This window comes from Thalassophryne amazonica, chromosome 5, assembly GCF_902500255.1.
Source record: "Thalassophryne amazonica chromosome 5, fThaAma1.1, whole genome shotgun sequence".
In the NCBI taxonomy this organism is placed as follows: Eukaryota; Metazoa; Chordata; class Actinopteri; order Batrachoidiformes; family Batrachoididae; genus Thalassophryne; species Thalassophryne amazonica.
This window is the reverse complement of record NC_047107.1, coordinates 56,658,575-56,730,663: the sequence shown is the minus strand read 5'-3', so window position 1 is coordinate 56,730,663 and position 72,089 is coordinate 56,658,575. Positions and strand designations below refer to the sequence as shown.

General features: G+C 41.4%; 1 protein-coding gene across 3 annotated transcripts; it reads right to left on the bottom strand.

Annotated features, from left to right (window-relative positions):
• Positions 1-13,371: 13,371 nt before the first annotated feature.
• sftpbb (surfactant protein Bb) lies at positions 13,372-68,654 on the bottom strand. 3 transcript variants are annotated; one of them, XM_034170340.1, is made up of 11 exons: positions 68,497-68,654; positions 68,364-68,413; positions 24,290-24,364; positions 24,047-24,169; positions 23,817-23,954; positions 23,652-23,732; positions 23,389-23,572; positions 23,135-23,277; positions 18,286-18,366; positions 15,699-15,809; positions 13,372-13,507 (listed from the first exon to the last, which is right to left on the bottom strand). In XM_034170340.1, exons 1-11 carry the CDS (start codon positions 68,549-68,551, stop codon positions 13,463-13,465), a joined length of 1,086 nt encoding a protein of 361 aa, XP_034026231.1. In that variant the 5' UTR covers positions 68,552-68,654; the 3' UTR covers positions 13,372-13,462. The 3 variants fall into 3 exon arrangements, with proteins under 3 accessions (XP_034026231.1, XP_034026232.1, XP_034026233.1); XM_034170341.1 differs by having other exon boundaries at positions 68,364-68,410; positions 68,494-68,635; XM_034170342.1 differs by lacking the exons at positions 68,364-68,413; positions 68,497-68,654 and adding an exon at positions 39,195-39,210 and having other exon boundaries at positions 24,290-24,365.
• Between the last annotated feature and the right edge of the window lie 3,435 nt (positions 68,655-72,089).

Below are 72,089 nucleotides of genomic sequence, written 5' to 3'. Positions count from 1 at the left end.
AGTTTAGGGGAAGGATACAAAAAGCTATCTCAGAGATTTCAGCTGTCAGTTTCCACTGTGAGGAACATAGTGAGGAAATGGAAGACCGCAGGCACAGTACTAGTTAAGGCCCGAAGTGTCAGGCCAAGAAAAATCTCAGATAAGCTGAAGTGAAGGATGGTGAGAACAGTCATAGTCAACTCACAGAGCTGGTCCAAAGACCTACAACATGATCTTGCTGCCATTAGTGTCTCTGCATCATTCAACTATACAGCGCACTTTGCAGAAAGAGATGCTGTATGATGCTGTAATGGAGAGGAAGCCTTTTCTGCGTACACTCAACAAACAGTTGCTTGAGGTATACTAAAGCACATTTGGACAAGCCAGCTTCACTTTGGAATAAGTTGCTGTGGACTGATGAAACTAAAATTGAGTTATTTGGACATAAGGGGCAGTGTGCATGACTGAAAAAGAACACAGCATTCCAAGAAAAACACTTGCTACCTACAGTAAAATTTGGAGGTGGTTCCATCATGCTGTGCAGCCAGTGCAGGTACTGGGAATCTTGTTAAAGTTGAGGGTCACATGGATTCCAGTCAATATCAGCAGATTCTTAAGAACAATGCTCATGAATCAGAGATGAAGATGAAGTTGAAGTTGCGCCGGGGCTGGATATTTCATCAAGACAACGACCCTAAACACTGCTCAAAATCTACTAAGGCATTCATGCAGAGGAACAAGTACATCGTTCTGGAATGGCCATCTCAGTCCCCAGATGTGAATATTATTGAAAATCTGGGGTGTGATTTTAAGCGGGCTGTCCATGCTCAGAAACCAACAAACCTGAGATGTTTTGTAAAGAAGAATGGTCCAAAATACCTTCAACCATAATCCAGACTCTCATTGGAAGCTATAGGAAGCATTTAGAGGCTGTTATTTCTGTAAAAGGAGGATCTACTAAATATTGATGTATTTTTTTTTTTTTTTTTTTTCTGTTGGTGTGCTCAAATTTATGCACCTGCCTCATTTTGTTTAAACAATTATTGCTCACTTTCTGTAAATTGTATAAACTTCATTTCACTTCTAAAATATCAGTTTGTCTGCTGTATGATATATTTAACTGAGATTGCTGATCCAAACAACCAATGATTTATGAAGGAAAATCATGGAAATCATCAGGGGTGCCCAAACTTTTACATACAACTGTATGAGGACCACGACCCCAGTTTGCCTTAGGCACTGTCCCAGACCTCAACGCAATGTTGAAGAATTGTCTCATTCAAGACAGTCCCTCCACACCCAGAGCCTTCAGCATTTCTGGATGGAGCTGTAGACAACTTGGATGGTTCCACATTTTCCTCTCCTGAGGTGCCTCATTGTCCACCAGAAGCACCTTGATGCCAACCAAAAAAAAAATCCTTCTCCATGGTTGCTCCGAACTCCTCCCACACCCACTGCTTTGCTTCACCCGCAGCAGAGGCTGCCGCCCTTTAGGCCTGTTGGTAACTTGCAGCTGCCTCCGGAGTCCTCCGAGATAACATATCCTGGAAGGACTCCTTCTTCAGTCGGACGGCTTCCCTGGCCAACGGTGTGCATCACAGTGTTCGAGGGTTGCCGCCCCATGAAGCACTGAAGACCTTCAGGTCACAGCTCCCCACTGCGGCTTCAGCAATGGAAGCTTTGAACATTGCCCATTTTGTTTCAATGCTCCCAACCTCAACAGGGATGCCAGAAAAGCTCCGCTGGAGGTGTGAGTTGTAGATCTGTCGGACACTGGGCTCCTCCAGACATTCCTAGTTCACCCGCATTATCCATTTAGGCTTACCAGGTCTGTCCAAAGTTCTCCCCCACCCTTTGATCCAACTCACCACCAGATGGTGATCAGTTGAGAACTGTTCCCCTTTCTTCAACCCGAGTGTCCAGAACATGCCTTACATCAGATGATACGATCACAAAATAGATCGACTTTCCTCCTGGGGTGCTTCATGACTAGCACAGAAGTCCATCAACAAACAACCACTCAGGTTTAGATCAGGGAGGCCGTTCCTCCAAATCACACCTCTCCAGGTGTCTGCCATTGCCCACGTGTGTGTTGAAGTCCCCCAGCAGAACAATGGAGTCCCCTACAGGAGTTAATTTAGGGACTCCAAGAAGACCGAATACTCCAAATTGCTATTTGGTGCATATGCAGAAACAATAATCATTCCCCCCCCCCCCCCCCCCTTCCCCCACCACTTGAAGGCACAGGGAAGTGACCCTTTCATTTATCGGGGTGAACTCCAACGTGGTGCTGCTCAGCCGGGGACTCATGAGTATTCCCACACCCACCCTGTGCCTCACACAATGGGCAACTCCAGAGAAGAACAAGGTCCAACCCTTATCAAGGAGAGTGGTTTCGGAGCCGAGGCTGTGCGTGGAGGTGAGGCCCACCAGATCTAACTGGTAATGCTCCACCTCCTGCACAAGTGCTGGCTCCTTCCCCCACAGTGAGGTGCCATTCCATGTCCCCAGAGCTAGTCTCTGTTGCCTGAATTTGGTCTGTTGAGGCCCTCGACTTTCACTGCCAGCCATGGGACAGGACACCGGAGTCCAGTGTGGTGGTGAGCCCGCAGTGCAGGTGGTGAGCCCGCAGGGTGGTCATGGAAAGTCCATGTTGCCTTTTCGAGCTGTGCCCGACCGGGCTCCGTGGCAAACCCGGCCACCAGGCACTCGCAGAAAGACTCTCGGACCAAGCCCGGCTCCAGATGGTGGCCCTGGACTTCCTCCGAGCTGGGTCACGTTTCCTCTGCCTCATCTTTTCATCGGGTCATTGTGAAACATTCTTAGTTTGTCTCCTCACCTGAGACCAATTTGCCAAGGGAGACCCTACCAGGAGCACGAAGGCTCCAGACAACACAGCTCTCAGGTGCATAGGAGCGCACAGGCCTCTCAACCACAGTGAGGTGTTGGTTCCTTGAGTGGGAAAAAATTCACTGTGACAGAAATGCTGGAGCACAGTCTTCTTATGTAATTCATTAGGGAGGTGATGGTCTAGTGGTTAAGGCGCTGGGCTTGAGACCAGAGGATCTTCGGTTCAATTCCCAGCCTGACTGGAAAATCATTAAGGGCCCTTGGGCAAGGTCGTTAATCCCCTAGTTGCTCCCGGTGTGTAGTGGTCACCTTGCATGGCAGCAGCCTCGCATTGGGGTGAATGTGAGGCATGTGTAAAGCGCTTTAAGCGTTTGAAGCAGATGGAAAAGCGCTATATAAATGCAGTCCATTTACCATGAGGCAATTGACTGCACAACAACACATACTGTTAGACACTTGCACAGATTTTGTCTCCAGACTGCCACGCAATTCGTCGTCCCAATGCGTGTCATTAGATGATATGCTTCAAAAGCCACCTTGACTTGTACAAATTTGATCCCCGCGCTGGAACACAGTCTTGCATGCCAATGAGAAACTTGACAGAAACTGCATAAGCTGTGCGAGGCCCTGCGCACAATGACATGCGATGTTTGCGAATAGGTTGCGCAGTGCTCATGACTAGTTCACGCAAGTGGCATTAAATTTATGCATGCCAGAAATTTTTAACATTTCAAAATTTTCTTTGTGCACTGGCATGCAGCCCCGCACACTTTACTCACTGGTACGCAAGATTGTGTGCCAGTCCGGGGATCAAATTCATGCAAGTGTCAAAGTGGTTTCAGAAAGGAGGCAGTCAGCTCATGTAAACATTAGCCCATTAGCATCACTTTAAAGATACTAACAACTTGTGTGTAACTGATTAAATCCACGGTCTAAAAATAAACTTGCTACAACTTCTACAGGCTGACTGCTACAACCACATTTCCCATAATGCATTTGCAGTCTGTGAATGTCATGACATAGTTTGTCTCTTCGTCTGCCACTCACTTCAAACAAGGGAGGGAATGTTATTGATTTCTACCAAATAAAAAAAATCATAATCATAAATCACAGCAACTTCATTAAGTATTTTACCTTCTGCATTTAACAATGGGGAAAGTGTGTTAAAAGTTGACAGGTAGCATATATACTCCTTTAACAGGTCAGGCATGAGGCTGTCTAGGACACCTCAAGTTGAATGAATGAATTCTCTTTATTCAGTTGGTCTCTGCATCAAATGCAGATGGGACCACATTCTGTTCGCTGATTCTTGGCTTGACCTCTTTGATGCAAGGAGCAGACTGTCATTGATGTGTGTATACAGTTTTTCTGTGACCTGTTGCTGCATAATGTTATGATAACGGTCATATTATAATGTGTCATTGTGCAGAGTGTGTTTGTGCACCATTTTAGAAAGTCGCCTGCCTCTTGTATACATGTCATTTTAGTTGATTTCAATGTCAGATGCATCATGTTCTTTTGTTTCATCAGGGGACTGGGAAATGGTACGAGATGCAGGACCTGCAGGTGATTGACATCCTTCCCCAGATGATTACACTATCGGAGGCCTACATCCAGGCAAGTGTCACAGTGATTGTGTTCATAAAAAATTAATGCCTCAGACCTTTGGCTTTTTGCTAATCATAAAATGCTCACTGGCCAAGTTTAATTAGCGACATTTTAATATTCAGACTGGTCTTAAATTTACAGCTGGTGGAGTATATTTGAGGCCTGCTAAAAGTAATTACATCTGCATGTGGGAGAATTGCAGGCAGAATTTTTGTTTTCAGTTGTGAGTGAGTGAGAAGGATGACCCAGAGGGGTTGAGGATCAGCCAAGCAGTGATTTGATTTTTGAGAAAGGTCAAGGTCACAGACAAAGTTCAAAATTTTGGCTTAATGCTTACAGTATAACTAATATTTAGGATGGGTATTTTGAATACCTGGTTAAAGACTCATCTATGTTTTCTGTTAAATACAAACTTCCGTACCATCCCTTGGATGACCAGGTCAAAGTCAGGGTCATAACTACAGTATTAACTCAAGAATGGAGAAGTCTGTAATTTTTATCGTAGGTACACTTCAACTGTGAGAGACAGAATCTAAAAAAAAAAAAAAAAAAAAAAAAAAATCCAGTAAATCACATTGTATGATTTTTAAATAATTAATTTGCATTTTATTGCATAAAATAAGTACTTGACTCCCTAGAAAAACAGAGCTTAACAATTAGTACAGAAACATTTGTCTGCCATTACAGAGGTCAGACGTTTCCTGTAGTTCTTGACCAGGTTTTCACACACTGCAACGAGGATTTTGGTCCACTTCTCCATACAGATTTTCTTCAGATCTTTCAGGTTTGGAGTTTCAGCTCCCTCCAAAGATTTTCTATTGAGTTCAGGTCAGGTTGGAGTGTGAGTGATTGAGTGTGTGAACAGGTGTCTTTTATACAGGTAACAAGTTCAAACAGGTGCAATTAATACAGCTAAAGAGTGTAGAATAAGAGGGCTTCTTAAAGGGCTTCTGTGAGAGCCAGAATTCTTGCTGGTTGGTAGGGGGTCAAATACTTATTTTATGCAATAAAATGCAAATGAATTGTTTAAAAATCATACAATGTGATTTTCTGGATTTTTTTTTTTTTTTTTTTAGATTCTGTCTCTCACAGTTGAAGTGTACCTACGATAAAAATTACAGACCTCTACATTCTTTGTAGGTGGGAAAACCTACAAAACTGACAGGGGGTCAAATACTTATTTTCCACTCTGTAGGTATAATCTGGTTCCATTTTTAACACCTTTAATCAAAATAAAATTATATATACTGAATAACAAAACAAACAGTTGAGAGGAGAGTAATTGTCATTTTGAGTCTACTATAAAGATGCAGATTATAAAGTCGGTGAACATACATTTTCACACCAGCGTGACCACGGATGTTGTTGCACACCCGGACAGATTTATGGAGGTGTGGCATGTTTTGAGCAATGGCTCACTGTCGGTAAGGAATAGGAGTGGTGTATGAGGAGCTTATAAAAGTAAATGATAAAATCTGTTGCATTTTTGCTATGCCACGTCTCACTGAAACTCTTCGTGAATCCACTATTGGCATGCTGGATGCTGATTTGGTAGGGTGCAAATTTGACAGGAAATTTGCCGTTTAATGGGTTCCATGCACAGAGGATTAGCTGTGTTAATTACAGTAGATGGTGGTTACAGGCATTATTGACTGTGATCGGATCCAGAACATTACCTTTCTGTTTATCAACTCGATAAACTCAAACACACCATTTCCTGTTGTATGTGACATCTTGTACAAAATCTGACAGAAAGTTTACTCATGACGCAGTATTAAAACATCCTTGCGTTGCTTTTATTGTTCAGTATGTTATGGTGACACCGAATCACAAAAAAATAATGTACTACGTGCCAAAAGGTGCAGGTGTTGCAGTCAGTGCCCATTTTAATTGTAATTTTAATTATATAAAAAGTATTACACCTTTTTCATAATTTCAACATAAATTTCATATTTGGGAGTCCTAATTTTCTCAGAGCCATTACATGTCCCCCCCCCCCCCCACACACACACACACACACCGTAATGAGCCAACATTGTATATGTAATCTTCTACAGTAAAATTATATTAATATGTTTTTTTTGTGGCAACACTTTTTCAAGGAATGTATAGACATGTACATTATATAATTAAAAGTAAAACCAGTGTTTCTCATGTATGACAGCTAAGGTCAAAACAACTTTTTTTTCTAATATTTTCAATAACAATATCAAATGAAATTGTAATTTACATGTTTTTCAGCGGCAGGAACTGTGAGACTAGTCATGATTGAGCGAAAGATGAATGCAGCAATGTACAGAGACATCAAAAAATGTCAAAACATTACAAAACAAAAAATAGAAATACTGCATACCTCTGAGTGTACTTTGCTTAATATGATTGTCTTTAAATTATGTCCTCCTGCCTGTTATATTTGCGTCGGAAGATTTATTTATTTATTTTCTACATTGCAAGTTGTCATTGATATCTGTGCACTGCATAAATTGCAGGTTTACACTTACAAAAGGAAGTATTGAATTTCAGATTTTAACAGGTCAGGGGTTTCGGTAAGTGATGCCTACGTTTTTTTTTCCCCGTGTTTTTCTATATATCTCTGGCTTCTTGCTCGGTTTGCAACATGAGATTTCCTTTGACTGATGATTGATGGGTACACCAAACATGAGTCATTTTGTTCTGACGTCAGTATGAATGAATACATACTTGCAGCAAGCCTTGAAATACTACATTAGCTGTATATTTAATACCAGTCTGAATGTTAATTCAGTTGTTGTCATCCATTAGGTTGCTCCCATTTTTTGTTTGGGTCACCACAGCGGATACAGCCAGATCCGCATTGGTAATTGGCACAATTTTTATGCTGGATGCCCTTCCTAACGCAACTCCAGTTTTACCTGGAGAAACACACACAGCCGCCGGTGTTCCAAAGAGGTCTCCCATGCAAGTACTAACCAGGTCCCACACTGTTTAGCTTCTGAGATCTGATGGGAAATGGTACTGAATTAAATTTGCAGGGTTCACAAATGTCAGGGAGAACTTGAACATTTGTAGGGGAGTTTTCCAGCCATGGAAACGACCAAAATGTACTGGAAATAATCTATAGTCATGGTCAGAATTACTGAAACCCTTATGTTTTAAGTACACATTTTAAAATGGGTTCAGAAATGCATGCAAACACATTTTTGTATAATGCATACACACACATATATATAATATATATATATAATAATATATAAAATAATTATTGAACATGAATAACAAAATGTTTTTATAAAGTTAAATCACTGTATGTGTCTTGGACTTCCTTCACATCAGTCACTAAGAAATAAAAACAGTACAGCACTGTGTGGTAACTCTGTCTGGAATAGGCAGTTTTCAAAACTGACTGTGCAAGAAGGAGCCTAGTGAGCGAAGACACCCATAGATAGAGTTCTTTGTTGTCCTTATGCATACACATAACGAAATTCCTTTAGGAAGCTATATATATATATATATATATATATATATATATATATATATATATAATGGCAGGCCAGTCTTTTAATCATGTTAATACGGTACCCACTTTCTTCAAATCAGCGAGTGTCAGTGCTGAATTTAATTTCATACCTCTCTGCGTACGTCCAGACTGCTCTGTCCGGTGTATGCAAGGGGTTTTCAATGAAAATGCATTGTGATCGGTCAGGATGTTTTGTCCGATGTGAGCCAAAATCCGTTATATACAGTATTTATTACATGGAAAACCATACAAAAGCATTGGGACTTTTGCTTTTATCTGGTGAGTTCGAATATCTGTTGGCGTCTTGATGAAACCATCTTAGGGATGTCTTGTCTGGTTAAAATTGTGTTTTGGGGATCTGCCTAACTTTGACCGGGCATATAAAAGGCATGAAAAAAAGCAATGAACATATGAGTGCATGTGCAAGGTTAAGTTGCCTGGGCAGGGGCAGGGTTGAACGTGCAGTTAATGAAAGTGCTCACATTCAAGTGGCAAAATCTAATGAAACAGTCAAACAACAAAACAGTGGGTTCCTAAACCACCTCATTGATGTGACGTCCTTGCTTGGCCAGCAGGAGCTCTCATTTAGGGGGCATGATGAGAGTGGTGAATCATCCATCAAGGAGAATTACAGGGAGTTCAAAGAAACATCTAAATATAACTGTCCTGGCCACACACTTTGAGTCATCAGTTGTCTTTCCTGGTACGTCTCATTCTATCCAAAATGACTTGATCTCTTCTCTTACAGCCACCATTTCTGATGAGATCAGAGATTAATTTTTCTTTTTTCTTCTTCTGAGGGGTGAGATGCTCAGTCTGTTTTTGAAGTGTTAAATGAAAACATGTAGGGCTACAGTTTTAGGGATAAACTTGTGGTGCAGACATACGATGGGGCTGCTGTCGTGGCTTCAGCCCTCAATGGCCTGCAGGCCAAAGTGAAGGAAGTTGCCCCCAGTGCAGTGTTGTGCATTGCTGTGCACACAGATTTAATCTGGTGCTGTCACAGGGGGCTAAATGCTTGTCTGAGTGCAGAATATTTTTTTGCATCACTCTCTAAGTCTGCTACGTTTTTCTCCAAATCCAGAAAGAGGGCATATTTTCTCAAGTCTGCAAGCTGTTCAGAGTTGGCCAGAAACGCTCCTACTCGATGGAGATCACATCATGGATCGTGAGCACTGTGGCAAACAACTGTGATGGCCTCCTGCAGACTTTTTATAACATCATTGTAGATAAGACCATAGATGATGCCACGCTGGATTGTGCCAAAGGTTTTGTAATGAGTTTGTGTTCAGCCTGTATATGTACAGTAGTGTTCAGAATAATAGTAGTGCTATGTGACTAAAAAGATTAATCCAGGTTTTGAGTATTTCTTATTGTTACATGGGAAACAAGGTACCAGTAGATTCTCACAAAGCCAACAAGACCAAGCATTCATGATATGCACTCTTAAGGCTATGAAATTGGGCTATTAGTAAAAAAAAAAAAAGTAGAAAACGGGGTGTTCACAATAATAGTAGTGTGGCATTCAGTCAGTGAGTCTGTCAATTTTGTGGAACAACTAGGTGTGAATCAGGTGTCCCCTATGTAAGGATGAAGCCAGCACCTGTTGAACATGCTTTTCTCTTTGAAAGCCTGAGGAAAATGGGACGTTCAAGACATTGTTCAGAAGAACAGCGTAGTTTGATTAAAAAGTTGATTGGAGAGGGGAAAACTTATACGCAGGTGCAAAAGATTATAGGCTGTTCCTCTACAATGATCTCCAGTGCTTTAAAATGGACAAAAAAAAAAAAAAAGACGCATGGAAGAAAACAACCATCAAAATGGATAGAAGAATAACCAGAATGGCAAAGGCTCACCCATTGATCAGCTCCAGGATGATCAAAGACAGTCTGGAAGTGCTGTGACAGTTAGAAGACGCCTGTGTGAAGCTAATTTATTTGCAAGAATCCCCCGCAAAGTCCCTCTGTTAAATAAAAGACGTGCAGAAGAGGTTACAATTTGCCAAAGAACACATCAACTGGCCTAAAGAGAAATGGAGGAATATTTTGTGGACTGATGAGAGTAAAATTGATTTTTTTTGGGTCCAAGGGCCACAGTTTGTGAGATGACCCCCAAACTCTGAATTCAAGCCACAGTTCACAGTGAAGACAGTGAAGCATGGTGGTGCAAGCATCATGATATGGGCATCTTTCTCCTACTATGGTGTTGGGCCTATATATCACATACCAGGTATCATGGATCAGTTTGGATATGTCAAAATACTTGAAGAGGACATGCCCTTGAAATGGGTGTTTCAACAAGACAATGACCCCAAGCACACTCGTAAACGAGCAAAATCTTGGTTCCAAACCAACAAAATTAATACCTCACAGATGTGAAGAAATCATGAAAAACTGTGGTTATACAACTAAATACTAATTTAGTGATTCACAGGATTGCTAAAAAAGCAGTTTTGAGTTTGTAGCGTCAACAACAGATGCTACTATTATTGTGAACACCCCCTTTTTTACTTTTTTTTTTTACTAATAGCCCAATTTCATAGCCTTAAGAGTGTGCATATCATGAATGCTTGGTCTTGTTGGATTTGTGAGAATCTACTGGTACCTTGTTTCCCATGTAACAATAAGAAATATACTCAAAACCTGGATTAATCTTTTAGTCACATAGCACTATTATTATTCTGAACACTACTGTATGAATAAATCTCCTCAGAGACTGATGTGGTCTTTGATATCGTCCAGCAGAGGGCCATGGATGTTTTCTACTGCCAGAAAAGAATGATGTCTCTTCTTGCTTTTGTCAAAGAGAAGAGGTCAGAGGGGGCTTTCCAAGCTGTTTAAGCCAAAAATGAGATGAGTCCATGAGAAAGTGCAGTCTCTCCCAATTCAGAATCCTCAGGAACATGACCGAAATCTGTACATAACCAACCTTGGTAATCTCATGGAGCTGATTCCTAAGCTTTTTTTTTTTTTCTTTTTTTCAAAATTTTGGAAAGTTTGCGCTTCTTGGAATTAGTCAATCCAGGGAAGTTTGATGACATGAGAGAAGTGTTTCCAGAGAAGGCAGTCCAGAGTGACCTGAGAAGTTATGGCCAATACTACCCCCCCCCCCCCCCCCCCCCCCCCCCCAACTGTGACTGAAGTCTGAACTTCAATTCCTGTATTCATATCTGGACTTACAGGGTAACATGGTGTGATTTCTTGGTTTTTCTAAAACACACGGAGTTTGACAGTGCAATGCCTCAGCTGTACAAACTGTTATCGTTAGTCGCAACAATTGGAGCTACATCTGTGGGTGTAGAAAGGAGCTTCTCCTGTTTAAAAAGGATCAAGTCTTACACCTGCAACACAATGTGGCCAAGACCGTCTAAGCAGCCTAGCTCTGCTGGCCATTGAGAGGACACTGGTCAAGTCTCTGGAAAAGATGCCACTTGGTATGATAGGCTCACAGACCATTTTCTTGAATAGGAGCAGAGGGCAGAATTTACATAAAAATAAATTGACAAATTTTATGATGGAAGTCGGCAATGAGCTTCCCTTCTTTGAAAGACCAGCAGCTGCCACTGGTACATTAGGAGGATCATCTCAAAACACTTCATGACGACTGGAGTCAGGGCGACAGGACGGTTATCATTGCTGCTCCTCTACACAGGGCATGATCGGCGGCAGCAGAACACCGCCGTTCTCACGCGCGTCTTAACCTGCGATTGTAAAGGATAGAACTGGGTATTAACCCCCGTTGCCTTATGTGTGCCGGATGCTACGGCGTCAAAATGCCGCTTTATTCGGTGGATTTAGCTGCATTTTATCCGCCTATTTGCGGATAGTACGGCGGTAAAAACACCGGCAAAATGCTCCACCCCTTTCCACCGCGAAAACAGCCGGAACTACCACAAACTTCAGTCTACATACTACCCGCCGACAAAACCGTCTATGTGTAAATGGGGCTTCTGCAGGTCATAGAGCTTTCTCTTATCATGCCCCTGTTCTGTGGAATGATCTCCCTGTGTCAATAAAACAGTCAGTCTGTGGAGACTTTCAAGTCCAGACTTAAGACGCACTTATTTTCCCTTTCGTATGGCTAGCATACTGGCATAGTTTTGTTTTACGCTTTTTTACTCATAATTCAATTTATTAGTAAACGGAGCGTGCCACAGCTTCAACTTTACCTAAATTCTGGGAAAATGCTCAAGTGAAATTGCCCCTTGTGGGATTAATAAAGTTGTTGATTGAAAACCAGCCTGTCAGTGGTTGAGTGTACTTTGTAGTACATTACACTATGTACGCTATGAAATGTATACACTACATTTCACTATGTAGTTGAGACCATAGTGAAAGTTATGTTAGCTGTAGCTTCCGCTACATTTTTTTTTTAGTGGTTTATCGGTTTAGCATTATATAAGTTAACTTTTCAGTTAGCCGATTTGCAGTTATCGAAGCTAACTTTTTGGTTAGCTGTGCCCACCACTGCTCTGCCCAGGGATTAGTCTCTCCTGTGTTAGTGCAGGCTGTCCCCGGATGTGGTCAACTCCTGCAATATCAGGCGGGGTTGAAACAAGACTTCACTGCGCTATTCCACATGGTTGAAGTCACCAGCCACAATCACGGCCACCTCTGGGTTAGTGTGACAACCCTGAAAGCATTATAATCATCTGTGGGTGTGACTGGAGAAGCTATACGCATCACCAGTCACAGCTTCATGCTATAGTGACAAATAGGATTTTCTATATTTTATATATATATAAAGTTCTGGAAAACAAGTGGGAATCCTGACTTGGTTACTGAATATTTTTGATTCCTACATGTGTACCAAGTTTAATAGGGCTTTTCTTTTTTTCTTCCTTTTATAGATTTGGAAGAGACAGGAGAGTGACAGTGATACAAACCACCACACAGGAGCGTAAATGAGGCAAAAATGATCTGTGTGTACGGCAGGATGTGTCACCACCACCAGATTGAAAGAACAGGATTATGTGATGTGGGTGCTTTGTTTATTCCCTTTTAAATAAAGTAAATATGAATGTTTATGGCTGCAGTTTTATCTGTTTTATAGTAGAATTTGCTAAATAAACTGTGTGAAGTGTTTTGTGTGTGCATATTAATTGTAGTTATGCATGTGTAGTATGTCTGCAACAGGACTCATGAGTGACATTTAATGACTTTTATTTCTTAACCATTGCTTAATTAATTGATAGAATGTTTCTTCACATGACAAGGCATTCACTGGCATCTGGAGTAAGATACAGAATAATGCTTTACACTAGACTTCATTATACAACCTGATTTAAATCAACTCCCAGTGTTAGAACACATGCAAACAAAATTGTGTTCACCTTTAATTATTGACTCGAAGCACAAAAGACCAAGCAAACAGTTAAAAACATGGACTTAAAAAATGTTCCTTGCAAGTACAACAAAAATATATTGAATATTCAGCGCATTACATTCATAAAAGGTTACACAGCACAGTGCAAAAGTTTATTAAGAAAAAAAAAATCCTTCCGGGGTCCAAACAGTCTGCCAGGTCTGTTTATTCACTTGTCTTCCACAGTATTTTTTCACAGAAGGCTTGTTTCTATAAATAAAAGAAATAAAAACCAGTTGAGCAAGAATGTAATTTGGGTTACATGTTTAAAATGTCACCACACCAGGTGTGTATGTATCAGATGAACCTCAAGCTAGTTGATTTTTTTTTTTTTTTTCTCTCAGAGTACAAAATAACTTAAGGTTTCCATCTTCAGAGCCTGTGTGAAGGCAAAGCCGTTTCTGAGGCTAATGTTTTCTGTGGCCTACACAAAGCTGTATCTATTTCTTTTAAAATTCTCCTATAACTCCTAAAGTACTGAATGTGCTGAAAATTTCAATGAGACCTGTAATGAATCTCTTTTGTGCTTGGCCTCACAGTGTGTGTCCTGAATACTCATGGAAATGTAGACCAATATATTTCTTGAACAGTATGTCTTGGTCATATACAACCCCTGGCAAAAATTATGGAATCACCAGCCTCGGAGGATGTTCATTCAGTTGTTTAATTTTGTAGAAAAAAAGCAGATCACAGACATGACACAAAACTAAAGTCATTTCAAATGGCAACTTTCTGGCTTTAAGAAACACTATAAGAAATCAGGAAAAAAAATTGTGGCAGTCAGTAACGGTTACTTTTTCAGACCAAGCAGAGGGAAAAAAATATGGACTCACTCAATTCTGAGGAATAAATTATGGAATCACGCTGTAAATTTTCATCCCCAAAACTAACACCTGCATTAAATCAGATCTGCTCATTAGTCTGCATCTAAAAAAGGAGTGATCACACCTTGGAGAGCTGTTGCACCAAGTGGACTGACATGAATCATGGCTCCAACACAAGAGATGTCAATTGAAACAAAGGAGACTTTTATCAAACTCTTAAAAGAGGGTAAATCATCATGCAATGTTGCAAAAGATGTTGGATGTTCACAGTCAGCTGTGTCTAAACTCTGAACCAAATACAAACAACATGGGAAGGTTGTTAAAGGCAAACATACTGGTTTGCCAAGGAAGACATCAAAGCGTCAAGACAGAAAACTTAAAGCAATATGTCTCAAAAATCGAAAATGCACAACAAAACAAATGAACGAATGGGAGGAAACTGGAGTCAACATCTGACCGAACTGTAAGAAACCGCCTAAAGGAAATGGGATTTACATACAGAAAAGCTAAACGAAAGCCATCATTAACACCTAAACAGAAAAAAAACAAGGTTACAATGGGCTAAGGAAAAGCAATCGTGGACTGTGGATGACTGGATGAAAGTCATATTCAGTGATGAATCTCGAATCTGCACTGGGCAAGGTGATGATGCTGGAACTTTTGTTTGGTGCCGTTCCAATGAGATTTATAAAGATGACTGCCTGAAGAGAACATGTAAATTTCCACAGTCATTGATGATATGGGGCTGCATGTCAGGTAAAGGCACTGGGGAGATGGCTGTCATTACATCATCAATAAATGCACAAGTTTACGTTGATATTTTGGACACTTTTCTTATCTCATCAATTGAAAGGATGTTTGGGGATGATGAAATCATTTTTCAAGATGATAATGCATCTTGCCATAGAGCAAAAACTGTGAAAACATTCCTTTCAAAAAGACACATAGGGTCAATGTCATGACCTGCAAATAGTCCGGATCTTAATCCAATTGAAAATCTTTGGTGGACGTTGAAGAAAATGGTCCATGACAAGGCTCAAACCTGCAAAGCTGATCTGGCAACAGCAATCAGAGAAAGTTGGAGCCAGATTGATGAAGAGTACTGTTTGTCACTCATTAAGTCCATGCCTCAGAGACTGCAAGCTGTTATAAAAGCCAGAGGTGGTGCAACAAAATACTAGTGATGTGTTGGAGCGTTCTTTTGTTTTTCATGATTCCATAATTTTTTCCTCAGAATTGCGTGATTCCATATTTTTTTTCCCTCTGCTTGGTCTAAAAAAGTAACCATTACTGACTGCCACAATTTTTTTTTCCTGATTTCTTATAGTCTTTCTTAAAGCCAGAAAGTTGCCATTTGAAATGACTTTAGTTTTGTGTCATGTCTGTGATCTGCTTTTTTTCTACAAAATTAAACAACTGAATGAACATCCTCCGAGGCCGGTGATTCCATAATTTTTGCCAGGGGTTGTAGGTGTTGAGGCTTGTGTACACTGCTAGCCTTGTATATTTATAGGTAATGCAACTTTCATATATTGCTTTTATCTCATGAAGGTAGAAACTGATTAAACTGAACTTACACCACAGTTCTGAGCAGTTTTCATGTCTTTGCACCAGTAGATGGGTCCCAAAGTACAAAGGTTCCTTCCTTGTGGCTGCAGTGTCTTGGTGGAAATGCACAGATTGGCTCTCTGCAGTAGAAGAGACAAACAGTGACATACACATAAAAAAAATCTCATCACCATGAAATGATAACATGCAAAGCTGTTGGAGTTACTACCCTGTTTAGTCTAGTGGCTTAGCTGCCAGAAGAGTGTATATTTGTGCACTTTTGGAAACAAGCATCAAATTTTGCATGAATATAGATATCATCAAGGTGATTAGTTCTGGCTATAGAAGCACTTTCACAGCACCAGCTAGAGGCGGGTGGCACCACCTATATGCAGCAAAGACTTTTTTAAAAAGCACAATGACTAGCTCAATTGTCAGAATTTTGGATCTGATAAAGATTTTTCATTCCATTTTTGGCTTTAACTTCTTTAAATCGTAACAAATATAATATTGGTATGGAAGAGATGGGAAACCCGTTTACTGAGGAAAAGTGCTGATCTGCTTGTCTTAGACTCCAAGGACATAATTGATGCTTCTGTGGTAGAAACTGTCAGGAAAATAGAACAGATTGGTGAAAAACAGTACAAAGATGTTGTTGAACAGAGGCTAATGAAAGCAACCAAACCCATCTCAGATCCTGTGCCAAAACAACTGCCACTCTTCAGCAGATCACAGATCAAACCTCCCTCTCGTTCTAAGCTACAGGTAGCTGCTCTAGAAGTTGATCGTGACCTCATGTCACGACTCTATAAATCAAGCCAAACCAGAGCTGTCAACCTTGAAGACTTATTCAAGTATGAAAACCATCCCTATCCACCAAGTTTGCCAGCTCATGGAAATCTGCACACATGCACTAAGTCAGGCATTGTGCTGTGTTTGGAAGATCTTACAAGCATTGTGTCTGATTCTCCAACAGTGGATGCAATATTCTTGGACGGTGCAGCTGTAGTGCACTTACTGGAGCCAAGGACAGCGAAAACCTTCGCTGAATATGCCTCCACAGTCTTTGTGCCATTCATTAATAGACAAGAGAATACTTCACACATTGATGTGGTATGGGATTCCTACACACATGAAAGCATTTACCAGGAAGAAAAGAGGAAAGGGAACCAGAAGGAGAGTTTGTCAAATATCCAAAATCCCTAATAACTGGAAGAAATTTCTCTGTGTAGAGGAAAACAAAACAGAACTGTTCAGTTTGTTGACACATGCATATAGGCCAGAGACAGAAAAAGTAGTGTACACCACTGACGGAGAAAATGTCCTGTGCAATCAACCAGCTGATTGTGAATACCTAAGCCCCTGCAATCACGGGGAGGCAGACACAAGGGTCATACTTCATGCAACTGATGCAGCGAAGAAGGGTAGTCAGAAAATCCTAATATGGACAGTGGATACAGACATTTTCATCCTTACAGTGGCATACGTTCAAAGTATTAGTGTTGAGGAGTCTTTGAGACCAGGAAGACCTTCCGCTTTTTCCCAGTCCATGACATTGCAAAGGCAATGGCATCACCACGATCCAAATCGCTACCAGGATTCCACGTGTTCACAGGACGCGATACAGCCTTTGCTGGGAGAGGAAAGAAAACGGTGTAGGCAGTTTGGAGAGTGTATCCAGAGGTGACTGTTGCATTCAGTGAAGTGTTGGAGAACATCAACACAATTAGTGAAGAAACTCTCGCTCTGTTGGAAAGACTTGTCATTCTTTTGTGTTTTTTTTTTATGGCTTTTTACGACAATGTTGTCTGGTTTGTGGCTTTTTCTCCACTGGGCAGATTTTTTTGTGCCATTTCCGGTTAGTGCCATAAGAGCGAGTTTCGCCGCTGCATGGCACTTCGCTTGTAATATATGATAGAAAAGTCTTTGCTACATATAGGTGGTGCCACCCACCACCAGGGAGTGCTGTGAAAGTGTTTCTATCCAAAATAAATCATCAGGGTGATACATATCTTCATGCAAAGTTTCACACTTGTTTCAAAAACTGCACAAATATTTGTCTATGCTGCTGGACTAGTTCTCATCAGGGGGGAAATGTTTCATAAATACTCCTTTTGTACCTTAGCCCTTGCCTAAGTGATGTTACTACTCTGATTTAGGCCAGTGTGTAGGTATCTTGATATTCAAAAAGGACATGGGCCGGAAGCGAGTCCATTGCCCCCCCCGGCAACTCAACAAAATCACGTGTTTTTTCAAGGCCCTGGATCTAATAAACATGAATCTGAATGTTATTATTGCAAACATTTGGCTGCAATCCATGTTTGACTACTTAAATGTAGTAAATTTGCCACTCTTTGTAAAACACAAAATGCTATGCCATCTAAATTAGCTTCTAATTTAGTAATCTCTGGATTTTAGTATAAAATTCAGATAGTCTGTCTCTGGTAATCATTATGCATACCTTTATGTATGAGGCTGCTGCTGCATGCTTGGTATTGCATTAACATGCAGGTTTACTTAAAGCAGTGAACTATGCGCACACCATTCTGTTTGCCCATACAGTAAGTGTATGTTATCACATGTCGTACCAGTGACTTTTTAAGATATAAATCTTACTTCACAAACATCCGGAGCATCCAGCTGGTTTCCCAAAACCTTCTGCAGCTTGGCACCATGGACTTGATTGAACATCTTGCACTGAAAAGACCACATGGATGGACACAATAAGTTATTCTTGTGATTAAAGAAAGTGCTCAGTCTTGAGTAACAACTACTACTACAACTAATAATGAAGTTATGTGATCACTGGTTTTTAGCAGGTTTACTGAAAAAATTTTATGCTTTTTTATACTGCAAAAAAAAAAAAAAAAAATCTACACGTGGCTACAAATAAAGGAACCTGAACCATTCTCATTGTCCTAGCAAGAGCAGTAATTCATTACGTTACTGAATCTGAGTCATTTACAGTGCATCCAAAAAGTATTCACAGCACTTCACTTTTTCCATGTGTTACAGCCGTATTTCAAAATTGATTAATTTTTCCACTGAAATTCTACATACAATACCCCATTATGGCAGTGAAATAAGTTTTTTCAGATTTTTGCAAATATATTAAAAATAGAAAACTAAGAAATCACAGGTACGTAAGTATTCAAAGCCTTTGCCATTAAGCTCAAAATGAACTCAGGTGCATCCTGTTTCCACTGATCATCCTTGAGATGTTTCTACAGCTTAAGTGGAGTCCACCTGTGGTAAATTCAGTTGATTGAACATGATTTGGAAAGACACACACCTGTCTACATATAAGGTCCCACAGTTGACAGTGCATGTCAGAGCACAAAGAAAGCATGAAGTCAAAGGAATTTCACTGTAGTCCTCAGAGACAGGATTGTCTCCAGTCATAAATCTGGAGAAGGATACAGAAACATTTCTGCTGTTCTGAAGATCCCAATGAGCACAGTGGCCTCCATCATCCACCAGGACTCTTCCCAGAGCTGACCATCTGTATAAACTGAGCAATTGGGGGAGACGGGCCTTAGTCAGGGAGATGACCAAAAACCTGATGGTCACTCTGTCAGAGCTCCAGCATTCCTCTGTAGAGAGAACCTTACAGAAGGACAACCATCTCTGCAGCAATCCACCAATCAGGTCTGTATGGTAGAGTGGCCAGACGGAAACCACTCTTTAAACCCCTGCCGCACAAAGGCTGATTGAGGCTGAATTACATCAGAATGACAGAGTCGGGAAGTATTGAGGTGTGGTCTGAAGACGGATGGACGGGAGTCTCTGAGCAGTATACATATTGGGTCCCATTCGCTCAGCTGTCCCGAGTGTGTTGCACAGTTCAAAACACTCTTGGCGCCATCAAGATGCGACACACATCTGACAGTGGTCTATGTGTAGTTTGTGTCATCTGATTGCAATCTACATATTCTGACAGCATCATAACAGCATTTGAAACGATTTGATCACAGCTGATTGAGCTCTGACATGGACTGGTCACTGCAAAGCTTGCTGTCATGTTGTGCCACGTATGTCCACCTCGACTGGACCCCGGCCAGGGAGGGAAAAGGAAATGTTGACATGTAATAACATGTATGTGGCATGCATTCATCATGTGCAGTGGATGTGAACAGCGTGCTATCAAACCAAAAGCACTGTGTACCACTGCACGTCAAAGTCACCCAGCGCATGCCACCGCAGATCTGAATGGGTTGTTATATTCATGTCATAGCCATTATGTCCTTACAGTACAGATACACTTCGATTCCCTCCCATTGGCGAGATAATTTCTGTGAAATATTGTGAATATCATAGCTGTTACACCACAGGCAGGTGTGCTGTGCACATCAGAGGCTCGGTGTAGCGCCCTGCAACACAGCTGAACGGGATGTCACCGTTGCAATACATGTATTATTACATGCTCACCTCCAATGAGATTTATAAAGATGACTGCCTGAAGAGAACATGTAAATTTCCACAGTCATTGATGATATGGGGCTGCATGTCAGGTAAAGGCACTGGGGAGATGGCTGTCATTACATCATCAATAAATGCACAAGTTTATGTTGATATTTTGGACAATTGAAAGGATGTTTGGGTATGATGAAATCATTTTTCAAGATGATAATGCATCTTGCCATAGAGCAAAAACTGCAAAAACATTCCTTGCAAAAAGACACATAGGGTCAATGTCATGGCATAGGGTCAATGTCAATGAGCAGATCTGATTTGATGCAGGTGCTAATTTGGGGGATGAAAATTTACAGGGTGATTCCATAATTTTTTCCTCAGAATTGAGTGATTCCATATTTTTTTCCTCTGCTTGGTCTAAAAAAGTAACCGTTACTGACTGCCACAATCTTTTTTTCTTGATTTCTTATAGTGTTTCTTAAAGCCAGAAAGTTGCCATTTGAAATGACTTTAGTTTTGTGTCATGTCTGTGATCTGCTTTTTTTCTACAAAATTAAACAACTGAATGAACATCCTCTGAGGCCGGTGATTCCATAATTTTTGCCAGGGGTTGTATTATCAATGACTGTGGAAATTCACATGTTCTCTTCATCTTTATAAATCTCATTGGTACGGCACCAAACAAAAGTTCCAGCATCATCACCTTGCCCAATGCAGATTCGAGATTCATCACTGAATATGACTTTCATCCAGTCATCCACAGTCCACGATTGCTTTTCCTTAGCCCATTGTAACCTTGTTTTTTTCTGTTTAGGTGTTAATGATGGCTTTCCTTTAGCTTTTCTGTATGTAAATCCCATTTCCTTTAGGCGGTTTCTTACAGTTCGGTCACAGACGTTGACTCCAGTTTCCTCCCATTCGTTCATTTGTTTTGTTGTGCATTTTCGATTTTTGAGACATATTGCTTTAAGTTTTCTGTCTTGACGTTATGATGTCTTTCTTGGTCTACCAGTATGTTTGCCTTTAACAACCTTCCCATGTTGTTTGTATTTGGTCCAGAGTTTAGACATAGCTGACTGTGAACAACCAACATCTTTTGCAACATTGCGTGATGATTTACCCTCTTTTAAGAGTTTGATAATCCTCTCCTTTGTTTCAATTGACATCTCTCGTGTTGGAGCCATGATTCATGTCAGTCCACTTGGTGCAACAGCTCTCCAAGGTGTGATCACTCCTTTTTAGATGCAGACTAACGAGCAGATCTGATTTGATGCAGGTGTTAGTTTTGGGGATGAAAATTTACAGGATGATTCCATAATGTTTTCCTCAGAATTGAGTGATTCCATATTTTTTTCCCTCTGCTTGGTCTAAAAAAGTAACCGTTACTGACTGCCACAATTTTTTTTCTTGATTTCTTATAGTGTTTCTTAAAGCCATAAAGTTGCCATTTGAAATGACTTTAGTTTTGTGTCATGTCTGTGATCTGCTTTTTTTCTACAAAATTAAACAACTGAATGAACATCCTCCGAGGCCGGTGATTCCATAATTTTTGCCAGGGGTTGTATTCCAGCAGCACTTGAGGTGTGTTCAGGCACAGTCAGGACATTCAGCCAGGGTTCGACGTAGTGGACACATGCCGAACGACCCCCTGAACGCGATCAGAATATCGCGAATGTCGTTTTCATGCCATCTAATTGTTTAGAATGCAGTCAGTGCAGTCAGATGGCAGTCAATATTTTTCCACTTTGACTGCACCCTGAATTTTTTGAACATGAGCAAAACATTCGGGGCGGCTGCACGACTGTGCCCGATTCTTTGGACTGCTCTCAGAATGCTGTCCAATAGCCGCGAATGCACCTCAATACCTCCTGAATGTGGGTCAAATTATCATTCAGCCTCTAGTGTGACGGGGATAGTAGGCTTTGAGTCAAGGAAGAGTTAGATAGATCTTGTGACAGATTTAGTTACCAGACCATTTATTTAAATTTATATTTTTATGTTTGCCTTTAATTTCCATGGTATTTGTACTTTTTGCACCCCGATGTGTCATGTCTGATCAAGACAGATGAATGTTGGGCCTTGGTGGAGGTATATACTCTGTCATCCAGTTACAATTGTCAGAAATAAGAGAGAGAGACTTTAAAATGTTACCTTGGGGTCTGCAAAACTGTAAGTCATTTGTCCTGCAATTTGGGAAGCAAGACCCAAAGAATGTTTAGCATTTTTCCTTTACAAGTACAACAACAATCAATCAATCATTAAATTATTTGCCAACTATTTTGTTAACTGATTAATCATTTCGAGTCCAAATTCTCTGATTTCAGCTTCTTAAAAGTGGATATTTCCTGGTTTCTTTATCTTCTCTGACAGTAGATTTAATATCTTCGGTTTATGGGCAAAGTAAGGTATTTGAGGACATCATCTTGGGCTTTGACCCATAAACTATCAGAATATTGCAACTAATTGATTAATCCATAAAATAATCAAAACGTTCATTGATAATGAAAAGAATCATTAATTGCAACCTGATAAAATGCCATGATTTTCTGTCTGTTACAGGAAGAAGCAAAGCTGTGTGCCAGATTTTCTTTATTTTTAACCCCACATAAGCCCTTTGCATTTGTGGCACTTTGTATCGTTTACAGATTTTGACATTTTTTTAATAAATATTCTTTCCTGCTAGAATAATACAAGGTTGAAATTTATGGTTATGGTGTATTCATATGTTAACCAAAGATTTAATAAAAAAAGAAAAGAAAAAAGAAAAAAACAAAACAAAACATAAAAACAGTTTCAGCCCTATTTATGAATCACTGTAATAACTGGCAAAAGAGTTCACAACTATTGTGTAGATGCTGTCATTGAGGTCTGTACAGAACTTATTAAATAACTGCAGCTGTGACTGGCCAAATAGACAGACAGCAGGATGCAACTGCCGTGCAAACAGATGACGAAACAGGTGCAAAACCTTGAGGTAAAGCTGAAGCTGTTTGGGAAGAATAACTTGTGGAAACTGAGGGATTTTGGGATCAAGTTAAAGCTGAGGTCCCACCTTAGGGATGGCATTGGGGTGAAGCACACACACAGACTGGAGGAAAGAGGAGGTCTGCAGCTCCGTGGAGTTGAGGCCCAGGTGAAGTCGGCTCAGAACAGCCAGAGTGCGACACGACTCGCAGTCAGAGGGAGAGAACATGGCTGAGAAGCGACCAGAACATTATCTTTGTGGCATTGAGGAAGTGTGAGCTGCATTCTGTGCAACAAGCAAATGGTGAGTGGCTTTATTTTCATTTTAAACGCATGACCAACCTTCTGCAGGTGTCTCACTGAATAAGCACAGGTGCAAAAGGCTACAGATAGAGTGAGGTGCAGCAGACGACAGGAGAAATTCAATGATCTCTGCGCCGTATTTGTCCACAAAAATGTCACACTCATCCTTATAGCTGTGAGGCAGAAGATCACAAACTTCTGCCATCAGCTTCTTTAAAGCATCCTGGTGGGGAGGAAACACAAGAGATGGTCTTATAACATGATGGATTGAAAGCTGAAGAAAAACACGTGCCTGCAGTCACCTCTGTCATGTTTTTGGGCAAAAGAGTCTCCAGCTTCCTGATAACCATCACACACAGGGCACAAACAGGGTTCAACTGCTCCTAAAGACATGGATAGATGTTTACAATTACACATATAGGCTGCCACTAAACCAATGAACTGAGGTTTTACTTCTGCTTACTCACTTGAATGTGAGTGTGGGCATTTGTGCCGCGTGTAGAGCTGGATGCAACTGCATCAATAGCATGATGGGAAGGTTTAGGCAGTTCCTCATTACTGTGGGCAGCACAAAGTCCAAAAGCCACACAGGCTTCTTTTGGCTTCTACAACAACAACAACAGCAAAAACTTCAAATAACGATCACCAAAGGCCAAACTGTGTGTTATAATTGTTTTGAAAAAAATGTTGCTCTCACCAGGTGGCCAGCTGTGTGCTGCAGGACTATGAGTAAATACATCTTCACTTGTGATTCACAGTCTGATGCTTGTGCACCCTGGAAGCGCTGGCACAGTATGTGCAAAGCTGCATACACAGATTCCTGCAGAAACAAAGAAGTTACTTCTCCATAATGTCATTCACCTGTTTACACTGCAGGGTGTGTAAACCGGTCTTCCTGCAAATCCTTTGCAGAGTGAATTTAAAAGTATTCTTGCCTCACCTTAGCATCTCTGCCTGGAATCATGTTGGTGGAGAATTGCATGATATGGCTGCATTCTGAGCAAATGTCCAGCATCTTAATAGAGAAACATCAGTGAAAGAGCTGTTGTTTATATGTAGATGTATAGTGATTAAAAATGTTCTTTTTCATTCTTACATACTGTACAATCCAAATGGCAGCTCTTATTTCAAGTTATTTTACCATACACACACATCTCTCTCTCTCCACACACACACACACACACACACACACATACATATACGAGGTCTGTCAAAGTATAGGTCCTTTTTATTTTTTTCAAAAACTATATGGATTTCATTCATATGTTTTTACGTCAGACATGCCTGAACCCTCGTGCGCATGCGTGAGTTTTTCACGCCTGTCGGTGACGTCATTCGCCTGTGAGCACTCCTTGTGGGAGGAGTCGTACAGCCCCTTGTCGGAATTCCTTTGTCTCAGAAGTTGCTGAGAGACTGGCGCTTTGTTTGATCAAAATTTTTTCTAAACCCGTGAGACACATCGAAGTGGACACGGTTCGAAAAATTAAGCTGGTTTTCGGTGAAAATTTTAACAGCTGATGAGAGATTTTGAGGTGATACTGTCGCTTTAAGGACTTCCCACGGAGTGAGACGTAGCGCAGCGCTCTCAGGCGCCGTCGTCAGCCTGTTTCAAGCTGAAAACCTCCACATTTCAGGCTCTATTGATCCAGGACGTCGTGAGAGAACAGAGAAGTTTCAGAAGAAGTCGGTTTCAGCATTTTATCCGGATATTCCACTGTTAAAGGAGATTTTTTTTAATTAAAGACGTGCGGGCGGATTGCAGCGTCGGCTCGCAGCCGCCGCGACGCTCCGCCACAGGACAAACACCTCTGTTGGAAGCCTTAAGGACAAGTTGGAACATGTCCAGCTGTTAAACAATTTCTCATATACTCACTCCACTGAAAGCCATCAAAAGCCGCCTGGATTTTACAAATGGTTATCAACACGGAGGTGTTTTTCCTGTGCCGCCGCATCGTGCCGGCTGCGTCCCGACGCGCGGACCCGTCCGCACGTCTTTCATTAAAAAAATCTCCTTTAACAGTGGAATATCCGGATAAAATGCTGAAAGCGACTTCTTCTGAAACTTCTCTGTTTCACACACATATATATACACACACACACACACACACACACACACACACACACACACACACACACACACACACACACACACACACACACACACACACACATATACACACATAAATAAATAAAATAAAATAGGGTGTGGGACCTGGAAAAAGTTGAAAAAAAATTTTGGCCACAATATTGAGATTTAAAAACACCTTTATTCATTTATTTCTGTCTTGTTTTTTTTTTCCCCCAGGCATCAGAAATGAAGCACCAAGCTCCCAGTCCGTACAGATGAAAGAACATCATTCCTACACCACATTGTCCGAAAGGTGTCCATGTTATCAGTCAGAGCATAAAACTGGAATTCCACCCTAATCCGGGCGGCCAAGAGTCCCTTCAGCATAAGCTCAGGGTCCACCGACCCCAGAGCCAAAACACAGTTTTTCCGAGTCTTCCAGATGGCCAGCTTGGCAAGTCCACAAAGCAGGTTAATCAACACATGCAAATCCCTGGAGTGTGCGCGATATTTCGGACAAAAAATAAACAATTCCATAGTGAACGGCAACCCCAACCCGAGAAACCACCTCCCCAGCAACCCAAACAGCCCTCCCAAGCGATGACACTGTGCAAAAACATGGTAAATAGTTTCCCTGAGCGGACAGAATGGACAAGCCCCATCCACCCCTGGATCCAGGTGTGCCAGATACCCGTTCGTAGCCAAAAGCCCATGCACAATCCTCCACTGAAGATCCCCTGTACGTTTGTCGACCGGAGGTTTGTACAGGCTACGCCAGCACCCCACAGGAGACACGGCGGCACCAAAAAACCCTGACCACTTCGACGCCGCCAACCCTGCCAACGAGCGTAAGTGTAACACCTTAACGCAGGCAAAGTAGAGTGCCTTTTTGCCAATACCCTCAAACTCTCCCAAAACAGGTGACCTGAAAGATAGGAGAGCCCCCTGCTCCTCCTGCCACCCCCACACCGAGGGCGAGACAGTTAGAGAGGGGAACACGTATTCACAGTCATCATCCCACTGGTCAGACAGAATACGAGTCTCAGCAAATGCTCTGTGGGGCCCCGGCAGGGAAGCACAGACCTCCTCCACCACCCTAAGCAGCATCCTGGAGGACCGAACTCCCGACGCCTCCCTCAGCCTCCCAACAGACGTGCGCAGCAGATGACCCAGTTTAGTGCACCCCGCCGCCCTCAGGCGGGACCGCAGAGTGGCAGATGACAAAGCAGAACAAACAAAGTCATTGAAGAAGAGGGGTTCCTCAAACAGTCACATCCCTGGTGTACCGACAGCGTCCCTGCACACGGAGAGGACCCGCCATGCTTGGAGAACAGAACGGTAAAAAACTGAGGTACGCGTCCCACCGACGTCCCACTGACGTAGGAGGAACAGATGTTTGTCGTATCCCAAAGCAGCCTCCCTTCTCAGCAGGACACGGGCAGTATCCTGCCAGCTCAAACCCGAGCCATACAACAGTCTCTGAGTGGCCCGCAGCCTGAAGGCCGACACCCGAGCAGCAATGTCCACCAACCCTTGACCTCCTTCGTGAAGAGGCATATACAGCACGGGAGCCCTGATCCAGTGATGACCCGACCAGAAAAAATCCACCAACATCCGCTGCAGCTGCTCAATAAGGCCGTGTGGTGGAGGGAGAACAGACAGTCTGTGCCACAGCGCCGAAGCGGCCAAGTTATTAGCGACCAGAACCCGCCCCCTGTAAGACAACTGGGGCAGCAACCATTGCCATTTGGACAGTCTGGCACACACCTTCTCCACCATGCCCTCCCAATTCTTCTGACAATACCCTTCCGTTCCCAGAAACACACCCAGCACCTTCAACCCCTCCACTCCCCACCGCAAACCATGTGGCAGACGGGGAGCAGCAGCGTCCCGCCACCTCCCCATCAGAACAGCCTCACTCTTCCCCCAATTTACCCTAGCAGCGGTTCCCGTCTCATAAAGCCGTAAACTATCCAATAACTCATCAACATCCGCCTGATTCTTAACAAAAACCGTAATGTCATCTGCATATGCCGAGAGCACCAGAGGAGCACCTTGGTGAAAGCCCGGCAAAACAAGGCCAGACAGCCGGGCCCTGAGGCAACACAAAAGCGGTTCAATAACTATAGAATACAGTTGACCTGAAATGGGGCAGCCCTGTCGTATACCCCGTGTCACGGGGACAGGGCAGGTCAGCCCTCCCCCTACCTTAACCAAAACTGAAGCCCCGTGGTACAGTACCTTAACAAAAGAAATAAACCCGTCACCGAAACCAAACGCCCTCAAAAAGCAGAGAACAAAAACCCGTGGTGAACCCGATCAAACGCCTTTTCTTGATCCAGTGACACAAACCCACAATCCAAGACCCCCATAGTACAAATCAAACATATCTCTCATCAAAAAAAGATTGTCCAAAATAGTTCTATCAGGCACACAATAAGACTGATCCTTGTGAATGATCAAATCCAAAACAGTCTTTAACCTGTTCGCCAACACCTTAGAAAAAAGTTTGTAATCCGCACAAAGAAGTGCGACTGGCCTCCAATTCTGCAACGAAGCTAGATCCCCTTTCTTAGGCAAAAGGGACAGAACAGCACGGCAACACGACGTGGGCAGACACCCAGTCGCGATGCTCTCCTGCAACATTTCCAAAATATCCACCCCAAGAACACCCCAGAAATGTCTATAGAAGTCCACCGGAAGGCCATCGATGCCTGGAGCTTTCCCAGGTGCCATCTGGCGTACTGCCACCGTCAGTTCCTCCAGCGTGATGGAGTCCAGGGCCTCTCGCTCCGAGGCCACCAGCTGGGGGAGATCCTGTAGAAGACCAGCCGCACAGGCCTCGTCACAGTCAGCAACACCGTAGAGAGCCAAATAGAAGTCCCTCGCGTGTCTCCGCATCTCTGCCGCGTCACTCGTCACCTGTCCATCAGGAAGGCGAAGACAGGTCAGCACCTGCTGATGAGCTGTGGTCTTCTCCAGGTTGAAGAAGAAGGAGCTAGGTGCATCCATGTCCCTAATGTTCGCAAAACGTGCCTTCACCATCGCCCCTTTCGTCCTCTCATGCAACAGTGCGCCCAGCGCCGCCTTCTTCCCTTGCAACAGACTATGCCGATCAGGAGCCCCCCCCGCGTGCAGATCAGCTTGAACATTCATAATATCCCTCTCCAACGTTGCAATAGCTACCTTAACCTTAGCCGTGGAATAAGAAGCATACTGCTGACACAAGACCCGAACCTGGGTCTTGCCAGCCTCCCACCACTGACACACCGTCCCGAACATCCCCTTCCGTCCCCTCCAAAATTCCCAAAAGGTCTCAATTAACCCACAAAACGCCCTGTCGAGCAAAAGTTTAGTATTGAATTTCCAGTAAGTGGTGACTCGCGCAGTGTGTGAGTGGAACAATTCCATAGTGACAAGATGGTGATCCGAAAAAACCAACCGGCTGGATACAACTCCTGCACAATCTATTCCGAAACGAGTGTGATATATAAATCCGGTCAAGCCTAGCTGCGGACACCACCCCATCCGAAACCCGAACCCACGTGTACTGTCTGTCTTGAGGATATACAACCCTCCATGTGTCCAATAAACCCACCTCCCGTAAACACCCCGCCAGTGTGGAAGCCGACCGCAAATGCGGCTCCTCACCCACTCGGTCCAGGGACATATCCACCGTACAGTTGAAATCGCCCCCCAGCACCAAACAGTCACCAGGCGCCTGCTGACCCAAAATGGCGCGCACTTGTGTAAACAGTCCCACTCGCTCCGAGCCCTCATTGTGTGCATAAACATTTAAAAACACCATGGTCAACCCCCCAACCCGAGCCCTGACCAGCAGAACCCGCCCCTGAACGACCTCAGTAGTAGACAATACAGTAGCATCAAGTCGAGGTGAAAACAAAACCGCCACTCCAGCACTTAAGTTAGAGCCATGACTCTGATACAACGGTCCCCTCCACCACCGAGCCCAGTCAATCAATCAATCAATCAATCAATTTTTTTATATAGCGCCAAATCACAACAAACAGTTGCCCCAAGGCACTTTATATTGTAAGGCAAGGCCATACAATAATTATGTAAAACCCCAACGGTCAAAACGACCCCCTGTGAGCAAGCACTTCCTTACAGTGGGAAGGAAAAACTCCCTTTTAACAGGAGGAAACCTCCAGCAGAACCAGGCTCAGGGAGGGGCAGTCTTCTGCTGGGACTGGTTGGGGCTGAGGGAGAGAACCAGGAAAAAGACATGCTGTGGAGGGGAGCAGAGATCGATCACTAATGATTAAATGCAGAGTGGTGCATACAGAGCAAAAAGAAAAAGAAACAGTGCATCATGGGAACCCCCCAGCAGACTACGTCTATAGCTGCATTACTTAGGGATGGTTCAGGGTCACCTGATCCAGCCCTAACTATAAGCTTTAGCAAAAAGGAAAGTTTTAAGCCTAATCTTAAAAGTAGAGAGAGTGTCTGTCTCCCTGATCTGAATTGGGAGCTGGTTCCACAGGAGAGGAGCCTGAAAGCTGAAGGCTCTGCCTCCCATTCTACTCTTACAAACCCTAGGAACTACAAGTAAGCCTGCAGTCTGAGAGCGAAGCGCTCTATTGGGGTGATATGGTACTACGAGGTCCCTAAGATAAGATGGGACCTGATTATTCGAAACCTTATAAGTAAGAAGAAGAATTTTAAATTCTATTCTAGAATTAACAGGAAGCCAATGAAGAGAGGCCAATAGGGGTGAGATATGCTCTCTCCTTCTAGTCCCCGTCAGTACTCTAGCTGCAGCATTTTGAATTAACTGAAGGCTTTTTAGGGAACTTTTAGGACAACCTGATAATAATGAATTACAATAATCCAGCCTAGAGGAAATAAATGCATGAATTAGTTTTTCAGCATCACTCTGAGACAAGACCTTTCTGATTTTAGAGATATTGCGTAAATGCAAAAAAGCAGTCCTACATATTTGTTTAATATGCGCTTTGAATGACATATCCTGATCAAAAATGACTCCAAGATTTCTCACAGTATTACTAGAGGTCAGGGTAATGCCATCCACAGTAAGGATCTGGTTAGACACCATGTTTCTAAGATTTGTGGGGCCAAGAACAATAACTTCAGTTTTATCTGAGTTTAAAAGCAGGAAATTAGAGGTCATCCATGTCTTTATGTCTGTAAGACAATCCTGCAGTTTAGCTAATTGGTGTGTGTCCTCTGGCTTCATGGATAGATAAAGCTGGGTATCATCTGCGTAACAATGAAAATTTAAGCAATACCGTCTAATAATACTGCCTAAGGGAAGCATGTATAAAGTGAATAAAATTGGTCCTAGCACAGAACCGTGTGGAACTCCATAATTAACTTTAGTCTGTGAAGAAGATTCCCCATTTACATGAACAAATTGTAATCTATTAGACAAATATGATTCAAACCACCGCAGCGCAGTGCCTTTAATACCTATGGCATGCTCTAATCTCTGTAATAAAATGTTATGGTCAACAGTATCAAAAGCAGCACTGAGGTCTAACAGAACAAGCACAGAGATGAGTCCACTGTCCGAGGCCATAAGAAGATCATTTGTAACCTTCACTAATGCTGTTTCTGTACTATGATGAATTCTAAACCTGACTGAAACTCTTCAAATAGACCATTCCTCTGCAGATGATCAGTTAGCTGTTTTACAACTACCCTTTCAAGAATTTTTGAGAGAAAAGGAAGGTTGGAGATTGGCCTATAATTAGCTAAGATAGCTGGGTCAAGTGATGGCTTTTTAAGTAATGGTTTAATTACTGCCACCTTAAAAGCCTGTGGTACATAGCCAACTAACAAAGATAGATTGATCATATTTAAGATCGAAGCATTAAATAATGGTAGGGCTTCCTTGAGCAGCCTGGTAGGAATGGGGTCTAATAAACATGTTGATGGTTTGGATGAAGTAACTAATGAAAATAACTCAGACAGAACAATCGGAGAGAAAGAGTCTAACCAAATACCGGCATCACTGAAAGCAGCCAAAGATAACGATACATCTTTGGGATGGTTATGAGTAATTTTTTCTCTAATAGTTAAAATTTTGTTAGCAAAGAAAGTCATGAAGTCATTACTAGTTAAAGTTAATGGAATACTCAGCTCAATAGAGCTCTGACTCTTTGTCAGCCTGGCTACAGTGCTGAAAAGAAACCTGGGGTTGTTCTTATTTTCTTCAATTAGTGATGAGTAGAAAGATGTCCTAGCTTTACGGAGGGCTTTTTTTTTATAGAGCAACAGACTCTTTTTCCAGGCTAAGTGAAGATCTTCTAAATTAGTGAGACGCCATTTCCTCTCCAACTTACGGGTTATCTGCTTTAAGCTATGAGTTTGTGAGTTATACCACGGAGTCAGGCACTTCTGATTTAAAGCTCTCTTTTTTAGAGCAGCTAAAGCATCCAAAGTTGTCTTCAATGAGGATGTAAAACTATTGACGAGATACTCTATCTCACTTACAGCGTTTAGGTAGCTACTCTGCACTGTGTTGGTATATGGCATTAGAGAACAAAAAGAAGGAATCATATCCTTAAACCTAGTTACAGTGCTTTCTGAAAGACTTCTAGTGTAATGAAACTTATTCCCCACTGCTGGGTAGTCCATCAGAGTAAATGTAAATGTTATTAAGAAATGATCAGACAGAAGGGAGTTTTCAGGGAATACTGTTAAGTCTTCTATTTCCATACCATAAGTCAGAACAAGATCTAAGATATGATTAAAGTGGTGGGTGGACTCATTTACTTTTTGAGCAAAGCCAATAGAGTCTAATAATAGATTAAATGCAGTGTTGAGGCTGTCATTCTCAGCATCTGTGTGGATGTTTTTTGCGTAACAATTTTCATTGTTACGCAGATGATACCCAGCTTCATCTATCCATGAAGCCAGAGGACACACACCAATTAGCTAAACTGCAGGATTGTCTTACAGACATAAAGACATGGATGACCTCTAATTTCCTGCTTTTAAACTCAGATAAAACTGAAGTTATTGTACTTGGCCCCACAAATCTTAGAAACATGGTGTCTAACCAGATCCTTACTCTGGATGGCATTACCCTGACCTCTAGTAATACTGTGAGAAATCTTGGAGTCATTTTTGATCAGGATATGTCATTCAAAGCGCATATTAAACAAATATGTAGGACTGCTTTTTTGCATTTACGCAATATCTCTAAAATCAGAAAGGTCTTGTCTCAGAGTGATGCTGAAAAACTAATTCATGCATTTATTTCCTCTAGGCTGGACTATTGTAATTCATTATTATCAGGTTGTCCTAAAAGTTCCCTAAAAAGCCTTCAGTTAATTCAAATGCTGCAGCTAGAGTACTGACGGGGACTAGAAGGAGAGAGCATATCTCACCCATATTGGCCTCTCTTCATTGGCTTCCTGTTAATTCTAGAATAGAATTTAAAATTCTTCTTCTTACTTATAAGGTTTTGAATAATCAGGTCCCATCTTATCTTAGGGACCTCGTAGTACCATATCACCCCAATAGAGCGCTTCGCTCTCAGACTGCAGGCTTACTTGTAGTTCCTAGGGTTTGTAAGAGTAGAATGGGAGGCAGAGCCTTCAGCTTTCAGGCTCCTCTCCTGTGGAACCAGCTCCCAATTCAGATCAGGGAGACAGACACCCTCTCTACTTTTAAGATTAGGCTTAAAACTTTCCTTTTTGCTAAAGCTTATAGTTAGGGCTGGATCAGGTGACCCTGAACCATCCCTTACTTATGCTGCTATAGACGTAGACTGCTGGGGGGTTCCCATGATGCACTGTTTCTTTCTCTTTTTGCTCTGTATGCACCAATCTGCATTTAATCATTAGTGATCGATCTCTGCTCCCCTCCACAGCATGTCTTTTTCCTGGTTCTCTCCCTCAGCCCCAACCAGTCCCAGCAGAAGACTGCCCCTCCCTGAGCCTGGTTCTGCTGGAGGTTTCTTCCTGTTAAAAGGGAGTTTTTCCTTCCCACTGTAGCCAAGTGCTTGCTCACAGGGGGTCGTTTTGACCGTTGGGGTTTTACATAATTATTGTATGGCCTTGCCTTACAATATAAAGCGCCTTGGGGCAACTGTTTGTTGTGATTTGGCGCTATATTAAAAAATTGATTGATTGATTGATTGATTGATGTTAAAATCGCCCACTATAATTATCTTATCTGAGCTAAGCACTAAGTCAGACAAAAGGTCTGAAAATTCACAGAGAAACTCACAGTAACGACCAGGTGGACGATAGATAATAACAAATAAAACTGGTTTTTGGGACTTCCAATTTGGATGGACAAGACTAAGAGTCAAGCTTTCAAATGAATTAAAGCTCTGTCTGGGTTTTTGATTAATTAATAAGCTGGAATGGAAGATTGCTGCTAATCCTCCGCCCCGGCCCGTGCTACGAGCATTCTGACAGTTAGTGTGACTCGGGGGTGTTGACTCATTTAAACTAACATATTCATCCTGCTGTAACCAGGTTTCTGTAAGGCAGAATAAATCAATATGTTGATCAATTATTATATCATTTACCAACAGGGACTTAGAAGAGAGAGACCTAATGTTAAATAGACCACATTTAACTGTTTTAGTCTGTGGTGCAGTTGAAGGTGCTATATTATTTTTTCTTTTTGAATTTTTATGCTTAAATAGATTTTTGCTGGTTACTGGTAGTCTGGGAGCAGGCACCGTCTCTACGGGGATGGGGTAATGAGGGGATGGCAGGGGGAGAGAAGCTGCAGAGAGGTGTGTAAGACTACAACTCTGCTTCCTGGTCCCAACCCTGGATAGTCACGGTTTGGAGGATTTAAGAAAACTGGCCAGATTTCTAGAAATGAGAGCTGCTCCATCCAAAGTGGGATGGATGCCGTCTCTCCTAACAAGACCAGGTTTTCCCCAGAAGCTTTGCCAATTATCTATGAAGCCCACCTCATTTTTTGGACACCACTCAGACAGCCAGCAATTCAAGGAGAACATGCGGCTAAACATGTCACTCCCGGTCTGATTGGGGAGGGGCCCAGAGAAAACTACAGAGTCCGACATTGTTTTTGCAAAGTTACACACCGATTTAATGTTAATTTTAGTGACCTCCGATTAGCGTAACCGGGTGTCATTACTGCCGACGTGAATTACAATCTTACCAAATTTACGCTTAGCCTTAGCCAGCAGTTTCAAATTTCCTTCAATGTCGCCTGCTCTGGCCCCCGGAAGACAATTGACTATGGTTGCTGGTGTCGCTAACTTCACATTTCGCAAAACAGAGTCGCCAATAACCAGAGTTTGATCCTCGGCGGGTGTGTCGTCGAGTGGGGGAAAACGGTTAGAGATGTGAACGGGTTGGCGGTGTACACAGGGCTTCTGTTTAGGGCTACGCTTCCTCCTCACAGTCACCCAGTCAGCCTGCTTTCCCGGCTGCTCGGGATCTGCCAGGGGGTAACTAATGGCGGCTAAGCTACCTTGGTCCGCACCGACTACAGGGGCCTGGCTAGCTGTAGAATTTTCCACGCTGCGGAGCCGAGTCTCCAATTCGCCCAGCCTGGCCTCCAAAGCTACGAATAAGCTACACTTATTACAAGCACCGTTACTGCTAAAGGAGGCCGAGGAATAACTAAACATTTCACACCCAGAGCAGAAAAGTGCGGGAGAGACAGGAGAAGCCGCCATGCTAAATCGGCTAAGAGCTAGTAGCTACGCTAAGCTAGCGGATTCCTAAAAACACGCAAAGTGAATAATGTGTAAATAATTTAGAGGTGATTCAGCAGAAGGAGTGCTTTAGTTAAGGCACGTAAAGATTACACTGGGAAACAAATCGTAATCTAGATAACTAGATCAATCTAACTGCGCAGATTAAACAGCTAACAGATACAGAAAAACACCGCTGTGCTCCGGAACAGGAAGTGATACAATACCGCAGTGAGAGCCAACCACCAGTAGAGGCAAGCAAGAGGGGATCACCTCATTACCAACATCAGAGTGAGTCTCCTGCAGAAACAGCACCTGTAACCCCTGCCGCTCAAACAACTCAGAGACCAAAGCCCTCCTCCGGCCGTCCCTGCCGCCATTCATATTCAAGGAGCCCACCTTCAGATACTGCATGGGGACTGAGTAAAAAAAGAACAAAAAGAAAAACAGATAGAAAAGAGAGAACACCCAGTGAAACACAGTCATACTCTATCTGGTGGATTTACGACCCCTACGACCGCGCCCCCGCTTGGGCAAGAGGTCCTTCCCCAAGGCCGTAATATATTTCCTGAGTCTATACCGTTTCTTCTCATCCAACAAGTCCACACCAACAAGCCGCCTCAATACCTTAACAGACTTCACAAATTTCTCCGTATCAGGAAAATAATCCGCAACTCTCACTGATTTACCGAATGATTCATCCAGAAAACTGTTAATGTCCTGCAACGTGTACAGATCGCTGCTGTGGAAAACAGAACCGGCGGTAGACATGCTAGAATCCGAATCATAATCCAGGTCGTCATCAGTCAGACTTTGGCTCAGCAAGGGCTGTGGGTCCCCGAGAGCTGGTACCACCTCTCCAACCATGCCACCCTGTCCAACAGTAACCGAGGACCCAACCGCAGCAGAACCAACAGCATCGGCCACAGAGGGAGGAACAGAAACTCCAACTACATCACCCACACAACCCTCAGCCACCGCAGCATCAGCCACCCCAGATTGTTCAGTTAGCAGCGGCTCAGTAGACATAACAGTATCAGGCACTAAGCTGCCCTGCTGCGGAGGGCCAACCTCCACCTGCCCACCGGGCCCCGCCCCTAAAGCAGACGCCGTCGCGGGGGCACCTAGTCCCGAGGCCGCGGGCCCCGGAACTGGGCCCGACACCGACGCCCCGGGAACGTCGCGTTTGTGCGGACACGCGAAGCGTTTATGACCGACATCCCCACATTCAAAACACTTCATGCTACCAGAACTAGCATAGACCATATAAAAAGAGTCCTCATGTTTGACTCTGAAAGACACGTCCAGAGTCTGAGTCGAACAGTTCAGGAACATAAACACCTGGCGACGGAAGGACAAAACATGGCGAAGTTTCTCGCTCTTACAGCCCAACCCGATCGTGTTAAACCCCCTAGCAAATTTACCAAACCTCTGCAGCTCCTGATTCAGAGCCTCATTCGAAACGAACGGCGGGACCCCGGAAATAATGATCTTGGTAGACGGAGCGTAAAGTGGAGAGGCCTGCAAGTAAGAGTCATTTAGATAAACCCCACTCTCCACTAACTGAGCAGAGAAACGTTCCTCCGACAAAAAAAACCACCACGGCTCTGTTCATTCTGGAAGCAAACATTAAGTTTTCATGGCCGACCTGCTCACCCACCGCCAAAAGAACATCCTCCACCGACACAGCCGGGTCCGGAACCACCCTCACCCCGTGACGGAGCGAGAGGGCCGGCGGCGGCCCCGCCGCCATTCGCACCAAGACCCGCCGCAAAAAAAGTACACAAACAACCACAAATCAATCAAAACAATAAACAACCAACAAACAAACCGAAAAGCAACAAACTCCCGAAAAGGAAGGAAAAAAAATATGGCCACAATATTCAGTGATATGTGTGTGTGTGCACGTGCACATGCATGCATGCTATTTTTTTATTTATGTTGCTTGATTGTGAAATGAGAGAAAGAAAATTAAAATACTGATTTTAATTTTTTATTATTATTATTTTATTTATTTTTTACAAATTCAAACAAAGAAGCACTTGTGCTCCTTTCATGTGTAGTCTGACTTGGTGGAATTTTCTTACAATTGTGTCATGATGTTCTTTTCCTTCTTGTTGTTTTGTTCATGTTTGGCTACACCTTAAATGGTTGGCATGTCATGGTTTCACAAGATTATCTGCGCACAAAAGTAAGTTTCCATAGTTCTCACTCAGCCATTGCTCAAGACAGAAAAGTTGTTACTGTACCATGACAGGAATGTTGTGGTTTTCTTTTATTTAACCGTTGATTATGGTTATACAGTTGGAACAGTATCCAGGTAAATTCTTATTCATGTGTTTCAGAAATTTTTCTGAATTTCTGAAACTGGTTAGGAAAGCACCTGTGACGAATGACTGACATGAACAAGAAAAATCCTGTGCAAATACATTGAGATTGCTCATCTCTCTCCTTGGTTTGATGCCTTCATATCACGGTTCTGAACCTAAATCTTCATGGCCTGCGCTCACGCAATATTGTTCAAATGTTAGAGTTAGAACTGAACTTGGCAAAAAAAAAAATCTCCAGACCACCACCTCCCCCAAAATCATCTATGAAGAATGAATGGATCAACATGATGTTCTTGTAAAACTGTGAGATAGTTCATTCAAGTCAGCCAGTTTTAAAGGCTCATGGTAGTCAGTAGTTGGTCTTTTTTGACTTTCACTCTAAATTATTGTATTTGCTTTTCATTATTTTTGCAGCATCTTTGTTGATGAAAAATTGGTACTACCCAATAATTTTTCACACCGTGTTTATTATCATCCTCTTACTACCACTAATTTAACGTAAAACAAGACATTATTTTTAACCAATTAACAAAAGACTTGATTATGTCATAATATCATGTATGATGATGATTTAGTTGACAAAATGTCAGGAAATACTGGGCAATGAATGGGTGAAACAAAGAAGTATTTTTATGAGTTCCCCATCTATCAAATGTGGTTACAATTCCCAGCAAGGAAAGCAGATAAAAAAAAAAAAAAATCCACTGTTTCCTGCAGACCAAAATGACATCATCACCTCAGTGTTTATCAATTAACTCCAAACCAAAAGGTACTACACTGACAAAACAGTGATTTCTTAATTAATTTAAACTAATTATTTGACTGTACAAACAGCTAATTTTTTTTATTTTAGGTCAGTCAAAAAGTAAATTTTCTTTTGGCCATGATATTCAGTGGTATTCTAATGTATGTGTGTGTGCGCATGCACATGCAAGCATGGTATTTTTTACTGATGTTGCTTAATTGTGAAATGAGAGAGAGAAAAAAGAAAATTAGGTCAGTCAAAAAAAAAAAAAAAAAAATCCATTATAGTCTCCCAGAGATCAAGCTGATCTTGTCTTTAAATTCATTGATGTAACAGACCAAAAACAGAAGAGAACTTCCAGAAGCTTTCTCCTATTTATAAGTTACCTTTAAAGCAAAGATTTCTGTGCATTGGCAAATGGTAAAGAAAGTAGTTCTGTACATGTTCTTTCAAGGTGTCATACAAAATCAGACATATTTTACAGCAAAACCTGACTGAGGTTTTTAAACACATTCACAGTCCAAGAATTCTGAGTGTTCACATACAATTCTATGATATATATGGGGCTATTATTGTAGCAAAAGTATTCGCAAATGTGTATTTCAACCTGTGCGTGTGTAACCAGATCCACAAATGCATATAACAATCTGTGTGTGTGTATATTGGCTGTGTTCTTACACATGACTTTTGCTCCATTCTTGCCGCGTTAGATCTGTAAATGCGTGCAGTGATTTGTGTGTGTGTGTGTGACAACTTGTCTGTGCTGCTGTGGCTACACACCTTCACACCATCAGGGGGCGCAAGCACCAATGATATTGGTCACCCCTCCCATTTTAAGCCTGGCCACCACTTCAAATTAGATGCAATGCCTTCTGGGTACAATGTACTGATAAATAAATATGTCCTTATTCTGCAGCTTGCAATCCTTTATGCTACTGCTGTGGTGAGCATGTTGAAGTTTCTTACAACCTGTGGGTAGTTTTACAATCAGGAGTTCTAAATTGTCTCACAGGGGGGTCCAAAATAAAAGTGTCTTGATGTGAACAACTTTCAGCTTTCCGACAAGCCAATAGATGACAGATAAGGGTTTTCAACTTTTTGGAGCTTGCACATTTCATGAAATCCAAAAAATTGACTCTAAAGTTGAATTTTATGATTATTTTAGAAGAAAAAAAAAAAAGAGTCACTGTATTTGTGAATGCATTGTTAACTCAAAGCACTCGGACAGCGCAAACCTCCGCCAAGGCCAAAGGGTCACTGACTTCACATGGAATACCCTTTGGCAAAGAGACTTATTCCACCTCATTTCACGCCTCTACCGTCAGGTTTCAGATTCAGTGGTTAACCCTCTGGGGTCCGAGGGCATTTTTTTGGACAGTTCACTCGCCTGGCATAAATGTTTTATTATTGCTGTTAACAGCTCTCCCTGCATCCCACAATCAAGTTTTATGTCTCTTTTTTCAGGACAACCTGTACTTTCAAAATATATATGCTATAGTTGTGTTTTATAAGTGTAATAAAGGTTTACAATCAGAAATAAGAAAGGAAAATGTAAAGCGGAAAATAATTTTCCACACACATTTATTCAAAACACACAGCAAACTATAATAAACTAGTAACACATCACTCCTAAAAACAATCTTTGGTGTGTCACGTGAGGTGAACCTGCCCTACGATTGGGTTTTGGAAAACCATGTGACGGTGAACCAATTCCGAATAGATACTCACATTGCTCACGTCATCACACAGCTTCTATGAGGAGTACAAAGATGGTGGACAGTGGCTCGAAGGCGGAGTTAACATTTTCTGCAAAAAAAAAGTAAGTTTCTATCTCATATCATTAAAAAGTTATTTAATTTAGTAAAGCTTGGGCTCAGCCGTCGTATACAACGGCGTCTGCCCCAAAGGGTTAAACCCTTACAGCTTCAGAAAATGTATTTATAAAGACAAACTGCATGAACTACACAAGTTTTTTTTATTTTCTAAAACAAGTTTATTCAATGAGGAGAAACAAATGCTAAATTATTGTTGTGTCATAACTTAATTTTTGTTCAGCCTTTGTGGCCCGTCTTCATGAAGTTAGATGCAAAAATGTTGAAATTGGCCCTATCCTGCAATGATAAAGATTCCTTAAAAAAAATTACAGGATCCGGATCATGTTCCAGATCATTACCAAAATTTAATGACTTCTAAGATACACCCCTGGTAAAAATTTCATTGAAATCTGTTGAGGATTTTTTTGAGTAATCCTGCTAACAAACCAACCAACAAACGTGACCGAAAACATAACCTCCTTGGCAGAGGTAATTATGTATGAAGTACCATTCCACATGGGCAGGTTAATACATGTATAAATTTGGCTGTAGATGCAATCTGCACTGAAGACACGATTAAAACAGCTGAAATTTGAACACTTTTTGTGGTAGCCTTTTCAATTGTTGTTTAAGTTCTCAGCATGACAATTTTCCAACTCGTCAATGCCTTCTAAAAAGGAACAACCCTAGTACATCCACATTGAAAATTTGAAGCCTCTCCATTGAAGTGTTGTCAAGTGGCTTTCACTCAAACATGAGCTGCAATATTGTATAATAGTTTCGGAGAGGACATTATTTTTGACAACAATAAACACTGCAATTACACCCTCTAATAACTTTATTGGGTGAATAAACTGGCAGAATGTTATCTCTAAATGTTTAGCAAACATGAAAACAACAAACATGAAAAAGACTACTAAGCTTGGGTTGCAATGAACTTGTACAGTGAGGAAAATAAGTATTTGAACACCCTGCGGTTTTGCAAGTTCTCCCACTTAGAAATCATGGAGGGGTCTGAAATTTTCATCTTAGGTGGATGTCCACTGTGAGAGACATAATCTAAAAAAAATAATCCGGAAATCACAATGTATGATTTTTTAATAATTTATTTGTATGTTACTGCTGTAAATGAGTATTTGAACACCTGTGAAAATCAATGTTAATATTTGGTACAGTAGCCTTTGTTTGCAATTACAGAGGTCAAACATTTCCTGTAGTTTTTCACCAGGTTTGCACACACTGCAGCGGGGATTTTGGTCCACTCCTCCATACAGATCTTCTCTAGATCTTTCAGGTTTGGAGTTTCAGCTCCCTCCAAAGATTTTCTATTGAGTTCAGGTCCAGAGACTGGCCAGGCCACTCCAGGATCTTGAAATGCTTCTTACGGAGCCCCTCCTTAGTTGCCCTGGCTGTGTGTTTGGGGTCATTGTCATGCTGGAAGACCCAGCCATGACCCATCTTCAATGCTCTTACTGAGGGAAGGAGGTTGTTTGCCAAAACCTCGCAATACATGACCCCATCCATCATCCCTTTGATACGATGCAATCGTCCTGTCCCCTTTGCAGAAGAGCACCCCCAGAGTATGATGTTTCTACCCCCATGCTTCACGGTTGGCATGGTTTTCTTGGGGTTGTTCTCATCCTCTAAACATGGTAAGTGGAGTTGATTCCAAAAAGCTCTATTCTGGTCTCATCTGACCACATGACCTTCTCCCATGCCTCCTCTGGATCATCCAGATGGTCACTGGTAAACTTCAAACGGGCCTGGACATGTGCCGGCTTGAGCAGGGGTCCTTGCTGCCCTGCAGGATTTTAAACCATGACAGCATCATGTGTTACTAATGTAATCTTTGTGACTGTGGTCCCAGCTCCCTTCAGGTCATTGACGAGGTCCTCCTGTGTAGTCCTTGCTGCCCTGCAGGATTTTAAACCATGACAGCATCATGTGTTACTAATGTAATCTTTGTGACTGTGGTCCCAGCTCCCTTCAGGTCATTGACGAGGTCCTCCTGTGTAGTTCTGAGCTTTCTCAGAATCATCCTTACCCCACAAAGTGAGATCTTGCATGGAATCCCAGACCAAGGGAGACTGACAGTCATTTTTTGGTTCTTCCACTTTCTAATAAATAATCATAAGAGTTGTTGTCTTCTACCAAGCTGCTTGCCTGTTGTCCTGTAGTCCATCCCAGCCTTGTGCAGGTCTACAGTTTTGTCCCTGGTGTCCTTAGACAGCTCTTTGGTCTTGGCTATGGTGGACAGGTTGGAGTGTGATTGATTGAGTGTGTGAACAGGTGTCTTTTATACAAATAAGTTCAAACAGGTGCAATTAATACAGGTAAAGAGTGCAGTATTAAGAGGGCTTCTTAAAGAAAAATTAACAGGTCTGTGTGAGCCAGAATTCTTGCTGGTTGGTAGGTGTTCAAATATTTATTTGCAGCAGTAACATACAAATAAATTATTAAAAAAAATCATACATTGTGATTTCTGGATTTTTTTTAGATTATGTCTCTCACAGTGGACATGCACCTAAGATGAAAATTTCAGACCCCTCCATGATTTCTAAGTGGGAGAACTTGCAAAACTGCAGGGTGTTCAAATACTTATTTTCCTCACTGTATACTTGATCAGTCATAAGGTGCTGTGCTTGCCAAGTCAGACACTCGCGTTGAGTGAGTATACAATCCGACTACTCACTTACGTGTCATGTTGTTTCATAATTTAGACATTAAAAGCACCTACGGACATGATTTTAACAAGATCTAAGAAACTTCAACATGTATGAAGAAGTGTTATTGTCTGCTCGACACAAAAACAAAATGGACTAATTTTAACATTATTTTATTTTATTTCTTTGTGGCTGACTGTATCGCCGATACTCAGCTGTGTACAGAGGGATGTTTCTTCACCGTTTAGACCGTTTTGGATCATCTCAGGACGATTTTTTTTTTTCAGATGAATACCACTGAAACTAACAGGTAACAATTTGTATTTACTATGTGTATTTTACTCTGCCAATCAATGCACTAATGGATGTGTTTCGGTTGTTTAGCCACAGGGTTGAAAGCGCGTGAAAAAAGCAGCAGTTTTTTAGTTCATAAATGACGGTGTATCTAATACCAAGATAAATTGTGACTTTTAATACTGTTTTACTGCTTTTGAAAGATGACAGTGTTAGGGATTTTAATTTTTTATTCATTAATTTTTGTGCATTCTTGTGTGTTTGTGATCTTTGAATTTACCCAGCAGCCCCTACGGCGCTTAAAGTGAAACTGGTTTAACAGAAGCCGACAGTGCAATCTGATGTGGCCGCGTCCGAATCAATACAAAAGTTATCGGTTATCTTTAATGAAGATAAATTTTTTAGCAGTTTATCTGTTTATTGTCATAAAAGATAACTTTTCAGTTATCTGATTAATGGTTATCGAAGCTAATTTTTTTGGTTAGCTGTGTCCACCACTGCTTACTTATGATAAGAAATCTAACAAAACATAGGGGAAAGAAAATGTTTTCAAAGACTTGTTTTGTCATTATTGTAAATGTGAAGAGCACATCATGCAGACCTGGTCCTACATGCTAGCACAGACAAACACAAAAAGAACTCAGCACCTCTCTTTTCAATGAGGTGAACATTGGATACTCCATGTCAGAATAAAAGGAGACAGACAGAAAAATGAGCTGAAGGTAGCAACCGATGTAGCCTGCCATACATTGATTAGTTCTGTGTACCATCTTGGTGAAACTGGATTTGACAGACAAAAATGCACCAGTGTCGCAGACCGAATGGTCCGCCCCTAAAAATTGGTCCACCCTGCCTCCACTGTGCATGCGTCATTTTGGAGCTTAGCCACTCCTGTGAGTCTGACTGTCTTCACCCAAAGCGATCAAATGGATTAATGGGATTATTAACCATCAGATGACAGGGTAAAACCTCTTAAATCATTCTAAAGTCAGTTTTAAGCAGAAACAAGGTGATAATCCATGAACCACGGCTAATGACGCATGCGCAGTGAAGGTAGTGTGGACCGATTCTTAGGGGGGACCGTTCGGTTGCCGACACCAGACCAAATGCACAGCGGTGATTAACCACCCAACTGTACCTTGTGTGTGTTACAGAGGAACACAGCTGATAACACAAGGATGAAAACAAAAACAAGCAGGGAGCACCCGTAAGAAGATTAACAACTTACAATGTTTCTATATTAAACACACACACAAGGTACCAGTCAAACTTTGGACACACTTTATCATTCGGTCAAATATATATGCACTGTTGCCTCACAGCAAGAAAGGATGACTTCCCTCCTGGGTCCTTTCTGTGTGGAGTTTGCATATTCTCCACGTGTTTGTGTGGCTTCCACCTATATCCAAAGACATGCAGGTTAGGTGAAACGTAAACTTTAAATTCACTGTTGGTGTGCGTGAATGTGTTTGTCTGTCTATTTATCATATATTACAAAAAAAAAAATCTGGCCTACACTTGTAAACCAGCCCTCATGAGATACAAGAAAAAATAGGGCTGATAAATCATATACTTTTCCTATCAATTTAAACTGAGGCAATAAAATCAGGGTGATATAAAAAAGATTATCTGCGCACAAAAGGAAGTTTCCATAGTTCTCACTCATCCATTGCTCAAAACAGAAAGGCTGTTACTGCACCATGACAGGGATGTTGTGGTTTTCTTTTATTTAACCACTGATTACGAGGTTGTGCCAGAATTCAAGTAGATTCTTATTCGTGTGTTTCAGAAACTTGGCTGAAACTGGTTAGGAAAGTACCTGTGACGAACAACTGACACGAACAAGAAAAATCCCATGCAAATACATTGAGATTGCTCATCTCTATCCTTGGTTTGATGCCTTCATATCATGGTTCTGAACCTAAATCTTCATGGCCTGCACTCATGCAATATTGTTCAAATGTTAGAGTCAGAACTGAACTTGGCAACAAAACAAAACAAAAAACCTTTTATCTTCCCTGCTGCGTTCACCTGGAATAATTTATAGAAGGACCTGAAACTGTCAGTTTATTACAATGGGCCAATTTAAATCAATTTTAAAGAATGGGGGGGCGGGGGCACTCTTGGTCAGTGTAAATGTTTTTAGAGTTTTCATTGAATCACTTTCAAGACTGCACCCATTTAAAAAAAAAAAATCCTGATCTTTTATTGTACATTAGCTGGATATCTGTGTTTTTATTCTTTTATGTTGTATGATGGTGTTTGTTTGTATTATGTGTGCTGCAGTTATTGTTGGCCAGGTCTCACTCACAAAAGAGATTTTCATCTCAATGAGACTTTACCTGGTTAAATAAAGGTAGATTGTGGTTTTAAAGTTTAACTAAATGTATAGTATACAGCAACATAAATATATCAGTACAGTAATACAACAATGTAAGCACCCTAGTGTGTGGTTTTTAGTTTTTAGTGTGAAAACATTTCCAAGTGTTAAAACTAAAAACCTAATTACTTTTTCTAATGTGTGATTTTACAAAAGAACAACAGCACTTTTCCACCTGATGCAAATACTCAAAGCTCTACAATTACATGATTCCTGTCTGATGAAAAATTGTAAAGCGCTTTGAGTGTCTGATGCAGATGGAAAAGCACTATATAAGCGCTATAGTCCATTTATATCATGTGGTCATACGTTTGAATCTTTAATCTCCAGACCACCACCTCCCCCAAAATCATCTTTGAAGAATGAATGGATCAACGTGATGTTCTTCTAAAATTGTGAGATAGTTCATTCAAAAGTCAGTCAGTTTTAAAGACTCAGGGTAGTCAGTAGTTGCTTTTTGTTATTTTCACTCTAAATTATTGTACTTTTCATTATTTTTCCAGCATGTTTTTTTTTTTTATGAAAAAATGATACTGCCCAATACTTTTTCACACCACTGTGTTTATTATCATCCTCTATCACTAATTTAATATAAAACAAGACATTATTTCTAACACATTAACAAAACACTTCACTTGATAATATCATTATATCATGATTATGATTTAGTTGACAAAATGTCAGGAAATGCTGGGAAATGAATGGCTGAAACAAAGAAGTTGTCAGGATTTCCCTCAAAGCCTGGTTTTAACTCTGTTTTACCAGTGTTGTGTTAGTTTCTCCACCATATGGCACCGTCAGTTTTGTTTCACACCTGGATCAGATGAGTGACTGATTATTGACAGACTATTTAAACTTTCTGTTCATGTATTGCCAGATACTTGTGTGCCGTATTTGTCTGTTGCCTTGCTTGCCTCGTTTTGCCTCACCGGCCACCTTCAATGATCCAGGCAGTCTCCAAGAGGATCAAACCTGAATGCCGCCCTGTGACCTTGACTGCATCTTCCAACTGTGCACTTAAGACTCCGAAGCTTCCCGCAGCAAAAACTCAGGTAACGCTAGCCTCCCCTCTAATTCCCGTATTAGAGCGAACTGTTTTCCTGATGCTCCAGAGGTTTCTGGTACGGCTCCCAAGCGGACCTGGATCCTGGCTCTGACTACTTGCACAGCGACATCACTTTGGAACTCCTCAGCTCTTGGCGTAGAGCGCGTCTCGACTACATGCCAGTTAAGTTCCTCCTCGTCTCAGTGAGATCCCGTTCTCACTCACTCCTGTTTGTGATTGTGCTATGATAAAGAACTGTTCCAAGAACTGCATGAATTCTGATAAACAATTCAAAACCCAGCTGTATCAAGTCCTGCTTAATTGGAACTGCATTACAATGCGCAACACTTGACCTCTGACTTTTTGGATACAAGTTATGAACTATGAACAATTCCTGAACAGTGAACTTTATTTCTTGAGAAGATAACTTTATTTCCTGACATCTGAAACAACCTGTGTTAAAACTTTTATGAACTGTGACTGTTTTGAGGCTCCAGCGAGTGCATTCACTCACCCTGTGTGTCTTTATTCCCCATAGTTCCTGGTCTTGGAGGCAAGCGTTCCACCTGGTCCTGAACCCTTAGTTGATATTATCCTTCAAGACTGACTTGGGATCCTGCAGCTCCCTCATTTCACTGCCAGAAAGTGCTGTACTGCAGGCAACTCAGTACAGCACTTTTACTTAATTTATTATAAATAAATATATTTTCCTTTGTACTCTTCTCCGTGTCCAGCTCCTTGCATTTGGGTCCATTGCCTGTAACGGTTCGGTCCCACTCGAACCGTAGGAGATTTTTTTTTAATGAAAGACGTGCGGGCAGATTGCAGTGTGGGCTTGCAGCCGCCGCGACGCTCCGCCACAGGACAAACACCTCTGTTGGAAGCCTTAAGGACAAGTTGGAACATGTCCAGCTGTTAAACAATTTCTCATATACTCACTCCACTGAAAGCCATCAAAAGCCGCCTGGATTTTACAAATGGTTATCAACACGGAGGTGTTTTTCCTGTGCTGCCGCACCGCGCCGGACCCGTCCGCACGTCTTTCATTAAAAAAATCTCCTTTAACAGTGGAATATCCGGATAAAATGCTGAAACCGACTTCTTCTGAAACTTCTCTGTTTCACACACATATATATATACACACACATACACACACACATATACACACATAAATAAATAAAATAAAATAGGGTGTGGGACCGGGAAAAAGTTGGAAAAATTTTTTGGCCACAATATTCAGTGATATGTGTGTGTGTGCACGTGCACATGCATGCATGCTATTTTTTTTTATTTATGTTGCTTGATTGTGAAATGAGAGAAAGAAAATTAAAATATTGATTTTAATTTTTTATTATTATTATTTTATTTATTTTTTACAAATTCAAACAAGGAAGCAGTTGTGCTCCTTTCATGTGTAGTCTGACTTGGTGGAATTTTCTTACAATTGTGTCATGATGTTCTTTTCCTTCTTGTTGTTTTGTTCATGTTTGGCCACACCTTAAATGGTTGGCATGTCATGGTTTCACAAGATTATCTGCGCACAAAAGTAAGTTTCCATAGTTCTCACTCAGCCATTGCTCAAGACAGAAAAGTTGTTACTGTACCATGACAGGAATGTTGTGGTTTTCATTTATTTAACCGTTGATTATGGTTATACAGGTGGAACAGTATCCAGGTAAATTCTTATTCATGTGTTTCAGAAATTTGTTAGAGTTAGAACTGAACTTTAAGAAATTTCAACTGAACTTGGCAAAAAAAAAAATCTCCAGACCACCACCTCCCCCAAAATCATCTATGAAGAATGAATGGATCAACATGATGTTCTTGTAAAACTGTGAGATAGTTCATTCAAGTCAGCCAGTTTTAAAGGCTCATGGTAGTCAGTAGTTGGTCTTTTTTGACTTTCACTCTAAATTATTGTATTTGCTTTTCATTATTTTTGCAGCATCTTTGTTGATGAAAAATTGGTACTACCCAATAATTTTTCACACCGTGTTTATTATCATCCTCTTACTACCACTAATTTAATGTAAAACAAGACATTATTTTTAACCAATTAACAAAAGACTTGATTATATCATAATATCATGTATGATGATGATTTAGTTGACAAAATGTCAGGAAATACTGGCAAATGAATGGGTGAAACAAAGAAGTATTTTTATGAGTTCCCCATCTATCAAATGTGGTTACAATTCCCAGCAAGGAAAGCAGATAAAAAAAAAAAAAAAATCCACTGTTTCCTGCAGACCAAAATGACATCATCACCTCAGTGTTCATCAATTAACTCCAAACCAAAAGATACTACACTGACAAAACAGTGATTTCTTAATTAATTTAAACTAATTATTTGACTGTACAAACAGCTAATTTTTTTATTTTAGGTCAGTCAAAAAGTAAATTTTCTTTTGGCCATGATATTCAGTGGTATTCTAATGTATGTGTGTGTGCGCGTGCACATGCAAGCATGGTATTTTTTTACTGATGTTGCTTAATTGTGAAATGAGAGAGAGAAAAAAGAAAATTAGGTCAGTCAAAAAAAAAAAAAAAAAAAAAAAATCCATTATAGTCTGCCAGAGATCAAGCTGATCTTGTCTTTAAATTCATTGATGTAACAGACCAAAAACAGAAGAGAACTTCAATTCAATTCAATTTTTTTTTTATATAGCGCCAAATCACAACAAACAGTTGCCCCAAGGCGCCTTATATTGTAAGGCAAGGCCATACAATAATTATGTAAAACCCCAACGGTCAAAACGACCCCCTGTGAGCAAGCACTTGGCTACAGTGGGAAGGAAAAACTCCCTTTTAACAGGAAGAAACCTCCAGCAGAACCAGGCTCAGGGAGGGGCAGTCTTCTGCTGGGACTGGTTGGGGCTGAGGGAGAGAACCAGGAAAAAGACATGCTGTGGAGGGGAGCAGAGATCGATCACTAATGATTAAATGCAGAGTGGTGAAAAGAGAAAGAAACAGTGCATCGTGGGAACCCCCCAGCAGTCTATGTCTATAGCAGCATAACTAAGGGATGGTTCAGGGTCACCTGATCCAGCCCTAACTATAAGCTTTAGCAAAAAGGAAAGTTTTAAGCCTAATCTTAAAAGTAGAGAGGGTGTCTGTCTCCCTGATCTGAATTGGGAGCTGGTTCCACAGGAGAGGAGCCTGAAAGCTGAAGGCTCTGCCTCCCATTCTACTCTTACAAACCCTAGGAACTACAAGTAAGCCTGCAGTCTGAGAGCGAAGCGCTCTATTGGGGTGATATGGTACTACGAGGTCCCTAAGATAAGATGGGACCTGATTATTCAAAACCTTATAAGTAAGAAGAAGAATTTTAAATTCTATTCTAGAGTTAACAGGAAGCCAATGAAGAGAGGCCAATATGGGTGAGATATGCTCTCTCCTTCTAGTCCCCGTTAGTACTCCAGCTGCAGCATTTTGAATTAACTGAAGGCTTTTTAGGGAACTTTTAGGACAACCTGATAATAATGAATTACAATAGTCCAGCCTAGAGGAAATAAATGCATGAATTAGTTTTTCAGCATCACTCTGAGACAAGACCTTTCTAATTTTAGAGATATTGCGTAAATGCAAAAAAGCAGTCCTACATATTTGTTTAATATGCGCTTTGAATGACATATCTTGATCAAAAATGACTCCAAGATTTCTCACAGTATTACTAGAGGTCAGGGTAATGCCATCCAGAGTAAGGATCTGATTAGACACCATGTTTCTAAGATTTGTGGGGCCAAGTACAATAACTTCAGTTTTATCTGAGTTTAAAAGCAGGAAATTAGAGGTCATCCATGTCTTTATGTCTGTAAGACAATCCTGCAGTTTAGCTAATTGGTGTGTGTCCTCTGGCTTCATGGATAGATAAAGCTGGGTATCATCTGCATAACAATGAAAATTTAAACAATACCGTCTAATAATACTGCCTAAGGGAAGCATGTATAAAGTGAATAAAATTGGTCCTAGCACAGAACCGTGTGGAACTCCATAATTAACTTTAGTCTGTGAAGAAGATTCCCCATTTACATGAACAAATTGTAATCTATTAGACAAATATGATTCAAACCACCGCAGCGCAGTGCCTTTAATACCTATGGCATGCTCTAATCTCTGTAATAAAATTTTATGGTCAACAGTATCAAAAGCAGCACTGAGGTCTAACAGAACAAGCACAGAGATGAGTCCACTGTCCGAGGCCATAAGAAGATCATTTGTAACCTTCACTAATGCTGTTTCTGTACTATGATGAATTCTAAAACCTGACTGAAACTCTTCAAATAGACCATTCCTCTGCAGATGATCAGTTAGCTGTTTTACAACTACCCTTTCAAGAATTTTTGAGAGAAAAGGTAGGTTGGAGATTGGCCTATAATTAGCTAAGATAGCTGGGTCAAGTGATGGCTTTTTAAGTAATGGTTTAATTACTGCCACCCTTAAAAGCCTGTGGTACATAGCCAACTAACAAAGACAGATTGATCATATTTAAGATCGAAGCATTAAATAATGGTAGGGCTTCCTTGAGCAGCCTGGTAGGAATGGGGTCTAATAAACATGTTGATGGTTTGGATGAAGTAACTAATGAAAATAACTCAGACAGAACAATCGGAGAGAAAGAGTCTAACCAAATACCGGCATCACTGAAAGCAGCCAAAGATAACGATACATCTTTGGGATGGTTATGAGTAATTTTTTCTCTAATAGTTAAAATTTTGTTAGCAAAGAAAGTCATGAAGTCATTACTAGTTAAAGTTAATGGAATACTCAGCTCAATAGAGCTCTGACTCTTTGTCAGCCTGGCTACAGTGCTGAAAAGAAACCTGGGGTTGTTCTTATTTTCTTCAATTAGTGATGAGTAGAAAGATGTCCTAGCTTTACGGAGGGCTTTTTTATAGAGCAACAGACTCTTTTTCCAGGCTAAGTGAAGATCTTCTAAATTAGTGAGACGCCATTTCCTCTCCAGCTTACGGGTTATCTGCTTTAAGCTACGAGTTTGTGAGTTATACCACGGAGTCAGGCACTTCTGATTTAAAGCTCTCTTTTTCAGAGGAGCTAGAGCATCCAAAGTTGTCTTCAATGAGGATGTAAAACTATTGACGAGATACTCTATCTCACTTACAGAGTTTAGGTAGCTACTCTGCACTGTGTTGTTATATGGCATTAGAGAACATAAAGAAGGAATCTTATCCTTAAACCTAGTTACAGCGCTTTCTGAAAGACTTCTAGTGTAATGAAACTTATTCCCCACTGCTGGGTAGTCCATCAGAGTAAATGTAAATGTTATTAAGAAATGATCAGACAGAAGAGAGTTTTCAGGGAATACTGTTAAGTCTTCTATTTCCATACCATAAGTCAGAACAAGATCTAAGATATGATTAAAGTGGTGGGTGGACTCATTTACATTTTGAGCAAAGCCAATAGAGTCTAATAATAGATTAAATGCAGTGTTGAGGCTGTCATTCTCAGCATCTGTGTGGATGTTAAAATCGCCCACTATAATTATCTTATCTGAGCTAAGCACTAAGTCAGACAAAAGGTCTGAAAATTCACAGAGAAACTCACAGTAACGACCAGGTGGACGATAGATAATAACAAATAAAACTGTTTTTTTGGGACTTCCAATTTGGATGGACAAGACTAAGAGTCAAGCTTTCAAATGAATTAAACCTCTGTCTGGGTTTTTGATTAATTAATAAGCTGGAATGGAAGATTGCTGCTAATCCTCCGCCCCGGCCCGTGCTACGAGCATTCTGACAGTTAGTGTGACTCGGGGGTGTTGACTCATTTAAACTAACATATTCATCCTGCTGTAACCAGGTTTCTGTAAGGCAGAATAAATCAATATGTTGATCAATTATTATATCATTTACCAACAGGGACTTAGAAGAGAGAGACCTAATGTTTAATAGACCACATTTAACTGTTTTAGTCTGTGGTGCAGTTGAAGGTGCTATATTATTTTTTCTTTTTGAATTTTTATGCTTAAATAGATTTTTGCTGGTTGTTGGTGGTATGGGAGCAGGCACCGTCTCTACAGGGATGGGGTAATGAGGGGATGGTAGGGGGAGAGAAGCTGCAGAGAGGTGTGTAAGACTACAACTCTGCTTCCTGGTCCCAACCCTGGATAGTCACGGTTTGGAGGATTTAAGAAAACTGGCCAGAGTTCTAGAAATGAGAGCTGCTCCATCCAAAGTGGGATGGATGCCGTCTCTCCTAACAAGACCAGGTTTTCCCCAGAAGCTTTGCCAATTATCTATGAAGCCCACCTCATTTTTTGGACACCACTCAGACAGCCAGCAATTCAAGGAGAACATGCGGCTAAACATGTCACTCCCGGTCCGATTGGGGAGGGGCCCAGAGAAAACTACAGAGTCCGACATTATTTTTGCAAAGTTACACACCGATTCAATGTTAATTTTAGTGACCTCCGATTGGCGTAACCGGGTGTCATTACTGCCGACGTGAATTACAATCTTACCAAATTTACGCTTAGCCTTAGCCAGCAGTTTCAAATTTCCTTCAATGTCGCCTGCTCTGGCCCCCAGAAGACAATTGACTATGGTTGCTGGTGTCGCTAACTTCACATTTCTCAAAACAGAGTCGCCAATAACCAGAGTTTGATCCTCGGTGGGTGTGTCGCCGAGTGGGGAAAAACGGTTAGAAATGTGAACGGGTTGGCGGTGTACACGGGGCTTCTGTTTAGAACTACGCTTCCTCCTCACAGTCACCCAGTCGGCCTGCTTTCCCGGCTGCTCGGGATCTGCCAGGGGGAAACTAACGGCGGCTAAGCTACCTTGGTCCGCACCGACTATAGGGGCCTGGCTAGCTGTAGAATTTTCCACGGTGCGGAGCCGAGTCTCCAATTCGCCCAGCCTGGCCTCCAAAGCTACGAATAAGCTACACTTATTACAAGTACCATTACTGCTAAAGGAGGCCGAGGAATAACTAAACATTTCACACCCAGAGCAGAAAAGTGCAGGAGGGACAGGAGAAGCCGCCATGCTAAACCGGCTAAGAGCTAGTAGCTGCGCTAAGCTAGCGGATTCCTAAAAACACGCAAAGTGAATAATGTGTAAATAATTTAGAGGTGATTCAGCAGAAGGAGTGCTTTAGTTAAGGCACGTGAAGATTACACTGTGAAACAAATCGTAATTTTGATAACTAGATCAATCTAACTGCGCAGATTAAACAGCTAACAGATACAGCAAAACACCGCTGTGCTCCGGAACAGGAAGTGATACAATACCGCAGTGAGAGCCAACCACCAGTAGAGGCAATGGTATGAGGCTTCCAGAAGCTTTCTCCTATGTATAAGTTACCTTTAAAGCAAAGATTTCTGTGCATTGGCAAATGGTAAAGAAAGTAGTTCTGTACATGTTCTTTCAAGGTGTCATACAAAATCAGACATATTTTACAGTAAAACCTGACTGAGGTTTTTAAACACATTCACAGTCCAAGAATTCTGAGTGTTCACATACAATTCTATGATATATATGGGGCTATTATTGTAGCAAAAGTATTCGCAAATGTGTATTTCAACCTGTGCGTGTGTAACCAGATCCACAAATGCATATAACAATCTGTGTGTGTGTATATTGGCTGTGTTCTTACACATGACTTTTGCTCCATTCTTGCCGCGTTAGATCTGTAAATGCGTGCAGTGATTTGTGTGTGTGTGTGAAAACTTGTCTGTGCTGCTGTGGCTACACACCTTCACACCATCAGGGGGCGCAAGCACCAATGATATTGGTCACCCCTCCCATTTTAAGCCTGGCCACCACTTCAAATTAGATGCAATGCCTTCTGGGTACAATGTACTGATAAATAAATATGTCCTTATTCTGCAGCTTGCAATGCTTTATGCTACTGCTGTGGTGAGCATGTTGAAGTTTCTTACAACCTGTGGGTAGTTTTACAATCAGGAGTTCTAAATTGTCTCACAGGGGGGTCCAAAATAAAAGTGTCTTGATGTGAACAACTTTCAGCTTTCCGACAAGCCAATAGATGACAGATAAGGGTTTTCAACTTTTTGGAGCTTGCACATTTCATGACATCCAAAAAATTGACTCTAAAGTTGAATTTTATGATTATTTTAGAAGAAAAAAAAAAAAAGAGTCACTGTATTTGTGAATGCATTGTTAACTCAAAGCACTCGGACAGCGCAAACCTCTGCCAAGGCCAAAGGGTCACTGACTTCACATGGAATACCCTTTGGCAAAGAGACTTATTCCACGTCATTTCACGCCTCTACCGTCAGGTTTCAGATTCAGTGTTCGAGGGCATTTTTTTGGACAGTTCACTCGCCTGACAATGTTTTATTATTGCTGTTAACAGCTCTCCCTGCATCCCACAATCAAGTTTTATGTCTCTTTTTTCAGGACAACCTGTACTTTCAAAATATATATGCTATAGTTGTGTTTTATAAGTGTAATAAAGGTTTACAATCAGAAATAAGAAAGGAAAATGTAAAGCGGAAAATAATTTTCCACACACATTTATTCAAAACACACAGCAAACTATAATAAACTAGTAACACATCACTCCTAAAAACAATCTTTGGTTTGTCACGTGAGGTGAACCTGCCCTACGATTGGGTTTTGGAAAACCATGTCACGGTGAACCAATTCCGAATAGATACTCACATTGCTCACGTCATCACACAGCTTCTATGAGGAGTACAAAGATGGTGGACAGTGGCTCGAAGGTCCGCGGAGTTAACTTTTTCTGCAAAAAAAAAAGTAAGTTTCTATCTCATATCATTAAAAAGTTATTTAATTTAGTAAAGCTTGGGCTCATCCGTCGTATACAACGGCGTCTGCCCCAAAGGGTTAAACCCTTACAGCTTCAGAAAATGTATTTAATGTATTTATTTTCCAACTCCTCAATGCCTTCTAAAAAGGAACAACCCTAGTACATCCACATTGAAAATTTGAAGCCTCTCCATTGAAATGTTGTCAAGTGGCTTTCACTCAAACATGAGCTGCAATATTGTATAATAGTTTCGGAGAGGACATTATTTTTGACAACAATAAACACTGCAATTACACCCTCTAATAACTTTATTGGGCGAATAAACTGGCAGCATGTTATCTCTAAATGTTTAGCAAACATGAAAACAACAAACATGAAAAAGACTACAAAGCTTGGGTTGCAATGAACTTGTACAGTGAGGAAAATAAGTATTTGAACACCCTGCGGTTTTGCAAGTTCTCCCACTTAGAAATCATGGAGGGGTCTGAAATTTTCATCTTAGGTGGATGTCCACTGTGAGAGACATAATCTAAAAAAAAAAAAAAATCCGGAAATCACAATGTATGATTTTTTAATAATTTATTTGTATGTTACTGCTGTAAATAAGTATTTGTATAATCAATGTTAATATTTGGTACAGTAGCCTTTGTTTGCAATTACAGAGGTCAAACATTTCCTGTAGTGTTTCACCAGGTTTGCACACACTGCAGCGGGGATTTTGGTCCACTCCTCCATACAGATCTTCTCTAGATCTTTCAGGTTTGGAGTTTCAGCTCCCTCCAAAGATTTTCCTATTGAGTTCAGGTCCAGAGACTGGCCAGGCCACTCCAGGATCTTGAAATGCTTCTTACGGAGCCCCTCCTTAGTTGCCCTGGCTGTGTGTTTGGGGTCATTGTCATGCTGGAAGACCCAGCCATGACCCATCTTCAATGCTCTTTCTGAGGGAAGGAGGTTGTTTGCCAAAACCTCGCAATACATGACCCCATCCATCCTCCCTTCGATACGATGCAATCGTCCTGTCCCCTTTGCAGAAGAGCACCCCCAGAGTATGATGTTTCCACCCTCATGCTTCACGGTTGGCATGGTTTTCTTGAGGTTGTTCTCATCCTCTAAACATGGTAAGTGGAGTTGATTCCAAAAAGCTCTATTCTGGTCTCATCTGACCACATGACCTTCTCCCATGCCTCCTCTGGATCATCCAGATGGTCACTGGTAAACTTCAAACGGGCCTGGACATGTGCCGGCTTGAGCAGGGGTCCTTGCTGCCCTGCAGGATTTTAAACCATGACAGCATCATGTGTTACTAATGTAATCTTTGTGACTGTGGTCCCAGCTCCCTTCAGGTCATTGACGAGGTCCTCCTGTGTAGTTCTGAGCTTTCTCAGAATCATCCTTACCCCACAAAGTGAGATCTTGCATGGAATCCCAGACCGAGGGAGACTGACAGTCATTTTTTGGTTCTTTCACTTTCTAATAAATAATCATAGCAGTTGTGGTCTTCTACCAAGCTGCTTGCCTGTTGTCCTGTAGTCCATCCCAGCCTTGTGCAGGTCTACAGTTTTGTCCCTGGTGTCCTTAGACAGCTCTTTGGTCTTGAGGTGGACAGGTTGGAGTGTGATTAATTGAGTGTGTGAACAGGTGTCTTTTATACAAATAAGTTCAAACAGGTGCAATTAATACAGGTAAAGAGTGCAGTATTAAGAGGGCTTCTTAATGAAAAATTAACAGGTCTGTGTGAGCCAGAATTCTTGCTGGTTGGTAGGTGTTCAAATATTTATTTGCAGCAGTAACATACAAATAAATTATTTAAAAAAAATCATACATTGTGATTTCTGGATTTTTTTTAGATTATGTCTCTCACAGTGGACATGCACCTAAGATGAAAATTTCAGACCCCTCCATGATTTCTAAGTGGGAGAACTTGCAAAACCACAGGGTGTTCAAATACTTATTTTCCTCACTGTATACTTGATCAGTCATAAGGTGCTGTGCTTGCCAAGTCAGACACTCGCGTTGAGTGAGTATACAATCCGACTACTCACTTACGTGTCATGTTGTTTCATAATTTAGACATTAAAAGCACCTACGGACATGATTTTAACAAGATCTAAGAAACTTCAACATGTATGAAGAAGTGTTATTGTCTGCTCGACACAAAAACAAAATGGACTAATTTTAACATTATTTTATTTTATTTCTTTGTGGCTGACTGTATCGCCGATACTCAGCTGTGTACAGAGGGATGTTTCTTCACCGTTTAGACCATTTTGGATAATCTCAGGACGATTTTTTTTTTCAGATGAATACCACTGAAACTAACAGGTAAGAATTTGTATTTACTATGTGTATTTTACTCTGCCAATCAATGCATTAATGGACGTATTTCTGTTGTTTAGCCACAGGGTTGAAAGAGCGTGAAAAAAGCAGCAGTTTTTTAGTTCATAAATGACGGTGTATCTAATACCAAGATAAATTGTGACTTTTAATACTGTTTTACTGCTTTTGAAAGATGACAGTGTTAGGGATTTTAATTTTTTATTCATTAATTTTTCGTGCATTCTTGTGTGTTTGTGATCTTTGAATTTACCCAGCAGCCCCTACGGCGCTTAAAGTGAAACTGGTTTAACAGAAGCCGACAGTGTAATCTGATGTGGCCGCATCCGAATCAATACAAAAGTTATCGGTTATCTTTAATGAAGATAAATTTTTTAGCAGTTTATCTGTTTATCGTCATAAAAGATAACTTTTCAGTTATCTGATTAATGGTTATCGAAGCTAATTTTTTGGTTAGCTGTGTCCACCACTGCTTACTTATGATAAGAAATCTAACAAAACATAGGGGAAAGAAAATGTTTTCAAAGACTTGTTTTGTCATTATTGTAAATGTGAAGAGCACATCATGCAGACCTGGTCCTACATGCTAGCACAGACAAACACAAAAAGAACTCAGCACCTCTCTTTTCAATGAGGTGAACATTGGATACTCCATGTCAGAATAAAAGGAGACAGACAGAAAAATGAGCTGAAGGTAGTAACCGATGTAGCCTGCCATACATTGATTAGTTCTGTGTACCATCTTGGTGAAACTGGATTTGACAGACAAAGATGCACCAGTGTCGCAGACCGAACGGTCCGCCCCTAAAAATTGGTCCACCCTGCCTCCACTGTGCATGCGTCATTTTGGAGCTTAGCCACTCCTGTGAGTCTGACTGTCTTCACCCAAAGCGATCAAATGGATTAATGGGATTATTAACCATCAGATGACAGGGTAAAACCTCTTAAATCATTCTAAAGTCAGTTTTAAGCAGAAACAAGGTGATAATCCATGAACCACGGCTAATGACGCATGCGCAGTGAAGGTAGTGTGGACCGATTCTTAGGGGGGACCGTTCGGTTGCCGACACCAGACCAAATGCACAGCGGTGATTAACCACCCAGCTGTACCTTGTGTGTGTTACAGAGGAACAGAGCTGATAACACAAGGATGAAAACAAAAACAAGCAGGGAGCACCCGTAAGAAGATTAACAACTTACAATGTTTCTATATTAAACACACACACAAGGTACCAGTCAAACTTTGGACACACTTTATCATTCGGTCAAATATATATGCACTGTTGCCTCACAGCAAGAAAGGATGACTTCCCTCCTGGGTCCTTTCTGTGTGGAGTTTGCATATTCTCCACGTGTTTGTGTGGCTTCCACCTATATCCAAAGACATGCAGGTTAGGTGAAACGTAAACTTTAAATTCACTGTTGGTGTGCGTGAATGTGTTTGTCTGTCTATTTATCATATATTACAAAAAAAAAATCTGGCCTACACTTGTAAACCAGCCCTCATGAGATACAAGAAAAAATAGGGCTGATAAATCATATACTTTTCCTATCAATTTAAACTGAGGCAATAAAATCAGGGTGATATAAAAAAGATTATCTGTGCACAAAAGGAAGTTTCCATAGTTCTCACTCATCCATTGCTCAAAACAGAAAGGCTGTTACTGCACCATGACAGGGATGTTGTGGTTTTCTTTTATTTAACCACTGATTACGGGGTTGTGCCAGAATTCAAGTAGATTCTTATTCGTGTGTTTCAGAAACTTGGCTGAAACTGGTTAGGAAAGTACCTGTGACGAACAACTGACACGAACAAGAAAAATCCCATGCAAATACATTAAGATTGCTCATCTCTATCCTTGGTTTGATGCCTTCATATCATGGTTCTGAACCTAAATCTTCATGGCCTGCACTCATGCAATATTGTTGAAATGTTAAGAGTCAGAACTGAACTTGGCAACAAAACAAAACAAAACAAAAAAACCTTTTATCTTCCCTGCTGCATTCACCTGGAATAATTTATAGAAGGACCTGAAACTGTCAGTTTATTACAATGGGCCAATTTAAATCAATTTTAAAGAATGGGGGGGCGGGGGCACTCTTGGTCAGTGTAAATGTTTTTAGAGTTTTCATTGAATCACTTTCAAGACTGCACCCATTTAAAAAAAAAAAAAATCCTGATCTTTTATTGTACATTAACTGGATATCTGTGTTTTTATTCTTTTATGTTGTATGATGGTGTTTGTTTGTATTATGTGTGCTGCAGTTACTGTTGGCCAGGTCTCACTCACAAAAGAGATTTTCATCTCAGTGAGACTTTACCTGGTTAAATAAAGGTAGATTGTGGTTTTAAAGTTTAACTAAATGTATAGTATACAGCAACATAAATATATCAGTACAGTAATACAACAATGTAAGCACCCTAGTGTGTGGTTTTTAGTTTTTAGTGTGAAAACATTTCCAAGTGTTAAAACTAAAAACCTAATTACTTTTTCTAATGTGTGATTTTACAAAAGAACAACAGCACTTTTCCACCTGATGCAAATACTCAAAGCTCTACAATTACATGATTCCTGTCTGATGCAAAATTGTAAAGCGCTTTGAGTGTCTGATGCAGATAGAAAAGCACTATATAAGCGCAATAGTCCATTTATATCATGTGGTCATACGTTTGAATCTTTAATCTCCAGACCACCACCTCCCCCAAAATCATCTCTGAAGAATGAATGGATCAACGTGATGTTCTTCTAAAACTGTGAGATAGTTCATTCAAAAGTCAGTTTTAAAGACTCAGGTTAGTCAGTAGTTGCTTTTTTTTTACTTTCACTCTAAATTATTGTACTTTTCATTATTTTTGCAGCATGTTTTTTTTTTTTTTTTTTTATGAAAAAAATGATACTGCCCAATACTTTTTCACACCACTGTGTTTATTATCATCCTCTATCACTAATTTAATATAAAACAAGACATTATTTCTAACACATTAACAAAACACTTCACTTGATAATATCATTATATCATGATTATGATTTAGTTGACAAAATGTCAGGAAATGCTGGGAAATGAATGGCTGAAACAAAGAAGTTGTCAGGATTTCCCTCAAAGCCTGGTTTTAACTCTGTTTTACCAGTGTTGTGTTAGTTTCTCCACCATATGGCACCGTCAGTTTTGTTTCACACCTGGATCAGATGAGTGACTGATTATTGACAGACTATTTAAACTTTCTGTTCATGTATTGCCAGATACTTGTGTGCCGTATTTGTCTGTTGCCTTGCTTGCCTCGTTTTGCCTCACCGGCCACCTTCAATGATCCAGGCAGTCTCCAAGAGGATCAAACCTGAATGCCGCCCTGTGACCTTGACTGCATCTTCCAACTGTGCACTTAAGACTCTGAAGCTTCCCGCAGCAAACGCTAGCCTCCCCTCTAATTCCCGTATTAGAGCAAACGGTTTTCCTAATGCTCCAGAGGTTTCTGGTACGGCTCCCAAGCGGACCTGGATCCTGGCTCTGACTACTTGCACAGCAACATCACTTTGGAACTCCTCAGCTCTTGGCGTAGAGCGCGTCTCGACTACATGCCAGTTAAGTTCCTCCTCGTCTCAGTGAGATCCCGTTCTCACTCACTCCTGTTTGTGATTGTGCTATGATAAAGAACTGTTCCAAGAACTGCATGAATTCTGATAAACAATTCAAAACCCAGCTGTATCAAGTCCTGCTTAATTGGAACTGCATTACAATGCGCAACACTTGACCTCTGACTTTTTGGATACAAGTTATGAACTATGAACAATTCCTGAACAGTGAACTTTATTTCTTGAGAAGATAACTTTATTTCCTGACATCTGAAACAACCTGTGTTAAAACTTTTATGAACTGTGACTGTTTTGAGGCTCCAGCGAGTGCATTCACTCACCCTGTGTGTCTTTATTCCCCATAGTTCCTGGTCTTGGAGGCAAGCGTTCCACCTGGTCCTGAACCCTTAGTTGATATTATCCTTCAAGACTGACTTGGGATCCTGCAGCTCCCTCATTTCACTGCCAGAAAGTGCTGTACTGCAGGCAACTCAGTACAGCACTTTTACTTAATTTATTATAAATAAATATATTTTCCTTTGTACTCTTCTCCGTGTCCAGCTCCTTGCATTTGGGTCCATTGCCTGTAACGGTTCGGTCCCACTCGAACCGTAGGAGATTTTTTTTTAATGAAAGACGTGCGGGCAGATTGCAGCGTGGGCTCGCAGCCGCCGCGACGCTCCGCCACAGGACAAACACCTCTGTTGGAAGCCTTAAGGACAAGTTGGAACATGTCCAGCTGTTAAACAATTTCTCATATACTCACTCCACTGAAAGCCATCAAAAGCCGCCTGGATTTTACAAATGGTTATCAACACGGAGGTGTTTTTCCTGTGCTCCTTGCATTTGGGTCCATTGCCTGCAACGGTTCAGTCCCACTCGAACCTCTGTCCATAACAGACACATTTTTATGAGTTCCCCATCTTTCAAATACGGTTACAATTCCCAGCAAGGAAAGTAGTTAAAAAAATCCACTGTTTCCTGCAGACCAAAGTGACATCATCACCTCATGTGTTTATCAATTAACTCCAAACCAAAAGATACTGCAGTCACAAAACAGTGATTTCTTAATTAATTTAACAAAGCATAAAGCATTGTAATCTGCAGAATAAGGGCACATTTAGTTATCAGTACATTTTACCCAGAATGCATTGCATCCAACTTGAAGTGGTGGAAAGGCTTTAAACGGGAGGGGTGACCGATATTAGTGTGCTCTGATAGAGAGAGCGGCGACATGACGAGTCGAAAAAAATCCGTCACGTGACTCATCTTGAGTTCAAAATAGCGTTCACTGTTAATCTGTCTGCATGTAAATCCAGCTATTTTATTTATTTATTCGCTGAAAATGCCGGGTTTCTGTGCATTTGGAGGCACAAACAGACACAGCAAGGGCTTCAAGATGTACAGATTCCCTTCAGAGTCAAACAGAAGAAACATTTGGGGAAAAAAAGTCAGCTGTGTAGGATGGAAGCAACTTCATCATCAAAGCTTTGAGAGGTAAACTGATTGTTCAGTCCCATGTACAGTAAAACTCACCTAAACCATCACTGTATAAACAAAATATTTGCAGTCACCGGACAAAAAAAGTCCAAACGTTTTTGTACTGTTTTCCATGTAATAAACACTGTATATAACATTTTTTGTACAATGGATTTTCGCTCCATTGATGGATAAAATGTCCCGTCCGATCACACTCTATTTCCATTAAAAACCCCTCGCATATGGGACCTGAGTCATTTCTGTGACCGTTTATTTTTTTCACACCGTGTTCAGACTCGGAGCCGCAGCCTGATGTGCACCTGTTAAATCAGACAGAAAAGGCTGTGATTTGACACTTTTCTGCTTTCAAGCTTTCATCTCCCATCATATTTTAATAGTTTCTGCAGTGCGCACGCTGATTACAAATGGATCAGAAAAGTCTGCAACTTTACAGCACAAAGTCGGTAAAAGAGAAAATTGTACAGCTTACCTTTGCAGGTAATAGTAGTACGTGCATGTGCTAGTTTGTACACGTATTATTCGAGCGGTGCACGTACTTTTATACTATACTTGCACTGGTGCAAGTAACTTTATCCAAGTTTTATCAACTATAAGCACCAGTAGAATCAATCAATCAATCAATCAATCAATTTTTTTTTTATATAGCGCCAAATCACAACAAACAGTTGCCCCAAGGCGCTTTATATTGTAAGGCAAGGCCATACAATAATTATGTAAAACCCCAACAGTCAAAACGACCCCCTGTGAGCAAGCACTTGGCTACAGTGGGAAGGAAAAACTCCCTTTTAACAGGAAGAAACCTCCAGCAGAACCAGGCTCAGGGAGGGGCAGTCTTCTGCTGGGACTGGTTGGGGCTGAGGGAGAGAACCAGGAAAAAGACATGCTGTGGAGGGGAGCAGAGATTGATCACTAATGATTAAATGCAGAGTGGTGCATACAGAGCAAAAAGAGAAAGAAACAGTGCATCATGGGAACCCCCCAGCAGTCTACGTCTATAGCAGCATAACTAAGGGATGGTTCAGGGTCACCTGATCCAGCCCTAACTATAAGCTTTAGCAAAAAGGAAAGTTTTAAGCCTAATCTTAAAAGTAGAGAGGGTGTCTGTCTCCCTGATCTGAATTGGGAGCTGGTTCCACAGGAGAGGAGCCTGAAAGCTGAAGGCTCTGCCTCCCATTCTACTCTTACAAACCCTAGGAACTACAAGTAAGCCTGCAGTCTGAGAGCGAAGCGCTCTATTGGGGTGATATGGTACTACGAGGTCCCTAAGATAAGATGGGACCTGATTATTCAAAACCTTATAAGTAAGAAGAAGAATTTTAAATTCTATTCTAGAATTAACAGGAAGCCAATGAAGAGAGGCCAATATGGGTGAGATATGCTCTCTCCTTCTAGTCCCCGTTAGTACTCTAGCTGCAGCATTTTGAATTAACTGAAGGCTTTTTAGGGAACTTTTAGAACAACCTGATAATAATGAATTACAATAGTCCAGCCTAGAGGAAATAAATGCATGAATTAGTTTTTCAGCATCACTCTGAGACAAGACCTTTCTAATTTTAGAGATATTGCGTAAATGCAAAAAAGCAGTCCTACATATTTGTTTAATACGCACTTTGAATGACATATCCTGATCAAAAATGACTCCAAGATTTCTCACAGTATTACTATAGGTCAGGGTAATGCCATCCAGAGTAAGGATCTGGTTAGACACCATGTTTCTAAGATTTGTGGGGCCAAGTACAATAACTTCAGTTTTATCTGAGTTTAAAAGCAGGAAATTAGAGGTCATCCATGTCTTTATGTCTGTAAGACAATCCTGCAGTTTAGCTAATTGGTGTGTGTCCTCTGGCTTCATGGATAGATAAAGCTGGGTATCATCTGCGTAACAATGAAAATTTAAGCAATACCGTCTAATAATACTGCCTAAGGGAAGCATGTATAAAGTGAATAAAATTGGTCCTAGCACAGAACCTTGTGGAACTCCATAATTAACTTTAGTCTGTGAAGAAGATTCCCCATTTACATGAACAAATTGTAATCTATTAGACAAATATGATTCAAACCACCGCAGCGCAGTGCCTTTAATACCTATGGCATGCTCTAATCTCTGTAATAAAATTTTATGGTCAACAGTATCAAAAGCAGCACTGAGGTCTAACAGAACAAGCACAGAGATGAGTCCACTGTCCGAGGCCATAAGAAGATCATTTGTAACCTTCACTAATGCTGTTTCTGTACTATGAATTCTAAAACCTGACTGAAACTCTTCAAATGAATGAATGAAACAATAAAGGACTAAATAAGGAAAAAAAACAATTTCCAGTGTGTTGTCTTCGTCTTCCCTGCGTTTTATGACTCACACACAGAGAGTTGCTGTGCTCCATTTGTTGTGTTCGTGCGCGCACATGTAAACAAAGAAAAGAAAAAAAAAACTGACTGGCTGCAGTTCTCGCTCTCTCTCCCCCTCAAACTCTGTCATCATTGTGTTATAAACCAGTCACCATTTTTTTTATTATACATCTGTGTAGTTAATAAAATTATCTTCACGACAGTTAGTTTGTGCGCGCATGTAAAAAAAAACAAAAAACTTTACGGAACCCGAGAGAGGTCACTTAAAGTGATATTTTTCTGGCCATGATAATCTGTGCGCACGTTTTCCTTTAACTGAGCACACAAATGAATAAAACGTGCTCTCAAATTAATAAAACGTTTTATTAATTCGAGGGCTCAATTAAAGGAAAACGTGCACACAAATGATCACAGCCAGGAAAACGTGCACACGTTTTCATTTAATTGAGCCCTCGAATTAATAAAACGTGCGCACGTTTTCCTTTCATTCAAAATGAACTCCATAATATGACCTAAATTGTCATACTCACGACGGGGAGACGCTTCGCCCTCAGCGTCCTTTTTAATGTGCTTAAACTCCAGATGATGCCATGCTGGGCAGCTGGAGTTCTCTGTATGTACTTGTGCGCCCAAACCATGATGATATACCCTGACCAGATCCATTTCTAATGGGGAAATGTATTACACTGTCTCCTGGTTTGTTGGCTAATAGCCAACAATTATGTGTCAAGACAATATTGAGTGCACGTTTTACAAATTGTGGCCACGTTTAAGTAGATTGTGTCCTTGTTTTACTCAAACAATGCTTAAAACGTGCACATAATATCATAAAACGTGCGCACAATATAATAAAATGTGCACACATTCTCTCCACAATGCAAAACGTTTTGCGATGACACTTCCAGGGCTCTGTAGTTCCTCGCTCTCTCTCCCCTCAACCTCTGTCATAATTGTGTTATAAAGCAGTCACCATTTGTTTTATTATACATCTGTGTAGTTAATAAATAAAATAATCTTCACGGACAATTCATTCGCACATGCATGTGAAAAAAAAAAACTGAGGGGAGAGCAGCAGCAGCAGCAGCAGCGGCAAGCTCTCCCCAGAGAGGAAGAGTCTGACACATCAGAGGAGGAATTTTAAGGTTGATATAAGACTGACTTTTGGTTATGCAAGTAACTTTTTTTTGGTGCAAGTAATTTTTTTGTTACTAGCATCAGTCCAAGTAGGTTAAAAAATGTATTTCGACCCCTGCTTTGATTTGGAGGAGATGATTGTAGAAAGAAAAGATTGTTGAGGGACAAATTAATCCAGAACAAAGCATAATCCAGAGATGGAGAACTTTAAAGCTGTCACACGTCATTGCATAACACGGAGTTACAGAGCTGCAGCTACATAAATCAGGCTTTAAATTAATTAAATAGCTCATCATGAATTGTAAATTTATGTAAATTTGATAGCTTAACTATGTTTATATTTACTTTGATAGCACCTGTACCTGGATGTGTTGCTGTATGTGGTTAAATGATTTAAAAAATGTTGAAAACATTAAAGGTCCATTCAGTAGTTCAGCACAGTTGGGCCCAAAATGGTGCCATGTTCTGAGTTGACGCCTCTCTCTCAATTAAGGAACACTAACTGAGATCATTGGTGCTTGCTCCCCCTGGTGGTGTGAAGGTATGTAGCCATGGTGGTGCAGACAAGTCTCCACACACACAGACACAGACACAGACACAGACACAGACACAGACACACACACACACACACACACACACACACACACACACACAAATAACTGCACGCATTTACAGATCTAATGGCTGTCGCGCTTAAATCATTCTAAAGTCAGTTTTAAGCACAAATGAGGCAATACTCCGTGACACTTCGAAATGACTGACGCATCAGCTAGCAGCTCATGCAGCCTCGGCAATCTGATCACTTCCTCCATCTTTTCTGATGAAATAATGTTGAATTTATGTGGAAATGACTGTTGTACAAAAGCTTCAGATATCTGTCGCTGAGATAGATGATGAATGGAGTGCAGTTTTAAGCAGAAACGAGGTGATAATCCGTGAACCGCGGCTAATGACGCATGCACAGGCAAGGCAGGCAGACTGATTTTTGGTGGAGACCGCTCAGTTGGCGCCACCGGGTCTGGCTCGAGTGTTGTTGCCAGATTTACTAGATAGTGTCGAGCTATACAAAAGGCCTGTCCCGAGCAGATCGTGGCCCCGCCAACTTGGAAGGTTGAAGCGCTGCTGCGGTCTCTCGCAGTCAGTGGAAAATGCATGCTCTGCGCTTGTAATCACTGTTGATTCTCTGGCTGACTTCACCATTATTTACATTTAAGACATGAAAATTTGTGCTTAGGTCAATTCAGATACATAGATTCAATTTCTAAAGTCAGATTTATCATAACTGTTGATCCTTTCTCCCTATAAGGCTGCAAATGGAGTGTAAAATGGGGCTCCTGTCAATAGAAAACTCATGTCATCAGTCAACTCTCTGGCTGATTCCTCTTTGTTTTATTTCTCTGTGCTTTGACAACAAAGGATTAGAATGAAATCATCCAGTGCTGGAATGCAGCCCCCAGCCAACCACACCCACTGCCAGCCAAGGAAAGGCAATCATGCGGCGCACATGGGTGCTGGAGCCCCCACCCATCCGGTGACCGCGCTCGAGCACCCGACCGCCGAGATCCCCGAACCAGCCGGCAACACCGCTCATGAGCTCCTCATCGTTGCAGGAATGATACGAGTCTTCTTACTGTCTTGAGCAGCACCGCCAGCCAGCTCCAGGATCTCAGCGGCCAGAGACTCGAGCAGAGAAGCCAGGCAAACGGGGGCTCCGGCACCCCCCCCCAGCAGATGGTGGACATGGCTGACTGGAAACTGCAATCCAGCACGGGAGGAGCGAGTCATTGCTTTGGCTCTGGCTTTACCGTCTGTTTTGCCTCTTCCGCTTATGATTTTGTTCTTATCCTTCACTATCAAAGCACAGAGGGGGAAAAAAAGAAGTCAGCCAGAGAGTTGACTAATGACATGAGTTTTCTATTGACAGCAGGCCCATTTTACGCTCCATTCGCAGGGAGAAAGGACCAACAGTTATGATAACTCTGACTTCAGAAATCAAATTTACGTATCTGAATTGACCAAAGCACAAGTTCACAAGTTTTCACGTCTTAAATGTAAATAACGACGAAGAAATCGGCCAGAGAATCGACAGCGATTACAAGCACAAAGCATGAATTTTCCACTGACAGTGAGACCGCAGCAGCGCTTCAACCTTCCAAGACGGGCGGCTCAGCACTCCAGGTCACGTGACCAAATACCTGCCTATTATGGGATGTCTATGGTTGTCGCTTGTCCACGATGTGCAAAATATAGTTGCAGACATGTTCTTGAGACATGAGTATGAGTATAAAACTATCAAAAAGACGCAAAATGCGACCCCTTTAAATTCCTTAGCATTGAGAGGAACAGAAATATTTCTCACCACAGTGTCTTGTGTGAACAGCGTGTCGTCACCGATGAACCTGCAGTCCCCTTCAGGCAAACAGAGAGAAAGTGAACGCTGGTGATAAATGCTAATGACGTTAGCATTGCCGCAGTGATGGAGGCCGTCTTACCGGGACACAGCGACGCCGCCAACATCAGCAACAAAAAACCCGATACTGACATCATGTTCGATCACAAACAGAGAAATTATTCACAATAACACAGATTGTTTTGAAGCCACCCCGGAAGCGCAGGCTGCGGTGTGAACACAGATCAGTGGGTGTGAGTGTTCAATCACAGCAGATAGACTGCGCATGCGCAGTGACCATGACGTCAGAAAACCGTCACCGTGCTGATAAATGGTCGATGATTAAATGTAAAATTAATCATATTATATGACGCTTGCATCATGTTTTAGCAGACTGAAGCATGGCTTTAATGAACCAGAGGCTCCCAGGTAACGCCTTCACAAAGTTATATTTAAAAATAAAAATAAATTACAAAAGCACCTCTGCAGGGCTCAAGGACAAATCCAAAGCTTGAGGTCATTATCTCAAAGCATTTTCGAAATACAGCACATGAAAAAGTTAATGTGTTTCTTTCCTTCTTTTTTGACAAATGCATTTTTGTCCAACTTAATGATATGCTTTAACTTTAGTGCCAAGGGCAAGTTGCCATGAAATTCAAAATATTAGCCAAATCACACGTGATTTTAACCATTGTGTCACAGATAATAACAAGGAGAGCAATCCGAGATTTCTGAAGTCTGCCAATATGGATCTTGATCACCTCCAAAATTCAGTGGAGTCTTCCATGCCCTAATATCTATCAGTCTATCTGTGGTGAAAATTTAGTGAGAATCTGTGAAATATTTTTTTTTACGTAATCCTTCAAAGCCTATATAAAGTGAAATCATGATCCAGAATCTGGATCTGGAACACCTCCAAAATTGAATGAAGTCTTCCATGCTCTAATATCTATGGTCAAAATTTCATCAAAATCCGTGCAGTAGTTTTGACATAATCCTGCTAAAAGTCATACAGACAGACAAATAAATAAATGCTGATTCTATTACGTCCTTGGCAGATGTAATAATAATAATAAGAGCAATCAGAGATTTCTGACGTCTGCCAATCTGGATCCGGATCACCTCCAAAATTCAATGGAGTCATCCATGCCCTAAAATCTCTCTGTGGTGCAAATTTGGTGAGAACCCATGAAGTAGTTTTGACGTAATCCTTCAAAGTGTATATAAAGAGAAAACTTGATCCAGAATCTGGATTCAGATCTGGTTCACCGCCGAAATTTAATAGAGTCTTCCATGGCTAATATCTATTTGTAGTGCAAATTTAGTGGGAATCTGTGAAGTAGTTTTGAAGAAATCAATCAAAGACTACATAGGGAAATCTTGACTCAGAACCTGGATCTGGATCTGAATCACGTCCAAAATTCAGTGGAGTCTTCCATGCCCAAATATCTATCTGTGGTGCAAATTTGGTGAGAATCTGTGAAGTAGTTTTGAAGTAATCATTCAAAACCTATATAAAGAGAAATCTTGATCCAGAATTTGAATCCAGATCCAGATCACCTCCAAAATTCAGTGAAGTCTTCCATGCCAAAATATCTATCTGTGATGCAAATTTGGTGAGATTCGGTGCAGTAGTTTTGACGTAATCCTTCAAAACCTATATAAAGTGAAATCTTGATCCAAATCTGGATTCGGATCCAGATCACCTCCAAAATTCAGCGGAGTCTTCCATCCACTAATATCTATCTGTGGTCCAAATTTGGCGAGCATCCGTGAAGTAGTTTTGACGTAATCTTTCAAAGCGTATATAAAGAGGAATCTTGATCCAGAATCCAGATTTGGATCCGGATCACCTCCAAAATTTAATGGAGTCTTCCATGGCCTAATATCTATCTGTGGGCCAAATTTGGTGAGCACTGTGCAGTGAAGTAAACCTAAAGGCCCCCTGACACTTGTATGACTTTTATGCACGCACTTGCGTGCACTGTGTCGTGCAGGAGAGTAAACTCGTCATTAACAGGTGTAGACTGAACGTGGGAGGGGCGTCAGCACATGCATGTAAAGAGAATTTTGAAATGTTCAAAAATTTTTCATGCATAAGGGCCCCTTCACACATAGTGCGAAGGGGCCCTAAGTTGTATATACAGTATACAACTTAGGGCGACTCATGTCGTAACAGCTTGTATGAGCGAACCACGCAAACATCGCGCTGACGGGCAGGCGTGCACGATTCTGGTGTAATGGTTTGTGCACGCGGGAACACAGTGTGAGCAGCCACATGCAGCTCGTCAAGTTGGGTAAAGAAGTGAACAGTGTGAGCGGTTGCAGCCAGTGGAACAAAGCATGGCATCCAGCTGGGAACACAGTGGGTGGGATCGTCACGACGATGTGCGTGCAAGTGTGTGATCAAAGTCGTGCAAGTGTCAGGGGGCCTTAGCTTAATGCCCATTTAAGCCGCTTTCACATTAGCATATTTGTACAGCTGCGTATTGCAGCATTGTGTTTCATTTAAATACTCCTGAAATGCACGTGTACTCAGCCTTTTTCAGTTTTTGTTTCATACTTGCAGCTGTGTGTGTTCGCTTTTTAATGTGTGCACACAGTTGCGTGTACCTTGCCGCTATTTAAACCAGTTCAGTGCTATTTTCTGCCTCTGTGGAAGTGTGCTCTGTTCTCTACTGCAGGTGTGGTGCGGCTCAAAAACAGAGTCATTTAACATTATTATTATTGTTTATTTATTTATTTTTGTTTTGGTGGATCATCTTCAATGTGTACAGATGCTGCTGAGTCTGGCTGTGGTAAAGGCTGCCCTGAATGAAACGCTGTGACTCGTTAAACTTTTAAACTTCCGGTTGCTCCGATCAGGTCCACTGATTTGATCAGACCTGATCGATCAGGGTGTTTGATGAACGCACCGACATGCAGCAAATGCGCTTTTATTTTAAACTCACAGGTTTGATCAAACATGGAGAGAGAGCGACAGAGTGAGAGTGAGGGAGAGCCCGCGCACGCGAGAGAGAGTGAGCAACCGACCTGCTGTTTCTGTTGTGTTTCTGGATTTCTGAGTTGAGGTTCGATTCCCTGTTCTGAACACACAGGTGCTGTGGGCTGTGTGATCATGTTCTCAGTTGATTCCTCTGGATGCTCGCACTTTTTGGTTGTGTACAGAAGAGCAGTGTTGCACAGACTTGGCTGCAGTAACGCTGTGCTGCGCAGACCTGCTTAAAACTGCGTTCAGCGCTGTACGCCGAAGAAAATTAAACATGTTTAATTTCTTCTGTCCTATGCGCGTAGCCCTCAACATACTGCTGCGCAGGGAGAAAAAACTCAACGTAGCGCTGCTAAAAGTGGGTGTAGAGCTGCTCAGCTCAGCGTAGACGATACGCTGCAATGAGCAGCTCTACGAATACGCCAATGTGAAAGGGGCTTTACACGAGCATGCCTTTGCCTCAGGCAACAGCACAAACTGTGTTGTGACAATCCCACCCGCTGTGTTCACAGCAAGATGCCGTGCTTTGTTCTACTGGCTGCCACGTGCTCTGCGCTGGACACTGCATATATAAAATAATTATTTTGTGGCGGATTAATCTTTTTTTTTCTTCTGCAAATTGGCAGTTGAAAACGGCTCTAATTACTTCCTGAATCACAGAGGAGGCTGCAGCCAGAACCGTTCGCACACCGAACAAGCTTCAGAAA

Bases quoted from the DNA above. Each gene is read 5' to 3' on its own strand.
- sftpbb (XM_034170340.1), bottom strand. From the start codon at position 68,551: ATGATGTCAGTATCGGGTTTTTTGTTGCTGATGTTGGCGGCGTCGCTG. The intron at 23,955-24,046 runs GTGAGAGCAACA...TTGTTGTTGTAG, and splicing joins AGCACACAGCTGGCCACCTG to AAGCCAAAAGAAGCCTGTGT. The intron at 23,733-23,816 runs GTGAGTAAGCAG...CCATGTCTTTAG, and splicing joins ATGCCCACACTCACATTCAA to GAGCAGTTGAACCCTGTTTG.